Source organism: Rhinatrema bivittatum, chromosome 2, assembly GCF_901001135.1.
Source record: "Rhinatrema bivittatum chromosome 2, aRhiBiv1.1, whole genome shotgun sequence".
In the NCBI taxonomy this organism is placed as follows: domain Eukaryota; kingdom Metazoa; phylum Chordata; class Amphibia; order Gymnophiona; family Rhinatrematidae; genus Rhinatrema; species Rhinatrema bivittatum.
Genome location: NC_042616.1, coordinates 23,200,573 through 23,272,661, shown reverse-complemented (window position 1 = coordinate 23,272,661; position 72,089 = coordinate 23,200,573). Strand labels below are relative to the sequence as shown.

Genomic DNA, 72,089 nt, shown 5'->3' with positions numbered 1-72,089 from the left:
CTACAAAATCATTTAAGGCGATAATACAGAATGGTTAAATGCATCTCTTCATATTCATACTCCTTCACGTAATCTGAGATCTTTGGGCAAGGCCCTACTCACAGTTCCATCACCTAAATTAGCAAACCTAAACGCAGTCAGGGAAAAGGCTCTTTCTTTGGCTGGGCCAAAACTTGAAATTCTCTTCCATCTAACATACGATTAGAGGTCAGTATACAAGCATTTAAGAAACAGGTTAAAACATGGTTGTTTGAGCAGGCTTTCAACAAGACAGATTAACATCTTCAGTGACTCCCCCTAGGAATTTTACAGCCTTAGATAATAATAATATCAGATATTTTTAATTTTAGTACTAAATGATAGTACCATTATTTATGGTTTTATTAAAATTTCAATTTGTATTTTATTATTTTGTAATTTTTAGTGTAGAAGGCCACTAGGAGATAAAAATCTAAAGGCGTTCCACGGGGTTTCTTTTTTTTTTTTTATTAAATTGAAATTTTTTATTAATCATAACAAAACTGACAGGGAACCAGCTACCAAACCAATACACACATAGCGGGTTGACATAACAGAGTATGATAACTTTACAAAAAGCAACATGTTCTGAATAACATGGTTTCATTAATACTGATTAGCCATGGAAATCCCTAATGGTTCATCCGACAAGTAGCTAACTTTTATAACACATCCCTCCCTAACCCTCTCTTCCCCCCCTGCCAGTACACATGCTTCATACTCAAAGCTGTAGGTTCAACAGTATGGGTAGTGAGAACAAGAGTCCAGTTTCCATCATATCGTTAGACATATCTGCAGAGTTAAATACCATGGTAAAGTTGATTGTACAATAAATACCTATAAATTACTAGGACTGCTAGCATTTTTCCAAGATTGGTAAGCCTGCCATGTATGTTCAAAAGTAGTTGTACATTTATTTGTAAACACTGTAATTTTGGACAAATAAATATGTTCTGCCTGGTGTTGTATGGCTGCTGTGGTTGGGACATTAGGGGATTTCCAGAATTTGGCGATTTCGCATCGCGTGGCCGTCATAACGAAATTTATGAGTTTATTGTTCTCCATCGATAACTGTGGTTGTTTTTTCCCTAATAGTGCCTGTGCCGGTGTGATACTAGCTATGCCTGGAACCATGTCTTCTGCCCATCTAAAAATCCCCTGCCATACTCCTTTTATTATAGGGCAGTCCCACCACATGTGGATAAATGTCCCTTCGGCTTTCCAAGTCCGCCAACACTTGGCTGAGGTATTAGGCATGAACTTATGTAGTCTTTGTGGGTACATATACCAACAATAGAGTACTTTGTAGGAATCTTCTATGAGGTGGGAACGATGTACCCCTTCCCTATATTTTTATATATCCCTTTCCATTCCTGGGGAGACCATTCCAAATTGAGATCATGCTCCCAAGCTCTCTGATATATTGGTTTTGCCTCATCAGAAGGACTCAATAAATTATAAACCACTGAGAGTGCTTTCTTTGTCATATCCGCCTTTGTACACAACTTTTCAAAATCAGATATACCCACTTGTAAGTGGTTGCGAAGCATAGCGGCGTATGCAAAATGACTTAGCTGTAAATAAGAATAAAGCGCCAAATCAGGTAGATTAAATTGCCTCTGGATATCTGAAAATGGATGCAGTCCTTGAGAGCCCCAGATTTGGCCCCATGTCAAAAACCCTTGTTGCTTCCATATTTGAAATACTAAATTTTCAAAAACAGATCTGAATGACTTGTTTTCATAAAGATTATGCAAGCATGATATTCCCTTTTCCCAATAAGTCGATGCCCGAATTGGTGCCACAAATCTAAAGCGATAAGAATGGAGGGGGGAAATTTCAAACCCAGATCAACAAGCCACGTTCCTTTAGGTTGCCATATAAGGTTGCGTAGCTGAATGCGTCCTAATAATCCCTGATTAGTCTGTACCCATTGTTTGGGTTGGTGCAGTTTGTGCCATTCCACCAATTTCTTGATTTGTGCCACCCAATAGTATCTGGGGAGTTCGGGTACACCTAGCCCCCCCATTGATTTAGTCTTATATAGGATCCTTCTAGCTACTCGTGGTCTCCTACCACCCTGTATGAAAACTATACATTTCTTCTGCCATATATTTAATTGTGTCGGGGTAACTTTAGTGGGCAATGTTTGAAAGAGGTATAAGAGCTTAGGAAGTAGTGTCATTTAAGGACCGCTATCCGGCCCAGCCAGGAGATATGGTATCGGCTCCATTCCTCCATGTCCTTAGTCAGTTTAGTCCATAAAGGGATGTAATTTATGGAAAACAAATCTTGGGTAGCGCTTAATTGTACCCCTAAATATTTTATACATGCTTTCTCCCATTTGAATTGGAAGAGTCTTTAAAAATGCTCGGATTCCTATATCGAAAGATTAAGATTCAGTATCTCAAACTTCTCCCAATTAACTTGGAATCCTGAGACTTTGCTAAAAGCCTCCATTTCATTCATCAAGGTCCTAACTGACAATTCCGGTTTGGTCAGCAGTAGTAGTATGTCGTCCGCGAATAAAGAAATTTTGGAGGAGGTCCGCCCTGAGATATCTGCATTACGTTGGATAATAATGGCAAATGGTTCAAGAAATAAAGCGAAGAGTAAAGGGGATAGTGGGCAGCCCTGCCTGGTCCCCCTGCCTACCGTGAAATTGGGTGATTACCCTCCGTTAATCTTAAGGCAGGCTTTGGGAGCATTGTATAACTGATGAAGCCACTGGAGGAATGGGAGTCCAAATCCCATTCTCTCCAAAGTGTGAAAAAGATATGGCCAGTGCACCATATTGAACGCCTTTTCTGCATCAATAGAGAGGGTGATGGCGGGGATATTATATTTTTTCGCATACCAGATGTTATCCAGGATTTCATGGACATTATCCGCAGTGGTTCTCCTGGGGATGAACCCCGCTTGGTCGGGGTGTATCAACTGGGCTAATAAACAGTTATGGCGGTTGGCAAGAATCTTCGCTAGAATTTTAACATCTATGTTCAACAGGGATATGGGTCTGTATGATCCATACAATGTCGGATCTCTGCCCGGCTTCAGCAAAATGGTGATTCCTGCCGTATTGGGAAGTGACGATAAATCAGTCCCGTTTTGCAGGGCGTTAAAGAAATTTAAGAGCACCATTGCCAACATTGTGGAAAACTGTTTGTAAAAGCGTGGTTTATAGCCGTCCAATCCCAGCGATTTGCCAGGCTTTAAGGACTTAATGGCTTCGTGCACCTCCCCCAGAGTGATATCCTTATCTAAGAATAATCGCTGAGGGGAAATGGCGTATCTGTTAAGTAGCCACAAAACAGTACGGTAAGCGGTCAAGAAAAGCCATGGATGTGAAAAAACAAAGCTAGACTGGAGCCTTGGAAACAAGATTTATTAGTTGATTATATACAGCCTGACTCTGGCCAAAGTTTCGCCTTTTTTTGAAGGCTGCATCAGGGGCTCTACGAAAGAAATTTTAATATTAAAATAAAGAATAATAAGTATAAAACAAAACCCAATAAGAGGTAATTTAAACAATAATAAAATAAAATGCAGTTAAAAACAATGAGCAGCGAGGCTGACAGGTTACATAGTGAAGTCAAGAACAAAGAAAAGAACTTATACATAAAATTATATAAAATATGAAGATAAAAAGTTACCTTAATTCAAGCTAATTAAAGAGTGCATCTCCGGGCACCATATATAGTTATGGAATGTACACACTAAAAATACAAAAGTAAAAAATACAATAAAAATTTTTAATGAAAAGCTAAAAAATATTAATAAAAATAAATGAAAGATCAAAAATAAAAAAATATTTGTTAGCTTGTTTAATCACTTGTAGTGTAGATTAGTGGCTAGTCCTAAAAGAATGGGGAAATTTAGTTTTAAATACCATAATCTAATAAAAGTTGTACAATCAGTCCACATGTTTGATTAAAAATTAAGATTAAAAGGATGGACTTTTGTGACAATGTGCTTCTAAAGACAGACATCAAAAATTTTTTTTATTATAAAGACTATGGGGTAGATTTTTAAAAAACTACGCCCGCGCGTATCTTTTAAAATCCGGGGTCGGCGCGCGCAAGCCTGAGCAAAAACAGCAACCTGCGCGCGCCGAGCTACGCAGCTTGCCTCCGTTCCCTCCGCCTCCCCTCCCTTCCCTTCCCTTCCCCTACCTAACCTACCCCCCGGCCCTAACTAATTCCCTCCCACCCCCCCACCTTTATTCCGGGCTGTCTGCCGACGCGCCATGTTCCAGTCCAGGGGCTGGTCCGGAGGCCGCGGCCCCGCCCCCGACAGGCCCCCTTCACGAAAGCCCCGGGACTTACGCGCATCCCGGGGCTTTGCGCGTGCCTATGCAACATAGGCTCGGCGCGCGCAGGGGGAGCTTGGGACAGGTTTTCGGGGGGGTACGTGCATATCTTATGCGCATACCCCTTTGAAAATCTGCTCCTCTGTGTTAGTGAGCAAGAGTGTCGCAGACATTCTCTATATATGCTACATACTAATTACGTAGCTCCAAAACGACGCGGATGTATATTTTAAAAAAAAAATGTTTAAGCTCTGTGCGGGATCGAGGTAATCCTGCCATTCACCCGCTAACGTTAAATTTTGAATTAAAAGATAAACAACAGTGAGCTCAATACTCCCTCATATATTCCTCTTCTCCGAGCTTGAAAAACTGCGCTAAATTTATGATGTCTGGTCCTTGCAGGTATCGACCATTCAACCTTAAAGGTAAAATGAAACTAAAACTAAAAAGTAACTTTAAAACACATTAAAAATGGTAATGAGGTATGCGGAAAACCGCCCCAAAATTATGATATATACCTTTACAGGTATCGATCATTTAAACAATGGATGAGTGCCTTAAAAATGAGACGGGACTGAAACTAAAAAATAAATTGAAAGAGCATTAAAAATAAGTTAAACTGGTAAAAAAAAAATATATATAACCTGCGGTAAACTCATATGTGCCTTATCTCAGTGCTTAAGAAACCGCGAAGAAGAAAAATGGTAAGCATTACGAGGACAAGCAGCTATGTTTTGAAAAATGATTGCTACGTCTTAATGAAGGGAACATTTCCTGAATGAGTTCTATAGGGGATCGGGTTCGGTTTTGTCATTTAACAGATAGCGTTAGAAATGCAATTTTGTGGGTTTATCTAAAGGTATACATCATTCTAATGTGGATCAATTCCTTCAGTGCATTGTACCTAACGAATCTATAAATATGGTATGCTGATTGTAATGTTGAAATTAGCCACGCACCTTCAAAATGCATTCGAAAGACCAACTGCAGTGTTCTCCAATCAATAGTAGCAAATATAGAAAATGACCCGTGGTGGACTGAGTGCTTCCTTATATACGCCACCTAGCAATGTTTTAAAAACGGCGCCAAAATTGTGATGTCATGTCTTTTCAGGTGTCAGTCATTTAATGCCTTGAAATATAAAGTAAATATGATTTAAAAACCATTAAAATTGATCTAAAACTTAAAATAAATCTAAAATATGTTAAAACTTGCAATTTATATATGGATTGAAGTTTAAAAACATGGCTTGACCTTACTGGAGATTATAAAAATACAGTTTAGTCAATATCTAGATTCAAGCCAGCTGGGGGCATTGTGTTCAATTTAAAAATGTCTTTGCTCTGTTCTTATCAGTAACCTGTCCATATCACCTCCTCTCCAGGACAGTTTTGGTTTGCATAATACACAAAATCTGTAATCTTCAAAATTATGATCAGCGGGCTCGGAATGTCCAACTAAAGGCTTGTCTTCTACTTTTCTTTTCATTGCACTTTTATGTTCCACTATTCTTTTGTGCATGGACATTTACTCCTTCACTTTTACAGTTTGTGAATGTTCTTAGTTTGAAAGGGTTGCTCTGGCCATGAATCAAAATACAATCTGTTTTCATGTTTACGTGACAAACGGAACATGAACCGCATGGGCGGTGTCCAGGCGGTCTAATGTCTTTAACCAAAGGATGTTTCAGTTTTAAGGCAGCCTTGCATGAAAATGACTGATGCCTAAAAGACATGATGTCATAATTTTGGCATGTTTTTTAATAAAAGGGCAAAGACAAATAGTACATAAGAATAGTACTGAGTCTACTGCAGGTCATTTTCTATGTTCCCATCATGATTGGAGAACACCTCAGTTAGTCTTTTGAATGGATTTTGAGAGTATGTGGTTAATCTAAAGCAGATCCTAATATTAAATTGCAAGTTTTTTCCCGGCCAGTATGGTTTTAGCCATTCTTGTATGAATGTAAGGGGTGAGAAGGTATTTGTTCCAGCTAGCCAATCTTTGACATGGAGCATGCACACACAAGAGCATAAGAACTTGCCATGCTGGGTCAGACCAAGGGTCCATCAAGCCCAGCATTCTGTTTCCAACAGAGGCCAAACCAGGCCACAAGAACCTGGCAATTACCCAACCACCAAGAAGATCCCATGCTACTGATGCAATTAATAGCAGCCCATGAGAGGTGTCTAACATTAATGAACTCAGAGGGAGTTTTGGTTTATGCTTTGCCCATAAAAAGAATCGTCGTGCTTTATTAATACGGACCATCTCCAATCTTCGTATCCAGAGAGGCAATTGTTGGAATACATAGAGCCATTTGGGCAATTCGATCATCTTAATGAGAAATATTCACCCAGTAAGAGATAAAGGCAATGAGGCACAAGTCTGTAGTTTAGCTTCCATGGAATTCAATAATGGAAGTATATTAGCTTCGTAAAGTTTACTAGGCTCCTACAAGTTTGATACCCAGATAATCATCTCTGTTTTGACCCATTTTAGGGGGAAGGTCCCTCTCCAATTGGACTCGATGTCTCCAGAAACCTCCAAGGCCTCTGATTTATCCACATTTATTTTAAGCCCTGAGAAGGAACCAAATAAAGTTTGATTTCGGAATATCTGCTCTAAGGAAGCTTGTGACAATGACAGGAATACCAACACATCGTTGGCAAATGCTGCTCTTTTGAATATTTGAGCGCCAAGTTCAAACCCCTTTATCAGTGGGTCTTCCTCTATTTTTCACAGGAGTAGGTCTATTGAGAGTATATATAACAGGGGGGGATAATGGACAGCCCTGCCTAGTGCCACGAAATAGGGAAAAGTCTGTAGAAACATATCGATTGGCCAAGGTAGCTGACCGTGGGTTATGATAGAGCATAGAGAGATACTTCAGAACTTTCCCTGAGAAACCATTACCATTCCCATGATACTCTATCGAAAGCTTTTTCAGAGACAAAGCTTACTATCATAGCTGGACATAGACTCTTCCTAGTTTCCTCCATTACTATCACTAATTTGGTAGTATTGATGCTAATGGTCCGTCCCTTTACGAATCCCACCTGGCTAGGACATATAAGAGATGGAAGAAGCAGACTTAGCTGATCTGCCAGTATTTTGGTGAACAGTTTTGACTCATAGTTCAGGAGGGAGATAGGCGATAAGAAGCCAGCTTTGAAAGATCTTTGCCTGGCTTCTCTAGGACTGTAATGTAGGCTCTGGTAAAACCTAAGAGGAAAGTCCCCTTTCCGGGGCATCTTGGAAGAACTTATGGAGTAGTGATGCTATGTGGTCTAGCAGAACTTTATAGTATTCAGCACTCAGCCCATCAGGGCCTGGGGCTTTATTGGATTTACCCAATTTGATAGCTTTGCGAAATTCCTGTAGCTCGAAAGGCGTGTTTAAGCATTCTAATTGGTGCGTGTTAACCTGGGGTAACTGCAAGTTTTTAAAGAATTCTTCTTCCTGTATGCTACCACCTGTTCGATCTTCTTGATAGAGTTTATTATTAAATGTTCAAAAAGTCTCACATGTCAACTCCCTTGGTCAGTACCCAACCTTGTTCATTCTTTAATTTATCGATGATTGTTTTGCCTCTCTAGATACGGACCAATTTTGCTAGAAACTTGCCTGATTTATTTCCAGAACGGAATAATCTGTGTGAATCCGCCAGCATCTCTTTCTGGGCTTTTTTGTGGAGAAGGGTATTTAATGTAGTTAATGCGGCACGGTATTCTGTTAGATTTGTCTGTATGTAGTTTTGTGTCAGGCACAGTTTGGCAGCTTTGACTCGATGTTCTGATTGTAGAATTTTTTTATGTAAGTCTTTGGATCTTTTGATTAGGTAGGCCGTTATGTCCTCCCTCATAACTGTTTTGCTTGTTTCCCAGAAAAGAGTGGGATTGTCTACATGTTGTGAGTTATGTCTCTGTCTGTCTGTCTGTCTCTGTCTGTTTATTTATTTATTTATTTATTTATTTATTTAACATTTTTATAGACCGACATTCATTGGGAAAATCACATCGGTTTCCAGAGAAAAAATAATGCAGCAAAACAGCGCTTTACAATAAACATAATTTCAACTGGGGCGGGAGAAGTATTAAAGCTATGAAAGGGAAAAACTATAACAATCAAACAGCAAATTGGCGAACGGTAACAATCACATAAATCAGATATATCAGAGGTCAATAAGATGGAAAGGATATGATGGAAAGTGATAATGATAGACGAGCAGTAACAATCACATAAGTCAGATACATCAGAGGTCCATATGATGGAAAGCATATTCTTCCCACTTAGTCTGGAGGAATTTTTGAAAGTTAAGATCCTCCAAAGTCTCGGACAGTCCATGTTTGAGTTAGGAGTGAAATCTATCCAAATCATAGCATAATCTGTAATTTCAATGACCCAGATATCTGCTGATTTCGTTTTCAGAATGTCAGAGATTAGTACATAATCAATTCGGGACATTGTAGCATGTGCTCTAGACGTGTGTAGTCACGTTCGATGAGATGTAAGGTTCTCCAGATGTCGATGAGGTTTAATTCGTTACATAGGAATTTAATTTCCTTTACTTTCCCCCCTTCTCGTTGCACCTCAGCCCTTGATCAGTCTAAATTCAGTTCGTGAACACAGTTATAGTCTCTGAGCATGATCAGTGCGCCTTTGAGTAATAGCAAGACCTGTCTTACTAGCTCCTGAAAGAACTTATGGTTATACTCATTTGGTGCGTACACATTACATAATGTGAGCTCCTGTCCCATTAGTTTACCCACTAGAATTTGGTATCTACCTTTCAGGTCAATCAACTGTTGAGAAACGTGGAAATTTAGGGATTTGTGAAAGAGTAACGCTACCCCTGCTTTTCTTTTCTGGGCAGGAGCATAAAAAATTGTCCTACCCAGCTTTTCTTGAGTTTTTTGCTTTCTTCTGCGGACATGTGGGTTTCCTGTAGGCCTGCTATTTGAGCTTTATGACGTTGCAGCTCATTAAGAATCTTTTTCCATTTGATGGGAGAGCCTATGCCTCCTACATTCCAGGAAAAACACCTTATGCTCCCCAGCCTAAGATTGTCTTAATATAAGCCAGGCTGATCTGATAACCAATGTTTCTATCCTTGTTGATCGCCCCCCAGCCTGGGCCATCGAAATTTGTTGTTGCAGCACCAGTTGATTAGAAAATCGGTGAAGGCCCCGAACATGTGATATATGAGTGGAGACACTGGAAGTGACTTTCCTACTTAATTCTCTGCTTGCAATATTTTTTTTTGGACTTGCCTGTAACCCGCTTAACCCCTCCCCGCCCCTCCCCAATCTCTTCCCCCCTTAACCCTAGTTCTTACCCTCCCTTTGCCATTCCTACTTTCTATATCCCTCAGGATGTAAACTTTTCCTATGGTGCTAATATCCCCAGTATGTTTTGGGAGGAGATCCATATTCCATGCATTCGGGTGCCACCCTTCCAAATCCTGAGGATAAAATTAAGAGCATTGGTATGCCTGTCAGTCTTGTTCCTCTTAAATTGATATGCCCCCCCACTTGCTTACATAAACATTAAAGAATTAGAGAAACCTACAACACTGTATAACAGGCTTCATCTAGATAAATAAAGGCATCACTACCCGGTAGCTTAGAAATTATTACCCCAATGTCCATTTTGTCTGCTTGCCCATGTCGTCTGTCTCCGCCAGAGCAGTTCTAGCAGAAGATGAGAGTATCCTATGTCCCATAGGGCTTGTCACGCCTTAGATGTTGAAGCTCTATCATGTAGAAGTTCGCGAGCTTGGTCCGGAGACTCACATAGGAACACTTTCCCATTATTCCAAATTTTTAGCTTTGCCAGGTATAATAATGCGAAGCGGATTCCTTTGTTAACAAAGTCTCTGCAGATATTTTTAGCTGGTAGAGGTAGGGGTGATCCCTGAGTCATTGGTCACCAACTACATCCTGGAAGCCAGATAGGCCAGCGTACCAAGAAGCTTCTCTTCTCTTCTCATCGCAACAGCAGGAGCTGTACAGGGTCAGGAGACCCTCAACACACGGCGTCATCCTCCTCCTCCCGGGGTAAGAGGCCCCGAATCGACCGTGCCACGCCGCCTCCCGGCCATCCTAGCCGCGCCCACTCCATCACTGAAGGCCAATCAGAGGCCTAAGAACCCTCCTACCGACGGCCCTTTAAAGCAGGGCAAGCTTCTCGGCGCCTCCTACTCTCCTCTTCTCATCGCAACAGCAGGAGCTGTACAGGGTCAGGAGACCCTCAACACACGGCGGCATCCTCCTCCTTCTCCCGAGGTAAGAGGCCCCGAATCGACTGCGCCACGCCGCCGACCGGCCCATGCCACCTCCCGGCTGTCCTAGCTGCACCCACTCCATCACTGAAGGCCAATCAGAGGCCTAAGAACCCTCCTACCGACAGCCCTTTAAAACAGGGCAAGCTTCTTGGCGCCTCCTTCTCTACTCTTCTCATCGCAACAGCAGAAGCTGTACAGGGTCAGGAGACCCTCAACACGCGGCAGCATCCTCCTCCTCCCGGGGTAAGAGGCCCCAAATCGACCGCGCCACGCTGCCGACCGGCCCATGCCACCTCCCGGCCATCCTAGCTGCACCCACTCCATCACTGAAGGCCAATCAGAGGCCTAAGAACCCTCCTACAGACGGCCCTTTAAAGCAGGGCAAGCTTCTTGGTGCCTCCTTCTCTACTCTTCTCATCGCAACAGCAGAAGCTGTACAGGGTCAGGAGACCCTCAACACGCGGCAGCATCCTCCTCCTCCTCCCGGGGTAAGAGGCCCCAAATCGACCACGCCACGCCGCCGACCGGCTCACGCCGCCTCCCGGCCATCCTAGCCATGCCCACTCCATCACTGAAGGCCAATCAGAGGCCTAAGAACCCTCCTACTGACGGCCCTTTAAAGCAGGGCAAGCTTCTCGGCGCCGCGCACCAGTTGTCGCTCGCCGAAGGTGCGCGACAAAGGGGTCTGCCCCTTTGTGCGCCCCTTAGTGCGTCCCAGTTCATTGTTTAGTAACAAACAGTTACTACTCTCCACCCCTAAAACTCTTAGCTAACAGTTTCTCTCTCTTTGCCACGGCCTTTTACTCAGCACCGTAACTAAAGGATTCTCACACAGCTTGTTAACAGACGGATCCTCTGTCGACGAAAGACTCTAACGCAATACTCTAACAGCAGAAGTCCCACAAAGTCTACTCTCCCACCATTCATCTTCTTCCCAGCTCTCCAGCAGATGCACTACTGCTCCACACTATACTCAATTCAACTACCTTAATATACAAGAAGACAAGCATGACTCAAGGCTACCCTATTCCCATTCTACAGCACAGTCTCCGCTCCACTTGGAAATCACCCACACTGAACCAGATTCGCTCTAACAGATGCTTACTTCCAATCATGATCTCCCCCATTACACAACTCCTAGGTCTTGCACTATTCTCACTGACTCTCTTTAACGCTCAATCTCTCACAAAGAAATCACATATTCTCAATGACTATCTCCTTGAATCTAAGCCAGACATCTGTGCCATAATGGAAACCTGGTTCAAACCTACGGATATAGCCTTGCTAAATCAGCTTCCTACCCATCTATATGATCTCTTCTCAATTCCCAGGCAAAAGAAAAGAGGCAGTGGCCTTCTTCTAGCTGCCAAAAAAGAACTGAAATCAACCTTACAACCAACCAAAGCTACAGCTAAGCTAGAGGTAGGCCTTTTCAAATCTAATTCCCTTCAAATCCTCCTCATTTACGCCCCACCATGAATTATAGACTCAGACTCAGTAGAAACTATAGCTAAGTATTTAAACCTGGACTCCCCAGCCATAATCTTAGGGGATTTCAATCTTCACATTGACTCAAACCCACTCTCAAGCAACTGCGAAGCATTTCTCACCTCCCTCTCGGCCATGGGCTTCAAGCAAATAATCAACAAGCCCACTCATAGAGCTGGCCACACGCTCAACCTCATTTTTATTAACTCTAATTTCATACATTCCACACCCCCCATATGCATCCCAGTCCCCTGGTCTGACCACTCATTGATCTCTACCACTCTCAAGATGAAAGGAAGCCCTTTATCTCACCCCCCCAATCTACCTTCCTCTACAGGAGATCATGCACTTCGGAGGTCCTCAGCAAATACCTAACCAAAGAACTCCCTAACCTTGACGTCTCAAACCCTGACTCGGCCCTTCTCTCATGGCATAACATCACTGAAGCAGTGGCTAAGAAATTATGCCCACTGTCGACAAAAATAATCAACCCAGCTCAAAAAAATAATCAACCCTGGTTTTCTAACGAGCTCCGAAATCTAAAACAAGACCTTAGACAGAAAGAAAACAAATGGTGAAAGGCTCCCGGTCCCAGCACGCTAGCTACATACAAATCCGCCCTCCACTTCTACAGACATGCAACTCTAAGAACAAAAAGAGATTTTTACTCTCTCAGAATTCATGACCTTGTATTTGATGCGAAGGCACTATTTTCTTACGTATCGGAACTCACAAAAACCACCACCCCACCCATTCCGGATGACCAAGCACAATCTAAAGCCAATGAACTTGCAACCTTCTTCCAAAGTAAAATTTCCAACCTTCTATCATGTCTACCCCCCAACTCCACTCCTCCTCCCAGTTCTTCATCCACCTTGTCAAATACAGGAGCCTCATTTGAATCATTTGAACCCACCTCTACTATGGAGATTGAAACCATACTTAAGAGAATGAAACCGTCTAATCATCCGTTCGACCAAATCCCGACTAAACTACTCCTATTGGTGCCGGACACTATCTCTAAATATTTGGCTGATATCATAAACTGCTCCCTCTCACAAGGAATTTTCCCAGACGCGCTAAAACTTGCCACTCTCAAACCCCTTCTTAAAAAACCGAACCTGGACCCTAGGGACCCCAACAATTTCCGCCCTATTTCCAACCTGCCCTTTGTCGCTAAGATCATGGAAAAAATAGTCAATGCTCGACGTATCTTGAAGATCACAAAATACTCCACTCTACGCAATACGGATTCCGCAAATCGCTAAGCACAGAAACCCTACTTATTTCCCTCACAGACTACCTCATCATGGGCATGGACAAGGGGCATTCCTTCCTACTAGTGCTCCTCGATATCTCTGCGGCCTTCGACACAGTGAACCATGCCATCCTACTAAACCAACTAGCAGAAATTGGAATAACAGGAACAGCACTCAGATGGTTCGACTCCTTTCTCAGCAGTAGAGGCTATAAAGTCAAAGTCAACAATAAAGAGTCCCCACGCATTAACTCCTCACATGGAGTTCCTCAGGGCTCCTCCCTATCTCCCACCCTCTTCAACATTTACCTCCTTCCCCTCTGCCAATTGCTTACAAACTTAAAACTGAAACACTATCTATATGCCGATGATGTACAAATTCTGATCCCCATAACTGAATCTCTTACAAAATCACTTAAGTTCTGGGACAGCTGCCTCCAAGCCATAAACCTCCTCCTCACCAGCCTAAACCTAGTATTCAACTCTGCCAAGACGGAACTCCTACTCATATCACCGGAATGCAGCAATACTCAGCTACTGCCCCAACATACTGTCCCAACATATGGTTCCAAAACACTAATCACACAAACAAGAGATCTTGGAGTAATAATTGACAACCATCTGAGCCTGAAGAAGTTCGTACACCAAACAACCAAGGACTGCTTCTATAAACTACAGGTGCTGAAAAGACTCAAACCTCTTCTGCACTTTCACGTCTTCAGATCTGTTCTCCAGTCCATCCTGTTCTCCAAAGTAGATTATTGCAATGCTTTTCTGCTTGGTCTCCCAGCTTCCTCTATTAAACCCCTTCAGATGCTCCAAAACGCAGCTGTTAGGATCCTAACAAACACCAACAGAAGAAATCACATCACACCCATCCTCAGAGATTTACATTGGCTTCCAATAAGCTTCAGAATCCTTCACAAATCCCTTACTATCATTCATAAATCTATTCACCACCAGGTCTCTATCGACCTGCAAATCCCTCTCAAACTCCACACCTCCTCAAGACCTATCAGGGAAGCATACAAAGGTTCCTTACATGCCCCTCCCACCAAATCCACCCATCTGTCAACCACCAGGGAACGGGTCTTTTCGACAGTGGGACCAACCATCTGGAATGCCATTCCTCCAGACCTCAGACAGGAACCTTGCTTACCGACTTTCAGAAAAAAACTTAAGACATGGTTGTTCCAACAAGCCTTTGGGCAACTGTAGATTCTACTTAACTGGTCGCAGATTACAGAAGCCCAATCCTTTTCCCCTCAGGCAGGGTGGTAACAGCCCTCCTGAGCCAAGACCAGGTTTCAACAAGCCATCCCTTGACCAAGGCCTATATCAGTCATGCCACAAACCCGATACTAAGGCCTATTAAGTACATGCATTCACTGTTTTTGTAACTAGATATTAAGTTCTCTCTGTACTTTTGTTTTCTTCTATCATCCCAGTTCCATTACCCCTGTTCTTTGTAACTTTTGTTTTGCTTGTTCATCCTCTTTTGCTGGTTAAGGTTAATGTTATTACCCCCTGTTTCTTGTAAACCGATACGATATGATCTATATCATGAATGTCGGTATAAAAAATTATTAAATAAATAAATATTCGAGAAGACTCGCCTGTGAGCCGCTACTGTTGTGGACATATCTTGGAAGATCATGATTTTATGCGTTTCATATGTTACTGCTCTGATTTGCTTATAGGCTGTAAGGACTCTGTTTTTCTGTGCATAGTTCATATATTTTGCTATGACAAGCAGGAACTGAAGCAGGCTGGAGCTGAAGCAGGATTGACGACTGGGACCAGACTGGAGCTGAAGCTGAAGCTGAGTACTGGAACCAGGCTGGAGTTGGGGCTGAACTGAAGACGGGTACCGGAACCAGGCTGGAACCCGGCTGGCGCTGGAGCTGGACTGGAACCAGGCTGGCATTGGAGCTGGACGGGAACCAGGCTGGCGTTGGAGCTGGATGGGAACCAGGCTGGAGCTGGAGCTGGACAGGAACCAGGCTGGAGCTGGACTAGAACCAGGCTGGCATTGGAGCTGGACGGGAACGCTAGAGCTGGACTTAAGCAGGAACCAGGCTAAGGCACCAAGGAGGCCAAGCAGGAACCGAACAGAAGACGAGGCAGGCACAAGGGCTGGCAGGCCACGGCAGGGCCCAGTGCAACATGGGAGCACAAGGGAACCCTGTTGCAAGGCCCTGACTGAGAGCAGATGCCGGGGTTACATACCCCCCCGGCGTCTGACGTCAGCGGAGAGGGCGGAGCAACTTGTGGCGGGAGCAGGGCTATATCCGAGCACCTCTTGCGTGCGCGTGCCTAAGGCCTGGGTGTCCCCCGGAGAGCCCCTGACGGCGCCGCTGCCGCGCAGACGCCACCAAGCAGGCTGACTCATTCTCCCTCCCCTCCTCTATTCTCCCTTCCACCTCTATTCTCTCTCCCACTCCTTCTCACCTCACTCTCTCCTCCTTCCCTCAGTCACTCCCCTCCTCATTCACAACCCCTTTGGATGGCGCGCACGCCACCACCGCTAAGGGTCCTCGTCGCCGCTACGGGCCCTCGCCGCCGCTGCCGCTATGGGTCCGCTGCTGCTATGGGTCCTGGTCCTCGCCGCCGCTGCCGCCGATACGGGCCCTGGTCCTCGCTGCCGCTACGGGTCCTGGTCCTCGCCACCGCTGCTGCTTCGGGTCCTCCCAGCGCCATTTTTATAAATAGGCAAACCTGGCCGACGTGCTCCCCCGCGCATGCGCGGTAGAGCTGCTCTCTACTGCGCATTTGCGGCACGTCGGTCAGGGCTCCCTTATCTAGTAGATTGACTTGCCAACTGTTCTGTCCCCAGCAGTGGGTACATTTTGGTATCTGTATATGCATTGCAGTTTAACTGTGCCTAGTACAGTCCTTATTTGCAACCCATGATAAAAGCTTGTGAGTCCTGACTTTAAGGGGAGTTTTGCCTTTAAGAGAAACTCTCTCCCCCCTGCTTCTCTCATTGGGAAGGGTCTGCATGCTCTCTCAATCTAATTTGAGCCTTCTTAAGTGACTTATTGGCTCAAGGAACTGCCCTTCATGCTCCCCCCTGCGTCACATGAATCCTAGGCTTGCTGCCATTGGATCTCTCCCTCTAGCCCCAGCTTGTTGGGATGTTTCCTGTAATCACTCTCCAGGACTGTTAGTCAGTCTCAAGCATGCTGCCTAAAGGCTTAGAAGTACCTGCAGCCTCTGAAATACAATTAGCTTTTTTACATCTCTCCTCATCGCTTTAATCCTAAAGACTAATCAGCTTCAGAACCCTTTGTCTTCTCACCTTGAATCCCAAGAAACTCCATCTCCTTTCTCCTGCCTGTCTCCAGCTACAAAGATCTCTGCCTGGGGCATATATATACACATTTGGAAGCAACAATTGTAAGTAATGGAAAATTATCTGTACAATAAATAATTTCAAACTTAAAAGATCTTTGCCTGAATACTGATTAAGGGGAGAAGTTAGCTGTGTGGAAGAGGGAAATCCGTGTATTTCTTATTGAGCCAGCACAGTAAAAAAGCTAATTAGATAACAGCAAATAAGAAAACTGTATCGTACAGGAGGTTGCAGTTGTAACTCGCCAGTGGTTTGAAAGTAAAAGCTCAAATCATACAGGAGATGGCGTCTTGAAAGAAGGCTGCGTGAGGAAGTGCTCCCAGAGTTGAAAAATTTCTTTAAGGAAAATGCCTCATACAAAAAGAAAAGGGAGAGTTCGAGTGGAGACGCCGACAACCCCGATCTCTGCCCTATCACAATCTGTGATAGAAGGCTTTTTCACGCAGGTCAATCGATCTCCCAGAGAGGCGTCTGCGATAGCCGCTGGATTGGAGCGGATTCCAGCGGCGTTAGACTTGAACACAACTTTAAGCCCCGGAGCTCCCGTGGCTCCCCAGCCGCCGATCCACATACAACCCCTGCTTCTGGGTCAGTATGCCCATCCTGAAGAGACTGTGGCAGAAGGCTTTTACGGAGTGGAAAAGGGGGATAAAAATGTGGAGATAGGCCTGGATTTAGCGATACCAGTGAATTCTTGGCAGTTGCAGCCGAGTGAGGCTGGAGAAAAAGATCTGAACGCTTTACCGAAAACACCAACGCCGGAGGGGCTGGAAGAAATGGCGGCGGCCTTGGAAGTTAGGCATGAACGCTGCCGAGAAGCTCTGGTAAGCGTTATTTTACCTACCTTTACGGATCAAGTGCAAAATATAACTTTGGAGAATGTCTGGACTGTGTTACTAGAATTAAAAACCTCAATAGTGAATTTGTCTAGCATGATTTCATCTACACAGACTCAAATACAAGGACTAGACCCTGTTGTAACTCAACATACTGAAAAAATTGAAAGTTTACAAGAACAAATAGTTCAAATAAAGGAAGTCCAGATTGGATTAATAAAATCTGATAAGAACAACATAAGGAAAATTGAAAATATAGAGAACCAAGCCAGGTATAGAAACCTGAGAATATTGAACTTTCCTCTTGTAAAGTTGATTTCTCCTCTGGAACAATTTAAAAAGTTTCTACAGGAAAATCTGCAAATATCTACAGAAGGTATACCTCCTATAGAAAAGATTTTCTATATAAACACTGGGAAGAAGGCAGGAAAAGTTCAACAGAATATAGAGATACAATCACAGGATTTAGAAAATCTAACAGGCTTCCTGGAACAATCTATGGAAGAACAAATCAAATTTCAGGGAACTCTTTGTATAAGATTCGTCTTTTCTTCAGATAGAGACACTATTCTGAGGTTATTTCTGAGAAATAGGGATAAACCCTATCTTGGTGAAAATTTTGGGTTTATCCGGATATATCAAGGGATACGCAAATTCACAGAAAACAATTTCTTCAGATGGCCCAGGAAGTTAAAAATCTGGGTGCATACATGGTTATTCGATATCCTAGTAAATGCGTATTAAAAATTAATTCCCAAAGATATGTGTATTTTGATCCTCAAGATTTACGTAGTTTTCTTGATTCTCGAATTGCCTTAAATAACGCTACTTGAACTTCCCACGGGATATAGGGTTATATATTGACCTACCTTCTTCTTTTTTCTTTTTATTATTATAATATTTCTTGCTTGCCTAAATTGGGAAATTTTGGATCTCCCATTTCCTTATAAATGGATGTATAATCATTAATCTGTTTTATTTCCACATGTAATATGGTTTCTAATGGATGTTAATTACCTATTGATTATGATTATACAAATTATTGCATTGGCATGTATATCTTCTTTTTTGAATTGTTTTTGTTGTTAATGTAGTTTGAAAATTAATAAAAATATAAATTATAAAAAAAAAAAGTCATACAGGAGATAACAAGTGAGAAACCAGCAAGTAGAAACTCAGTAAAATTCGTTTGTACAGTCTGTGAAACTTGTTGAACTGAAAGCCTTTCAAGGAAGTATGCAGTACGTTGAAACAGGGATTTCAGCCTACTACAGAAGGTTTGCATTGAACAGGAATCGTTAAAGACTGCCTTGTATTTGAAAGAGCCTCTCATGCCCATAGTGTGGGAAGAACCAAGCATAAAAAACCCTAGATTGTAAAGATTTACACTTCGGAACTAACTTTGAGTCTGTAAGGCATTTAAGAAGCAAATGCAGATTTAAAAGTCGGCCCATGCTGTAAGCAACGAATAGTAGGAGCAGTAAAGAAGCATTGGCTTTGTGTAATTTGAGCTTGGGGTGGGGGTGGGGGAAGAAATCCAGCTTCAGACAAAAGGACTTAATGACTGTACTTAAATCCATTCAAGTTTCTCTAAGCCGAGAAACTCACCCCCTCCCCTCTACCACTGCTACAGGCAGAGGGCAATCAGTTGTCATAGTAACCTGAGCTCTGCCGACTTTATTGACTTAACAGTAAAAGACTGACAACAAGGAACTGAATAATTGTGGAGATTTATTAAGAATTATTAAAGGTTCTGAAGCAAAACACTGGTGAGTGTGTAGAATCGAACTGAATAAAAAAAAAAAGACTGAATTCAACTGAGCACACACAACTTGGGAGATCGAGATTGAAAGGACAGAGTGAAAGCTGCTCAGCTCCTTCCCCGGCCCTTTGTTACAAACCTTGCAGCCGAAAAAGGGGCAGAAGCCCTCCCCTCCTCCACTACACTTCAGCAGGCAGGAAGCTGAAAGCAATCAGTTGTCATAGATACCAGATTCCCGCCCACACCAAGGCCAGGGAACAGAGAGCCCGAGGCAACAAAGTATCAATTAGCCTGGTCCTGTTCCTGAAATAACTCAGTAGCTGAAATAAAAAGTGTTTGCTACCCACATGCCCGAAGCAGCTTCAAAGCAAAACATCTCAAATCAGCTAGCTGAAACCATGGAACTAGGAAATGACTCAGAGAATGGTGAAGGGCGAGATGAAAGCAGAAAATCAAAGAGGCTATGTGTACTGACAGAGAGATCTGCAGAGAAGTATGAGGCAAGAAAGCAAGACTATAAAAATTAAGTGGAGAAAGAATGGAAACAGCCTCGACCAGAAAAAAGAGAAAGTATTAGGAAGCCCCATTAATCTCAAGCACCACATAAAGCAGCTGAAGCGTCATTCCCTAACCTATCATCTCATCACAGAAGAGTATATCGAGTTCTTAACACGAACTAACACTGCAGGAAGCCTCGAAGAAAAAGGCCGCCTGCTGAGTTTAGACTAAATACGCAAGAGAATGGTAAACGACGCCATTGACAGTGCAGAACCAGGTGACCCAACAAGCGAGACGAACTCGCACCTCCAAGTGCACATCAAGGTCCGCAAAGTCACGCGGGTCAAGGCACTCGAGCCACTCTCATCTCGGCTCTATCATCCTCCAAAAGAGAGCAGAGTCCCAAGCAGCTATAGCACACATACAATACGATGAAGAAGAAGCAGCACTTAAAAGAGAAGGGCTCCGAACAGAGGAACAATAGAAAGCGGCTGCTGCTACAGCTGCCGCCACAGCTGCACCTAAGCGCGCCAAAAGGCTGAACAAGAGATCACCCTGGACTTGTTGCGTCAGAAAAGAGAAGCAGCGATTCTTGAAGCCGAAATTAAGGTATTTGACGCGGCCCAGAAACACGGCAATGAAGGGACTTACTCAGCTCCGCAGTGCAATTTTAGAACACTCCTGTAAATATCTCTTTTCTCGTCGTTAGCAGTTACCTTCTTACATTGTAAATAAGTAGATCGTGCTACTTAGTTAGCCACATGTTCAGTCAATTGTTCGTTCTCATCAAATACCATGTATAGTCATTTGTTCGTTCCTTCCTGTTACCATGTTACAAACAGTTACCATGTTATAATGTAAAATAAGCAGGTCATGTCTTATTTGTTTTAGTTATATGTAAACCGATGTGATATCTCGATCGAATGTCGGTATATAAAAACAATAAATAAATAAAATAAAATAGCCCAACAGGACCCGGCCCAGTGGACACTGAACTATGTTGCAGCTCACCCTCTAACTCACACCAGCGCCAAAGCGCCATCTCCCCCAGAGCAACCCTCGCACCAGGAGGGAACACGTCTCCCTTCACAAATAGAGGCCTCAAACAAAGAAACCAGAGCTGAAGCGCAAATCACCATGAGTACCCAACCCCATGACAGCAATCTACTGGCTCTAAATCACACTGATGCACAGCAGCCAACTCACGAGCCCAGCACACGCCCCAAGCTAAACATTTCCACATTTCTCATTCCCAATGCCCATAGGACATTGGATCCCAATGTCCTATGGGCATTGGGAATGAGAAAAAAACTGGGCAGCCACACTCAGGAAGGGCCCCAACTGAACACCCCAAGCCTAAACTGGAGACAGTTGTCCAACCACAACCCGAGCCAATGCACAACAGGACTGATGTGCATAGTCAACCACAGGACATCCGCCCAGCAAGGCCTACTACCTTTCAGGACGAGTCTTCAGAAAGAGAAGACTTAGCAAGGTACATGACCCGCCGAGAATTCATAACTGCAGGGCTCTACGTGTTCAACGACCGCCCCAAGAGTTACAGGGCATGGAAATCTGACTTCCAAGATGCTGTAAAGGATCTGAGACTGACCCCGAACGAAGAGATGAAATTGATGAAGAAATGGTTGGGACATGAATCGGCCGAACATGTGATGAGATTAAAAGACATCCACCTAGATGATCCTCCTACAGCGTTAAATGCGGTGTGGGAGAGACTTGAGCGATACTATGGAGACCTAGTCACCATAGAGAATGAGTGGTTCGAGGAAATGGAAAACTTTCCAGAAATATCCAGAAAGGATAACCGCAAGTTACAAGAACTGGGAGATCTCCTCCAAGAGGTGGAGACAGCGAAGGCTAAACAAATTTATCCGGGTCTCAACCTTTTGGACACATCACGAGGCACGAACGTCATCATAAAAAAATTGCTAAGTGATATACGAGATAAATGGGCATCTCATGGTGCACAGTACAAAGAAGACAACAACGAGTATCCACCTTTCCATGTCTTCGCAAAGTTCATATGAAACTTAGCAAGGCGCAGGAACGACCCTAGCTTCTCATACAGGACACATGAGATACACAAAATCAGTCACCGAGTGGGCGAAAGGCCCATCAAAGAGCATGACGACAGCAGGAAGCCCATTTCCATGCACAAAACAGAAGTGTCGCCTGCAGCATCTACATCAGGCCAACTTCCTGATGTGGATAGGGTAGAGGACCCAGACCGGCAGTGCCCAATACACAAAAAACCTCACCCACTCAGAAAGTGCAGAGGATTCAAAGGGAAATCTTTGAAAGAGCACAAAGAACTGTTGAAAAAGTACAGAATTTGCTACCGGTGCTGTTCTTCATTTAACCACATGGCTAAGGACTGTGAAAGAGCCATTAAGTGTTCAGAGTGTGGGAGTGACCAACACGACAGCTCCCTACACCCCGGCGAAGCAAGAGTTCACCCTTAAGGAACTTACACCCAGTCCAGACCACGGCGGGGAGGAGAAGGACGAGCGAACGCCAGAACCTGAAGTGATCCCCAAATACACACAAGTGTATGGGAGAAACAGTGAAGGGAAATCCTGCATAAAAATATGCTTGACCAGAGTGTATCCCAAAGAGTCACCTGAGGAGGCAGTCAAAATGTATGTCATCATAGATGAACAGAGCAACAGATCCCTGGCAAGGCCGGAATTCTTCGACTTGTTTGACATCCGTCACCACTACTCTCCGTACAACCTCAAAACCTGCTCAGGAGTTACCCGTGTGACGGGGAGGAGAGCAGGCGGATATGTGATAGAAGCAATAGATGGCAGCAACAAGTCAAACTTGCCCACGCTCACTGAGTGCAACCAGATGCCTGACAACAGAGATGAGATTCCCACACCAGAAGCCACTCGGCACCATCCTTATCTAACGTCCATAATGCACCAGCTCCCACCACTAGATCCGGAAGCAGAAATCCTGCTGCTATTGGGCAGAGACACACCAGCACTGACCAAGGTCTTGGAGATGCGTGATGGCCCAACAGCCAGTCCCTACGCTTACCGACTCACCTTGGGATGGGTGATAGTCGGCGAAGTCGGCTTGAAGCGAACAAGGGGACCAAGCGTTCAGACATACACTACAAATGTCTCAGAGGATGGAAATACTACCCTATTTGAACTGTGTCCTAAGCACCAAGGAGATCCTAAGCTGCAAAGGACCGAATCTCAATTCAGCTACCAGCCGGATCATCCCCCCATCAGATGTAGAAGAACATCTAGGGGACCCAGTGCTTCAAGTCGCCAAGGATGACGACAAACCTACCCTTTTGGTAGAGAATAGTCCATCGCCTGCAGTGGCCACGCCCTGGCTCAGAAGGACAGCCAAAGAAGGAGATACAGAGTACAACGCAGATGCCAGACTCCTCGTGGAAAAGGACTTCTATGTAGATGACGAGCTAAGGCCCTTACCCACTGCAGAGGAAACAATACTGGCAAGCACCAGTCTAAGGCTCCACGAAATAGCTTCCGACAGTCCTGAAGTAACGAAGGCAACTCCTTCAGATGATCATGCCAGACATTCAGAGAACTCGGACCTGAGTGGACACACCTCCTCTCCAACGAAGCCTTGGGTTAAATTGGGATCCAAAGAGTGACATCTTCACGTCCCAAGTCTCGACCCAGGGTGAATCGTACACTCACCGAGGTGTCCCGTCCACAGTCAACAGCCTGCACGATCCACTGGGGTTTGTGACTCCAGCCACGATACAAGGAAGAGCCTTGTTGAGAGAGCCTTCATCAAGTGCCACCGAGTGAGACACCCCACTACCTCAAGCAAGGAAGCCAGAATGGCAAAAGTGGAAGAGCCCCCTAAAAGCGCTCGAACAGTTCCACCTACCACTCATCCACGTTCCCACACCACTCAATACAGCCAGCCACAAAGAGATCTGCATCTTCTCGGCCGTAGCTGCAGTAGGTTTTTTGAGAGTGACAGACGCTGAAGGAACAGTGCGTGGAGACTTCATCTTCGGCAAAGCCAAGCTAGCACCACAGCCTAACCACACCATACCATGTCTAGAATCGTGTGGAGCGGTGCTAGCAGTGGAAACAGTGGAGTTAACGATAGCCAAAATAGACATTCGAATTGATGCTGTCTGTCTTCACATGGACAGCAAAGTAGTACTGAGCTACGTCTACAACCAGACAAGAAGGTTCCATGTATACGCTCAGCTCTGGGGTTCAGCCACCCGGATCCGCCCCGACTGTGGAACCGACTTCGTAGGAACCTGTAAAGAGTTGGGTATTGCATCCGTCATGCCTTTGACGCAAAAGACTATGAACATTCCTGTGCCACACAGAAACTTGATGGCGGGGAGCTCCACAAGTGTCAGTGGAAACAAGACCAACAGCTTGCCAACTCCCTTTGGATCCGTCGGAAGAAAGAGTACTCGCCGACTCTCCAGCATCAAAGCAAGTGGTGATCCAAGATCTTCTACAGGCCCATCAATGAGGTGGTACTCCTCATGCCGCACGAAGAAACTCGAACTTCGTGGACTGTTGTCTGTCTTTCGTTTCAGCTTGGTAAAACCCTGTGAAGAAGACATCGTCTATCGCCTGGACGGCTGAGATGATCGGGAACTCCCTCGAACGTCGAAAGATCCAGTCACAATGGACTTGCATTGTTGTATAATGATATAAGAACTAATATAGTGGTATCTTGCGATACCAGACGGGGAGTGTTCTGACCCCAGCGGTGGGTACATTTTGGTATCTGTATATACATTGCAGTTTAACTGTGACTAGTACAGTCCTTATTTGCAACCCATGATAAAAGCCTGTGAGCCCCGCCTTTAAGGGGAGTTTTGCCTTTAAGAGAAACTTTCTCCCCCCTTGCTTCTCTCATTGGGAAGGGTCTGCATGCTCTCTCAATCTAACTTGAGCCTTCTTAAGTGCCTTATTGGCTCAAGGAACTGCCCTTCATGCTCCCCCCTGCGAAAAAATGAATCCTAGACTCGCTGCCATTGGATCTCGCCCTCTAGCCCTAGCTTGTTGGGATGTTTCCTGTAATCACTCTCCAGGACTGTTAGTCAGTCTCAAGCATGATGCCTAAAGGCTAGAAGTACCTGCAGCCTCTGAAATACAATTAGCTTTTTTACATCTCTCCTCATCACTTTATTTTTATTTATTTTTTATTTATTTAAGGTTTTTTTATACCGGCATTCATGAACTCGTTCACATCATGTCGGTTTACAGAAAACAGGGGTGCGAAGAATACAACCAAAAAACATAATAAAACGTGATGAAAAGAAGCAGTTACAATTAACAAGGGCTAATGAACTGGGATTGTAAGAAATAAAGAGAGATAGAGAGGGTTAATTATATACAAATGTATAATTATATACAAATATATAATTATATATATAATTATATACAAATATATAATTATATACAAATGTTAATTATATACAAATATACAATGTAAATATGATTAGTCTTTAATCCTAAAGACTAATCAGCTTCAGAACCCTTTTGTCTTCTCACCCTGAATCCCAAGAAACTCCCTCTCCCTTCTCCTGCCTGTCTCCAGCTACAAAGATCTCTGCCTGGGGCATATATATATACATTTGGAAGCAACAATTGTAAGTAATGGAAAATTATCTGTACAATAAATAATTTCAAACTTAAAAGATCTTTGCCTGAATACTGATTAAGGGGAGAAGTTAGCTGTGTGGAAGAGGGAAATCCGTGTATTTCTTATTGAGCCAGCACACCAACATTATATAAACGATACCGCAAGCTACACATTGCTGAAGTGTATCAAAGTTCTCTCTGTTGATGTAGTTGCCAGACGTTTTAAATGTAGATCCATAGGGGTAGCGTCTCATGACTCAGATTTTAAGCTGACTATTTCTGGTATTTGCCCGTTGCCATCGGGGGTGTTGATCCTTAGGTAGGTATTTTTTTTCTCCCCCTGCTTGCGCAGTTGTCGCAGTGAATCCTCAGGCCTTCAAGGTTCTTATGGCGTCCGCTATATTTAAGAGGCGTGCAGATTTGCCATTCCAGATATATGTTAAGCTGAAGGGGTGCATCCATCTATATTTTATGTTCTCTTTTCTAAGAAATGCAGTCACCTCTTTCAGTTCCTGTCTATTTTGGAGTGTGGCTTGAGACAGATCCGCGTATACAGATGTCTCCTGGTTTTCCTAAGTCCATCTCATTTGCTTCCGTACAGTTCCCGCTATTTGTTCTTTTATGCTATGGTCATGGAAGCATACTATAATGTCTCTTGGTTGCCCATTATCTGGTGCTCTCAAGGATCTATGGGCCCTATTTAGTTTTATGGTTGCCTGCTGGCCCCCCTCACGTTCTGGGGAGCATCCAGCAAGAATGCACAGAACCTGCATATGGTATCTGTACAGTCAGCGTTTTCCTTCAGTTCATGAAATCCTCTGAAACGTAAGTTTCCTCTTCTGGCCCTATTTTCCAGATTAGCCAATTTGGCTCACATACTCAGATTTTCTTCCTGTAGTTCAGAATAGGCCTCGTGAAGCTATTTGCTGGATTCTGCTTGTGCATCCATTCGAGTGTCTATGTCATCCACCCTTTTCCCCAGCGCAGCTAATTCTTTGTGGAACTCGCCCAGCATTTCTTGTATTCTGTCTTGCATTTTTTTAGGTCCTGGCAGAGGCTGCAGAACCAGTTTCGAAATTCTGCTCTTCTAGGCGCCTCCTCCGAGGTTATATTAAAGGCATCCGCCATTTCTTCACAGTCCTCTATTGGTTCTCTGCCCGTAGCCTGGTCGGCAGTCTCGCCCCTCGGGCTCCCATCTTCCGGTATGAAAAACATTGCAAATCTACCGTTTTTCGTTTTGCAGCCATCACCCAAGTGTTCAGACCGGGTTCTTGTGCGTTTCGGCATTATTACATTTCTTTCTCGCTCCCATTTTTTTTTTTTGTAGAAAATTAGCTGCGGAGCTCGTGGCTCAGACAGCCAAAGAGCCCAATGACGTCACTTCCTCCTCTACATGCTCATTCATTTTAACTCTTTTGTTAATAAGATAAATTCCCCAAGTGTTTTTTGCCCTGTCTCTCTTTCTTGGTAAGATTGTAAGCTCTATTGAAATGGGATACATCACCTAGCAAACCCACCCACAAAGCTGGCCACACGCTGGACCTTATTTTTATCAACCCTGGAATCAAGCATTCTTCTCACCTTAGGAGCAAGAAGGTCCCTTGGTCTGATCTCTCACTGATCTCAACCTCATTTTCACTGAAAGAAACCATCACCCCTAAAGTGCCTTCATCTTCTTTCCCATACAGAAGATCCTGTTCCACCGATGACCTTAGTTCTCACCTAGCCTCTCAACTTCCACTCATAGACCTTTCCAACCCGAACACGGCTCTTAGCTCCTGGAATGCCATCACTGAATCCATAGCTAATAAGTTATGTCCACTAGCAACCAAAAAATCCCACCCAGTTGCCTCCAAAAGACAACCTTGGTTCACGGATGAACTTAGAAAGCTAAAACAAAATCTAAGACAGAAAGAGAGCAATTTCCTTGTTTGTATTTATGCATAAATAAAAACTTTCAAAAAAAAAAAGAAAGAGAGCAATTGGCGTAAATCCCCCAACGCTAATACACTCTCCACCTACAAATTTACCCTACATCAGTACAAGTCCGCCACCTCAAGATCCAAAAGGGATTTTTACGTGTCCAAAATTCACCACCTGATCTTCGACGCAAAAGCCCTCTTCGCCTATGTCTCTAATCTCACTCAAATCAACCCACAGGAGATTCCCAGCAACCTAGCACAATCCAAAGCAGAAGAACTGGCTCTTCATTTTCACAACAAAGTCATCAGCCTCCTAACACAACTGCCCTTGAATCCCCCGACCTCTCTTTTCCCCCAATTTCTCATCAGCACTCCCGCAACAGTATTGGTCTTGAAACATTCGAACACATCTCTGTCACAGAGATACAAACCCTTTTAAAGAGAATGAAACCTTCCTCCCATCCTATGGATATTATCCCCACCAAACTGCTCCTGTCTATCCCTGACTCCATCTCCAAAACACTGGCGGACATCATAAATTGCTCTCTATCCCAAGGATTATATCCAGACGACCTCAAATTGGCCTCTATCAAACCGCTACTGAAGAAACCCAATTTGGACCCCAAAGACCCCAATAATTACCGCCCCATCGCCAATCTTCCATTCATAGCTAAAATTCTGGAAAAAGTAGTAAATACTCAACTTTCGGACTACATTGAAAACAACAAAATCCTATTCCCCTCACAATACGGATTTCGCAAAGCTTTAAGCACAGAATCCCTCCTCATCTCCTTGTCGGACTTCCTTATTATGGGCCTTGACAAAGGTCAATCTTTCCTCCTAATCCTACTGGACCTCTCGACGGCCTTTGATACGGTCAACCATTCCACCTTCACAGCTTCGTTGGCTTCTATAGGTATCGCAGGCACTGCACTCTCATGGTTTAAATCTTTTCTCTCCAATAGAGGCTTCAAGGTTAAGATCCAGAACAAAGAATCATCACGTATGGACTTGTCTATAGGAGTCCCTCAGGGCTCCTCTTTGTCGCCTACGCTATTCAACATTTATCTACTACCAGTCTGCCAACTTCTCTCCAACCTTAACCTCAAACACTTCCTTTACGCCGATGATATCCAGATCTTGATTCCCATTAAAGAGTCTTACACGAAAACACTGGATCACTGGGAAAATTGTCTCAATGAAATCAAACACCTCCTCTCCAACCTAAACCTAGTTTTAAATTCCTCCAAGACCGAACTGCTGCTCATTTCCCCAGACAACTCCATCTCTAATCTTCCAGATATCCCTACAACCTCACAAGTGAGAGACCTAGGAGTGCTAATTGACAACCGGATGAACCTGAAAGCTTCCATTAACAGAACTACCAAAGAATGTTTCCACAAACTCCATGTACTGAAAAGAATAAAACCGCTCTTCCACACTCAGGATTTCAGAACAATTCTTCAAGCAATCATTTTCTCAAAGATAGATTACTGTAACTCTATCCTTCTGGGCCTCCCTTCCTCCTACACCAAACCTCTTCAGATGGTACAAAATGCCGCCGCACAATTACTGACAAACTCCAGGAGAAGGGACCACATCACTCCAATCCTAAAAGATCTACACTGGTTGCCAATTCACTTCAGAATTCTCTACAAATCCCTTTCCATTATATACAAAACCATCCATCAACATACCCCACTTGACCTACAAATCCCTTTCCGAAGATATTGTTCCTCAAGACCAACAAGAGACATATCCAGAGGATCTCTCCAGGTACCCCCTGCCAAAGCCACCAGACATATAACCTTACGAGACCGGGCTTTCTCTACAGCCGGCCCTCCTTTATGGAACTCCATCCCCCCTGATCTCAGACAAGAACCCAGCCTCCCAACATTCAGGAAAAGACTTAAGACTTGGCTGTTTAAACAAGCATTCCCGGACTCCAATTAATCTCTCACACCATCAAACAGACGTTACCCAACCAGGTCTACCTCTTCTCCGTGTAAATATCTATAACTAATGTTATAACTTATGTATTCACTTACAGCTATCGCTATCCTCTCCTTTTATTTCTCCTCTCCCAGTTCTACCTTCCTTGTTATTTGTAACTGCTTCCTTCTACACCTCTAGGTTACTTGTTGTTTACTGCACACCCCTGTTTACATGTAAACCAGCATGATGTGATTGTATCATGAATGCCGGTATATAAAAACCTTAAATAAATAATCAACCGGCATGTGAACCATGGAAATAACTAGAAATGGGAGCAATGTTACAGGCCAGGACACCAAACTCTTCCTGCCCTGCTATTTATTTGATTGATTGATTGATTGTATTTTGATCGTCTCCTAATTTGAAAAAAACATCTTAAAGCGATGTGCAATCAGACATTGAAATGTCTAACTATATGTTAGGATTTAGCACTACTGCTACTATTTATGATGTTTTAAAGCACTACTAGGTATACACAGCACTGATAGACACACACAGGAGATGGTCCCTGCTCCAGGGAGCTTACAGTCTAATCAAGGCAAACATGCACAACAAACAGGAATATTGAAGAAGCGTCTTAGAGAGAACTTAGGATTTAAAAGCAGCATCAAAAAGGAGAGTTTTTAAACTGGATTTGAATATGGCCAGAGAGGGAGCAATACACATGGACTCAGGAAGTCTCTTCCAGGCATTCGGCAAAGCAAGCTGGAAAGCACAGAATTGAAAAGTGGCAGTGGTGGAGAAAGACACAGATAAGGGCAACTTGCCTGATGAATGGCGTTGACGAGGAAGGGAGAGAAAAGAAAGAAAATGAGGAGCTGCAGAGTGAGTGCATTTGTAGGGGAGGGAGAGAAGCTTGAACTGTAGGTGGAAGTGGACAGAGAGCCAATGTAGCGACCTGAGAAGAGGGGTTACATGATCATAGCGAGGTTAAAGACAGAGAAGTCATGCAGCTGAATGTTGAAGAGATTGCAGAGGAGAAAAACGATTCAGCGGGAGGTCAGCAAAGAGCAAGTTACAGAAGTCTAAGCAGGAGGAGATAAGAGAGGGGAGGAGGGTTTTGGCTCAGAGAGGAAGGGATAGATTTTAGCAGTGTTATAGAGGAGGAAGTGACTCACTTTAGCAGTGTTTTGGATGTGCAGAAGGAGGGAGAGGCATCAAAGATGACCCAAGGTTAGGGACTGAGCAAACCAGGAGGATGAGAGCACAGTGAGCCCTCCTGATGTGACAGAATCAGATGTTCCTGATGTTCTGGATAATGCTCTGTTAGATCTGGGGTTTTATTATTCAGATTTATCCAGGCAGAGACGATTGATATTCTCTGTCTCTGGGATTAGACTTGCAAACCCCGAGGTCCAGAAAGGAAACTGAGTCCAGGGGAACGAGTCTGGCAATTCCTGGGGTTGAGGAGTCCTGGTGTCCCCTCTTCCATGATAAAATGTTATGGGATTAAAGCCAGCTGAGCCCCTCCACGTGTCCCTGAGTGTTTCTGGTTTGTGTTTCAGGTGCCGGTGACGTTTGAGGACATCGCTGTCTCTTTCTCCCAGGACGAGTGGGGGTATTTAGATGAAGAGCAGAAGGAGCTTTACAGGGAGGTGATGAAGGAGAATTATGAGACCCTGAGGTCTCTAGGTCTAGGTAAGGGTTGCATTATCTGCATTTCTAGTATACACAGAGGATGTTTTACTAAACATCATTGGGTCAGCGCCTCACATCATTGGGTCAGCGCCTCACAGCCCTGGATTTCCCCCCTCTCTTGTGTAGGGAACAGGAAGGGCGTGATTGAGGCAGACAGAGCTGTGGTGAACCCCCTGATAAGAAATTGGCAGCTTATCACTGATGCTGTAAGAATGAAGCAGCCCGGTGTATCCCCAGAGCCCTCCGTCTCCTGCGGCATGGAGTATCTCCTCCTCTTTTCTGGGCCACTCTCCCGCTCCCCACTACAGCAATAGCAATTTGGATCTCCCTCCCTTGATCTCAGATTCTATCTGCAGGTAATGGAACCTCCTCTTCTCTCCTTCCTACCTCTCCACTCCTCCCGATCCCAGATCCTCTTCTCTGAAATCCCTCTTACTCCATCCTCCTCTCTTCTCCTTCCTCCTCTTTCCTCATCCTAGATTTCCAAACTTTCTAATCTCCTGTCCTTAATCCTCTCTCCTTATTCTCACCCCATCCCTGGTCTTCTCATACTCTTTCCCTCTCCCTCCCATCCCTGAGATCTCCTCCCTGTGCTGATACCTGAGGTCCCTTTTCCTCAACCAGTAAAAGAAAAATAATTTCTACAGACACAAGTAAGATTGGAAAACCTATTTTATTTTCTCAATATATTATAAGATTACTAGGGACAGTAAGGCTGCGGCTAAACAATTGTACAGCTTAAAGTCAGCGGGTGCAGGAGGCCGAAAGCGGTGGTGCTCTGTACTCAGCCGGTGAGGGCTGAGCTCAGGTAAGTTAAAAAAATAAAAATAATAATAATAAAGAATGTAGTGAAGACAGAGACGTTACAGAGGGGTCTGCAGGACTTCCTCCGGTCTCCGTGCTCTGTGCGCCGTTTCGACTTTCATTCCCGCTCCCGTTGAGGTTAGGGGAACTTGCAGCCTGGTGGTGGGTTAGGCCCCGCAGCAAGGCTTGTTTCTTCCACACTGCACAAACGTTTTTAAGCTTGGTGTTGCGCCCAGGTTTAGGTGCACAGCCTGTGTGTGTGTTTGTGGCACGTACTATTGGTGCGCATAAATTTTGGGCGCTTGCAATTTGTCAGTGCGAGCTGGCTGGACGTACATTCTCCGTTGGTTGTGCACTGATGGCGCCGGTGACTAAGAAACCTAAGTGCCTTTGTCTCCGAGTTGCCTGTCATATTCTGGCATCTCAGCCTGATGTGTCCTCTAACCTGTGTCTGTGCTGCATACGGCTCAGGGAGAGTTGTCTTCCTCTGATTTCGCTAAGCCTGGATCCTCCCAGCCTGAAGATGGTCTGGTTAAGGATCTGTCTGGGGGATCGCCGGATCTTGGAACTCCCTTGACTGGTTCCCCCACAGGGGATGGTGGTACAGTGGGCCCCGCTCCAGTTCCTTCTGGGTTTGGCCTAGATCCGGCTGCTTTTTCTTGGGTGGAGTTTTTTCAGGGTTTGCAATCCTTTCTTCAGGCGCAGTCCTGTCAGGTCGGGCCCTCACCCTCCCTCTTCCAGTTCTATGTTTAAGTGCCGGAGCACGCCTCAGTTTGCTGCGGGTATTCCCGACAGGAACCTGGATGGCACTGATGATGAGGCAGACCCTGATTCCCTGGAAGATGGGGAAATTCCTCCAGGACTGGAACCGAATCGAACCAGGTTGCGTTTTTTTCATAGAGATGAACTGCCAGCCCTGATTTCCCAGACATTAAAGATGCCAAGTGTTCTTGGTGCAGATTCCATGTCTGAGCCGAAGAAGAATCCTATTTTGTCTTCCTTGCGTAAAGCCTCTTGTTTTTCCCTTTTATGGATGCCATTCAGGGGTAACTTGCTGGTGTGGCGGTTACTACCCTTAACCAACAAGCCTTCATACTGTTGATGCAACTCATTATTGCTCTCTGCTTTAACAGCAAGAGGAAAAGGGGACAGCAACCAACAAGGACATGAGTTTTACGATCTGGGAAAACAAGCCTGGGGGTAACTTGCTGATGTGGCTGTTACTGCCCTTAACCGATAAGCCTTATACTTGTGATGTAACTCCAGTATTGCTCTCTGCTTCAACGGCAAGCAATAACAGGGAATTGAACTCAGACAGCAACTAAAGAGGGCCCTGAGTTTAACAGTTTGGGAAACTAAGTATGGGAGTAATTTGTACGGCACTGCAGTTGCCATCTTTTGCTGGCCCTTTGTTATGGAATACTATGCCCACTGAACTGCGCCTTGAGCCATCTCCCAAAACATTCAAGCAAAAACTCAAGACATGGTTATTCACACATGCCTATACGTGAAATATATATGTTGATCCTCTCCCATATTCTCACTGCCTTCTCTACCCTTCTCCCCCTGTCTAGACACCATCTCTAATTCTCCTACCTCTGTTCCTACTGTAAATACCTCTCTTTACAATTGCTATTAACTACTTTTGAAATGCTTTCTCCCCCTCTTACTACATCTAATGTAGAACTACATCTCCTCTTAACCCTTTTCCCTTACCTCAGCCCCCAATTTACTAGAATCCCGTTGCTACATCTCCTCCTAACCCTTTTCCCTTACCTCAGCCCCAATTTACTAGAATCCCTTTGCTCCCTAGTTCTGTTTAACTTACCTCAACTAATATACCCCCAAAGTATAGTTCTGTGTTTTTAATAGATTCTACTTTTATTATATTTAAATATTTATATACATACGTTCGTTTAATATATAACTTGTTAAATATATAATCTGTTAAATGTATAATCTGTTAAATGTATAACGCTCCGGCGTAAGTTCCTGTTCATTGTACACCGACGTGATATCTTTGATGAGCGGCGGTATATAAAAAAATTATAAATAAATAAATCTTCCGATGATACTGTTGCGTCCATCGGTCTCAGACGGCTTCGACCTTTGTGCCTCACCTTTCTCGCTGCTTTCCCCGACAGCCTTGGAAAGATGGCCACCGTCGCGTCTGCTTGCCACTCTCTCCGGCGTTTCCGGAACGGCTATGGCAAGGCCTCACGCCATGTTTCTTCTAAGAGCCTCCTAGGGTGTGCATGCACGCTACCCACGTCTTTATCCACGTCATGGCGGGAAACTCGGGAGCATCCCCTCCGAGTGATGTCAGGACATCCGGGTATTTAGCCTGCCCTTGTTTGCTAGCTCATCGAGTTAGCAAGGATCATGAATGGATAGAAAGCCTCCGGTCTGAGCTTCTCTGCCTCTTCTGTGCTGCCGAGGGAAGCCTCTCTGCCCCTCGGGGTATTTCTCTAACTTGGGTACCCGCTCCTCGGGGGCCCTTTGCTTTATTTCAGGTGCCTATCTGGAATCAGGTACTCACTCCTCAAGGGCCTACTCTTCCTGGTTCGGTGCCTGTACTCAACTACTTCTGTCTGCTGGTATCTTCACCCATACAGCCATCAACTTGTGAGTATCTAACGATCTCAGTCTGTCTCATCTACAGCTCTGCTACGCTGGTAACCTGCACCTGGATCTCCCTGTTGCAACTCGGTGAGACGGGTCCCCTCAGCCAAGGGTCCCCAATCTGCTACCATCGAATCACCTCGCTATTGCCACCTGTGGTGGTATCCTTCAGCAGTATAATAAAGAGACTGATTCCTGTGTTTGTGCATCCCGAGTCTAGCCTAGTGCTGTGGTTCCTCACGGGGCTCCTCCCCGTGGGCGTGGTCATCTCCACAGCATCCGAGAATCCACTGAAACACCTCAAAGCCATAACAGATACCTGTATGGGGGAAACCTGTATGGCGTGGCTGGTGCTACCATAAGCTTGCTGGGCAGTCTGGATGGACCATTTGGTCCTTTTCTGCCATCATTTCTATGTTTCTATGATTGATCCCAGAGGCAAATTTTAAAGGGTGTCGTACATTGATACACCTGTATCTCCTGGATCCAGAGGCAAGAGAGCATTTATTTTCCCAACGTGGATGCGCTTGTCTGTGCCATCTCTAATCAGATGATTATCTCTGTGGAGGGAGGACTGGCCCTGAGGGTTGAGCATGATAGGGGGACTGAGGCCATCCTTAAGCAAGCCTTTGAAGCAGTTGTGATGACTTTACATAAGAACATAAGAAATGCCATACTGGGTCAGACCAAGGGTCCATCAAGTCCAGTATCCTGTTTCCAACAGTGGCTAATCCAAGTCACATGTACTGGCAAGTACCCAAACATTAGACAGATTGCTTATTAATTACCGTAATAGTTTATGGATTTAACGTCTAAGAACTTAGCCAAACCTTTTTTAAACTCAGTAACACTAACTGCTGAAACCACATCCCCTGGCAATGACTTCCAGACCTTAACTATGCGCTGAGTGAAGAAGAATTTTCTTTGATTTGTTTTAAATGAGCTACTTGCTAATTTCATGGAGTGTCCCCTGGTCCTTCAATTGTCAGCGAGTAAATAGCCGATTTACATTAACTTGGTCAAGTCCTTTCATGATTTTGTAGACCTCTATCACATACCCCCTGAGTCGTCTCTTCTCCAAACTGAACAACCCTAACTTCTTTATGTTAGGAAGTGCTAGGAGAGTGGTTCCACTTTCCAGGGGACTGTGTGTTCTTGGACCACGGCTCAACCCCAGAGGAACTCTGAAGAGGTGCTGAGGCAGGCGAGGCATGCCCGAGCATGGGCTAGACAAGAGCGAGGCTGGAGTGAAGACAGACTATGGAATCCTGAGCAGGGACAAGGCTGGAGCTAAGACAAGGATGACTGAAGGTACTGACCCTCCACCGGACCTGCCCGCTTCAGGAAGACCCACAACGCAATGGTGGTCTTTTTAACAGTCCTCCGACCGTTCCAAGCCCTTTCGGACCTGCCCGGATGGAGGCCAGGGGCAAACGAAGACCGGAACATGGAGATTCAGTCAAAGACTGAGGCGGAGACATGGGTACTTGGACGAGGACTCAGGCGAGGACACTTGGACGAAGACAAGGAGCACGGCTCTGAAGACACGGAGTCAGGAGCGAGGTTCTGAAGACACGGAGTCAGGACCAAGAGCTGGGTTCAGACTGCGACGCAGCGTGCCCTACACAGCCCACCCATGGGGCTGGTCGCGGACGACACTGGAACTGACGTAGACTCTTAGACGAGATAGTGGAATAACTGAGAAGAGCATGTCGCAGAAACCGTACAGGCCTGCACCGAGGCGCGCCCTACACAGCCGCCAGTGGCTGGTAGCGGACCACGCTGGTACGGTACAGGTTCTGGCAGAGTCTTTAGCATGGACAGAGCAGGCACAAGGAACTCCATAGACCAGGGACAAGGATTCAAGCGGAAGTCTCCTGGAGGCTTGTGCTGCAGTAGTGAGGAAGGCTTCTTGTTGGGCCCTAGTGGCACGATCTTATCTGCTCCTCTCTCAGGAAGTTGATGATTCTGGAGTGACCTCCAGAGCGGTTATGGAAGTCGCTGACACCTTTTTAGCAGATGCGGACTGTGAATTGGCCCATACCTCGGCCAGAGGAGTAGGTCCAGTGGTGGTGGCCAGGCATCAAGTATGACACTAAGATCTGCAACAGAGTGGACACGCCGGAAGGAGTGGAGAGAATGAGACGGGAGTTAAGGAAGCTGTAAGACTGATCGAAGATATGGCAGCTGAGATTCAATGCCAAGAATTGGAAATCCGAAAGAAATGTATTCCATGGGGGGTGAAGGGCTGATGTGCACGGAGCAGGAGAGAGACCTTGGGGTGATAGTGGCTAACGATCTGAAGACGGCGAAACAATGTGACAAGGCGATAGCTAAAGCCAGAAGAATGCTGGCTGCATAGAGAGAGGAATATCGAGTAAGAAAAATGAAGTGATTATCCCCTTGTACAGGTCCTTGGTGAGGCCTCACCTGGAGTACCTTGCTCAGTTCTGGAGACCGTATTTCCGAAGGGACAGGGACAGGATGGAGGCGGTCCAGAGAAGGGCGACCAAAAAGGTGGATGGTCTTCATCGAATGAGTTATGTGGAGAGATTGAAAAATCTAAATATGTATACCCTGGAGGAAAGGAGGAGCAGGGGTGATATGATACAGACTTTCAAATACTTGAAAGGTTTTAATGATCCAAAGTCAACGACAAACCTTTTCCGTTGGAAAAAAATCAGCAGAACCAGGGGTCATGATTTAAAACTCCAAGGAGGAAGACTCAGAACCAATGTCAGGAAGTATTTCTTCACGGAAAGGGTGGTGGATGCCTGGAACGCCCTTCCGGAGGAAGTGGTGAAGACCAAAACTATGAAGGATTTAAAAGGGACATGGGACAAACACTGTGGATCCATAATGTCTAGAGGATGTGAATGAAGAGAAGAGGCATGGGGGTGGCTTGCAGGAATGACAGCTACTACCTGGAGATAATAGTCTTATTCAATAAACATACACACAGTTAATGCGACTCCAACATTGCTCATTGCTTCAACGGCAAGAGGAAATGTGGGAAAAAGGATTTGCATTCACGAATAAGCGTGGGAGTAGCTTGCTTGTTGCGGTGGTTACTACCCCAAACCAAATAAGCCTGATACTTCACTTTCAATGCATATCCAGCATAGCTCTCTGCTTCAATGGCAGGGGGGATGAAGAAAATAGGATTTACATTCAGACAACTACCAACTAGGATTGAATTGCATAGTCTGGGTAAACAAACAAGTGTGGAGTAGCTTGCCTGTTGCGGCGGTTACTACCCCGAACCAGTTAAGCCGGATACTTCACTTTGAATATATATACAGCACGGCTCACTGCTTCAACAGCAGGGGGATGAAGAAAACATGATTTATATTCAGACAATAACCAACAAGGACTAAATTGCACAGGCTGGGTAAACAAATAAGCATGGGAGTAGCTTGCTTATTGCGGAGGTTACTACCTCTAACCAATTAGCTAGATACTTCATTTTGATGCAGCTCCAGCACTGCTCTCTACATCAGTGGCGGGGGTGGAAGGAAATTAGAACCAAAAAGTTACCAATAAGGGCCCTGAACTCAGCAGTCAGAGTAACATATAAGTGTGAGAAAAATAAATGTGAAAGCTTGCTGGGCACACTGGATGGGCCGTTTGGTCTTCTTCTGCCATCATTTCTATGTTTCAAAGTGGATGAGCTTGTCTGTGCCATCTCTATGCAGACGATTATCTCTGTGAAGGGAGGAGTGGCCTTGAGGGTTGAGCATGAGGCTATCCTTAAGCAAGCCTTTGAAGCAGTGGAGATGACTTTACAGATTGCTTCCTGTTGCACCCTAGTTGCATGATCTTGTCTGCTCCTCTGTTAAGAAGTTCATGATTCTGGAGTGACTTCCAGAGCAGTTATGGAAGTAGCTGACACCTTTTTAGCAGATGCGGGCTGTGAATTGGTTCATACCTCGGCCAGAGCAGTAGGTCTGATGGTGGTGGCCAGGCGTCAAAGTATTTTTGCGAAATTGGTCAGCAGATGCAGCCCCCAAAGCTAACCTTACGAAAATGCCTTTTAGAGGCTCACTCTTCTTTGGGAGTGAGTTGGAGAAATTGGCCAGTAAGTGGGGCTGGATGGTAAGAAGCAGTTGCAATGCCCTCTGGTATGAGGGGTCATCTCCAAGCATTTTCTTCCCTACAGAAGGTAGACCTTTCAGAGGACTTAGTCTTTCGGTAGGTCTCAGTCCTTTCATCCTAGACAGCCCAAGAGACAAGTGGGCTCGGGTGGTGCATCCTCCAGAGCTTCCCAATGATGGTTTGCCAACTTATCTTCAGGAACAAAGACAGAGGGACGCCCCTCTCTCTTTTATCAGGGGTGAGTCGAGATCATATCGGATCAGTGGGTCCTGGAGGTGATACGAAAAGGATATGCGCTGGAATTTCGCAGTATTCATCGGGATGTATTCATGGTGTCTCCCTACCACTCCACACAGAAGAAGCAGGCAGTGGAATCTAAGCTTCTAAGGCTCCTTCGGCTGAGGGCTGTTGTTCCAGTGCCTACATCTCAAGAAGGTATTAGGCGATATTCCATTTATTTTGTTGTGCCTAAGAAGGCGGGCTCCTTTTGTCCCATCCTGGATCTCAAAAGTCAATCGTCATTTGAGGGTGACTCATTTTTGCATGGTAACTTTATGCTCAGTGATAATGGCTGTGCAGTCGGGGGAATTTCTAAACTCCCTGGATCTGTCCGAGGCCTATTTTCATATTCCCATCCATTTCAAGAGCACCAGCATTTTCTGCATCTTGCAGGTTTGGGACTCTGTTATCAGTTTTGGGCACTGCCTTTTTCACTAGCCACCACCCCCAGGATGTTTTCCAAGGTTATGGTGGTAGGAGCGGCAGCGTTGAGAAGAGATGGGATCCTGGTACACCCGTATTTGGACGACCAGCTGATTCGTGCCAGATCTCTGGAAGAGAGCCACTTGGTGACCCGCAAGGTTATCTCCTTGTTACAGTAGCTCGGTTGGGTGGTAAACCTGGCCGAAGAGCAGTCTTCGGCTATCTCAGTCATTGGAGTATCTGGGTGTTTGGTTTGACACGACGCAAGGCAAAGTTTTCCTGCCAGAAGTTTGGATTCAGAAATTGATGTTACAGGTGCATCACTGGGTGAGCACTATATGCCTGACAGTGTGGTCCTATCTACAGGTGCTCAGGTGGTCCTATCTACAGGTGCTCAGTTTGATGGCAGCAACCCTGGAAGGGGGTGAATAAACTTGTGGACAAAGGTGAGCCGGTAGATGTGGTGTATTTGGATTTCCAGAAGGCGTTCAACAGAATCCCGCATGAGAAGCTTCTAAGAAAACTAAAAAGTCATGGGATAGGAGGCGATGTCCTTTTGTGGATTGCAAGCTGGTTAAAAGACAGGAAACAGAGAGTAGGATTAAATGGTCAGTTTTCACAATGGAAAAAGGTAAACAGTGGAGTGTCTCAGGGATCTGTACCTGGACCGGTACTTTTTAATATATTTATAAATGATCTGGAAAGGGGTATGACGGATGAGGTAATCAAATTTGCGGATGACACAAAATTATGCAGAGTAGTTAAATCTCAAGTGGATTGTGATGAATTGCAGGAGGATCTTGCGAGACTGGAAGATTGGGCTTCCAAATGGGAGATGAAATTTAATGTGGACAAGTGCAAATGATGCATATAGGGAAAAATAAACCTTGCTGTAGTTACACAATGTTAGATTCTTTCTTAGGAGTTACCGCCCAGGAAAGAGATCTAGGTGTCAGAGTGGATAATACGTTGAAATCATCGGCCCAGTGTGCTGTGGCAATCAAAAAAGCAAGCAGTGTTAGGAATTATTAGGAAGGGAATGGAAAATAAAATGGAGGATATCATAATGCCTCTGATTCGCGCCGTGGTGAGACTGCACCTTGAATACTGTGTGCAGTTCTGGTCACTGCATCTCAAAAAGGACATAGTTGCACAGGAAAAAGTGCAGAGAAGGGCGACCAAAATGATAAGGGGCAAGGAACGGCTAAAGAAGTTAGGGTTGTTCAGTTTGGAGAAGAGACGACTGAGGGGGGATATAATAGAGGTCTACAAAATCATGAAAGGACTTGAACAAGTTAATGTAAATCGGTTATTTACTCTCTCAGACAATAGAAGGACCAGGGGAGACTCCATGAAGTTAGCAAGTAGCTCATTTAAAACAAATCAAAGAAAATTATTTTTCACTCAGCGCATAGTTAAGCTCTGGAAGTCATTGCCAGGGGATGTGGTTTCAGCAATTAGTGTTACTGAGTTTATAAAAGGTTTGGATAAGTTCTTGGACGTTAAATCCATAAACTGCTATTACGGTAATTAATAAGCAATCTGTCTAATGTTTGGGAACTTGCCAGGTACATGTGACTTGGATTGGCCACTGTTGGAAACAGGATACTGGGCTTGATGGACCTTTGGTCTGACCCAGTATGGCATTTCTTATGTTCTTATGAGTATAGCCTCCTACGTCCCTTGGATGTCAAGAAGGTGTCGTGTGGTTTCTGGAGGTTTCTGAACCTTTCTGAAAGACGGATCGCCTGTTTGTCCTTCATGGTAGATGGAAGCAGGGCGAACCAGCTTTGCAGGCTACTGTAGCTCGCTGGATTAAAGAGATAGTCACGGCCGCATATGTAGATGCTGGAAAGCCGTTGCCTACTCAGATTAAGGCTCATTCCACTAGGACTCAGGCAGTGTCATAGGCGGAGGTTAGATTGTTGTCTCCTGATGACATTTGCTGAGCTGCGCCGTGGTCCTCCTTACATACGTTTTCCAAGTTTTGCTGTCTGGATGTCCCCGGGAGGATGCAGCCTTTGCACCTGCAGTGTTGACTGGACCGTGGGCAGCCTCCCACCCTCTTCGGGAATAGCTTTGGTACATCCTACTGGTCCTGAGTCCTGAGGAAAGGAGAAATTGTTTTTCTTAATGCGACAGATGGACTCAGCTTCCCACCCTTGGCTGCCGAATGATTGTGTCAATGGGCCTCCTGCAGGGCTATGTGTTCCAGGGGATTACTGGTAAGTGTTCATGCAGTCCCTAGATTGAGGTACATACGTTCCTTGCTTGAGGTCATTGTTCTTGTTGCCTGAGTACAGTAAAGCTGGACTGTTTCTAATCAAGTTTTTTGCTAGTCTGTCAACAGTTGCTTTTGAAGAGAATACTGGCGGGCTTATGTCACTGCAGAGGTTTATACACTGTGACATCAGCTTGCTCTGTCTCCATCTGCTGGTAGGGGAGCATAACTCACTGGGCCTGAGTCCAGCTGTCTGCACTAAGGAAAACAAAATTATCAGGTAAGTAGTAATTTCTCCTACAGGACTAACTGTTGAGCTTGGCTACATCACCCAGAACCCTTTATTTCTCCAGGGGAATGGTGATAATGCATGTGTTTATCAAGGAGGGCATCCTAATTCATCCTTATCTGGATGGCTGATTAATTAGAGCCAAGTCAGCAGCAGATAACCATGCTGGGTCTCGCAGAATGGTTCAGTTGCTAAGAACTCAGATGAGTTGTCAATCTGGCCAAGAGCAGTTTAAATCTTCAGATGCTAGACTACTTAGGAGCCAGGTTCATCACATTTCAGGGCAAGGTATTCCTTCCGGAGCAGCGTATTGAAAAGCATTGGACACGGATATGAGTTCTGTGACTGACAGATCGGTTGTCGGTGTGGGCTTACTTGCAGACGTTAGGTTCCATGCTGCTGGCTTGGAATTAGTTACGTGGGCCAGAGTTCACATGCGACCACTGATGCATCTATTAGTGACGAAGGAGGAGCTACTCTGGTGGATATAGAGAGATCATCTCACTGTGGGAATGGATTTGGATATTTCTGATTGAATAGTTGTCACCACAGATGCAAGTTTTCAAGGCTGAGGAGCTCATTGCCAGGAATTGGTGGTGCAGGGGCAGAGGTCCCCATAGGAGATGGGTTGGTCCATCAATTGATTTAAGCCTTGAGTGTTTTGGTTAGCGTTGGTGAAGTTTGCAGACCGGTTGAACAGGAAACCTGTGAGGGTCAGGTCAGACAACACTGCTGCAGTGGTCTATATTTACCTCATAAAGGAGGAACCCTGAATCAGCAGGTTCTCTGTAAGTGGATGTGCTCCTGGCTTGGGGGATACAGCATCTTTGAGCATAGTAGACATCTCACCTAGTGGGAGTTGACAATGTTCAGGTGGATTGTCACAGTCATAATGTCATTGACCTGGGGGCGCATGAGACTGGCAAACTAGGCCTTTCATCTCATTCTTTCCCAATGCGGTTGGCCCTTTTTTGGATCTGATGGCGTGCCGCGAGAAGGTGAAGATGTCTCACTTTTACAATCACAGGTGGGACTCTCAGGCACTTGAGCTTGATGTTCTTGGTCAAAGTGGGTTGCGGGACCAGATGCTATGTGTTTTTTCCGTAGCCTCTGATTCATAGATTGCCACAGGAGACAGGTCGTCACCTGGGCTTAGCTGTTCTGGCGGCCTCGGACTGGCCAAGGGGCCTTGATATATAGATCTTCAGTAGCTGGTTGACCACAGCCTGTTGCAACTACTGTTGCGCAGGGACTTTCTGCAACAAGGGCTGATTCTCCATGAGAATCCAGATCAATGTCGTATTACGGGTGACCCCTGAGAGGTCTAAACGATTGAAGCGGGGTCATTCCATGTCGGTAGTGAGCGCTGTGTTGCAAGATGGGGGGGAAAAAAAGATTTTCTACATCCTTGGCATATGTGCGTCTCTGGAGGTTCTTTGGGAATGGTTCTCTATTCCCACCACAACGGTGATTTCTTTGATTTTGGTATTTCAGCAGGAAGGTTTGATTATCGGGCTGATGCTAAGTATGCTGAAGTTAGAAGTGGCAGCTTTGGCCTGGTATAGAGGTCGAGTTCATGGGAGACCTTTTTTCATCGCATCCAGAAGTGTCTAGATTTTTTAAGGGTGTTAAGCCTATTCAACCGCCACTGTGGACACTTGTATGCTTTAGGACCTGACCTTGGTGTTGACCTTTTTGGCAGGCCCCACATTTCTTCCTCTGTGGTAGCTTCCCTTTTCTGGTGCTTACACTGGACAGAGTACAGGTTAGGACTGTACCTTCCTTCACGTCCAAGGTGGTATCTGATGTGTGTTTTTTTTTCAATCTGCCCATATTGTTGCCCTCTTTGGATGGAGCGGTGGATGTGGCATCCCTTGGATGTGCGGTGACATCTGTTGCATTAACTTAGGGTTACTGAGACCTTGCGGAGAACAGATCGTCTCTTCGTACTTCATGAGAGTGAAGAAGTGAGAAACACTTTCTCGTACTACAGTGGCAGTTTGGATTAAAGATGTGATCACAGTGGCTTAGGTGGATGTGGATATGACATTACCCAGGCTAATTAGGGCTCGTTCGACGATAGCGCAAACGGTATGTATTAAAAACATGGCTCTCTAATCAGGCATTCAAGGAAGGCTCAGGCTAATCACAAAAGACATTATAGGTCTCCTGCCCACCTAAATTATGAATCTGCAAAGCTCCACTCTGGTCTTTTTTGTTTTATTGGTTACTTTTAGATATTTTACTTATGTAAAAGCATCCAAAATAAACAAAATATTATTTAACTTGTAATATAAATTGAATTTAGTATTAACTTGGCTTGTATGAAATTTTTAATGTTATTATGTTGATAAATGTACTTGTATGCCTTTCATAATTGTATTATTATAAACCAATGTGACAGTCCCTGGTCCAAACACCGTATAGAAAACTTTACAAATAAATAAATTTTTTTTTTGGGGGGGGGGGGGGGCGCTCTTCCGCCGGCAACGGAGATGGTCGCATGAACTCGTGCTCTCCCTCCCAGATCTAATTTCTGCAACTTAAATTAAGCTTGGAAACCGGCGATTACCAGGGTAAAGTGGCCATACTCCCGGAACAGCAACCATGGCGGCAAAAAGAAAAACTGCAGATTTAAAGCAGTTTTCCTTTACCAAAGTACCACCAGAGCGGACTGACGTTCCTGCCGACAGGCCCCAGCAGGCCCCTGTGGATGGCACCGCGGTAATTTTGAACTCGAGCACCCCGCGCTTGTCACACAGCTGAGAGATGAGATTCGGGGGTGGTTTGTGGAGTTTCAGGCAGACCTCAAGAACCACAAAAAAGAACTGTTGGCTTCTCTTTCAGATTTGTGAGAGGATTTTGCAGCGCTGGGGCAGAGAGTAGATGAAGTCAATGTTAGGCCCGAGAGCCACACAGCAGCGCTGAAAACTTTAAATCTGCAGCAGGGACATCTAGAAGCTGAATTCACCACACTACAGGACAAGATTGAAGATCTTGAAAACCGCACACGGAGGTGCAATATGTGAATAAGGGAAGTACCTGAATCTCCTGCATACTCCAACTTCTCAGAGGTGGCTGAGAAAATCTGCAGCTTTATACTACTGGGAGGAAACTTACCTAATGGAGAGGAGGCTGAACAAACCACTTGCATAAAGCTGGAGAGAGCAGATAGAGCTCTAGGACCTAGATCAGACGCTAAACCGCGAGACATCGTGATCTGCTTCCACAGCTATGCCCAAAAGTCCTCCGTAATGGACGCTGCTAAAAAGCAAAATACCTGACTGTGGGAGGGCAACTCCATCGCCATTTTTTAAGACTTGGCTTCCTCCACGCTTAGGAGGAGATTTGAAATGAAAGAGGTAACCTCCTTTATGTGAAATGAATACATAAGGTATAAATGGACTTTTCGTTTGGATTAGTTTGTTGGTGAAAGGTATGACACACAGAGTCAAGATGCTGAGCGCAGCAGTGGAGGCTCTAGAAAAGGCCAGCTACAGCCTCAATCCAGCAGCCACCCAGCCCTCATCAAAACCACAGGGAATTGTGGATCAACCGAGATGGCACAGAGTTGGCAAGGGTGGCAGGAGATTTAGGAGGCATTCAGAAGATTCGAGAGCGGCCCTCTCAGATCAAGGATGAAAGGATGAGGACCCAGTTGATTTATAGCCCGCCAGGCTTCTATTACGGCCGTCCTCTCCATCTGTGGGGCTTTTGATCCAATATTTGACCGTCTTAACATTATGTCCTTCAAAATGTGGGAAGCAGGTTCTAATAGTGTTCTACCGGTTATGATTGTTCACGTTTGTTATGGATTGCATGTGTTTGTATGTTACTATTATTCTGGGAGGGAGAACTGCATTGGGAGCACACTCAGTACTGAGCAAGCCATCCTGTTAGATGGATGGACGGGGGTAGGGATTGTCTCTTCTACAAGAATGCTCACTAAGCAACATGTTTTGGAGGTTAACTGCTGGGAATTAGGGGTTATATGTTCAAGACCGGCGAGGGATCCTTTTCATCTTGACACATGGTTGGGAAAATACGGATTATCTCCATTAATGTGAAAGGGCTAAACCACCAGCACAAACGCTCCCTTTTAGAGCGAGAGTTATTGGCTAATGGACTATCTGTGGTGCTAGTTCAGTCAACCCATATCCGGAAACTCTTATCGTATAGACAATTCTGTCGGCGAGTACTAAAGACTCGAAATTTGCAGGGGTGGGTATTTTGATCGCTAGAGATTTTACTCACAAAGTTCTTGCCTTCATCTCAGACCCCCAAGGGAGGTTTGTCTTACTGAAGATCCGCAGAGGTGATGAAGTCCTGACTTTAGTCACTATCTATGCTCCAAATACAGGACAGGGTCCATTCTACAAAGCCATAGATAACTTACTGCTGAAGCACGCCGAAGGATCCTTGATACTGGGAGGGGATTTTAATATTACTCTTGACCCACTCCTTGACAGCTCTGCCCAGGCCTCGTTTGTTTCTCGAGCAGTGAGACTTTCTTTGAAATCCCTTATTGACGAGATGGGACCTGAGAGATGGGTGGAGACATAGGTTCCCAAATTCGCATTCTTATACATATTTTTCTACTGCACACCATTCCTACTCTAGAATCGACTATTTTCTAGTTGATTCTCAGGTACAAAATAGAGTGGTGGGTGTGGGAATCAAACCAATCACCTGGACGGCTCATGCACCATTGAGCTTGGCACTTAAATTAACCACATCCCAAATGGGACAAAGATTTTTGAGACTAAATGAAATGTTATTAAAAGATACGGCTTTTTTTGACAAGATTAGGACAAGAACTGCGCGGCTATTTTCAGTCGAATACTACTTCTGAGAGTTCACCCCCACTTGTGTGGGAATGCTGCAAAGCCATAGCTAGGGGTTTGATTATTTCTCAAGCTACATTTTGTAAAAAACAGAAAGGGGAAAAAAGAGCTCGCTTATATGCCACAATGACCCAACTAGTGCAACAGCACCAAACTAGGCAGTGTCCAAAACTCTATCGGCAGTTGGAAAAGGCTAGATCAGATCTACAAATTTTAGATGCGGAAACTACAGTCTTGGCCTTAGAAATTACAAAGCAACAATCTTATGAAAAAGGCAATAAGGCGGGACGCCTCCTAGCTAGGCGTCTTAAGGCAGTTCTAGCCCAAAACAACGTTGCCAAAATTAAAAGTACCTCACGACCTCTGACGATATACGTCAATGCTTTACTGAGTTTTACTCAGCTTTATATGGAGCAGAGCAGAATATTAAAGATGAGGGTATCGATAGTTATTTGAATTTGGTAGCACTACCTACATTGACACCGGAACAAAAGGTGCAGTTGGATAGGCCAGTATTGGAAATGGAGGTTCAATATGCTATTAAAGTGTTGAAAATAGGCAAGTCACCAGGTCTTGATGGACTCTCGGGAGCTTACTATAAAAAATTAGCACACACTTTGTCTGGCCCTCTGACGGAAATGTTTAATACACTGAGGGGAAATGTAGTATTAGCCACACATGCCAATGTTGCTGGCATCACTATTATAGCAAAGCCTGTGAGAGATCCAGATCTCTGTGGTTCTTATAGACCGATCTCTCTAATAAATATTGATCTCAAGCTTTTGGTGCGCATTTTAGCAGAGCGATTAAAGGCTATCTTACCAACCCTAATCCATAATGACCAAGTTGGTTTTGTACCATCTAGGATGGCCAGTGATAACATCTGTAAGGTAATTGATATTATCGATTAGGTCAAATGTCAGTGTTGCTAGCTATCGACGCTGAAAAGGCCTTTGACCTGTTTCATTGGCATTTTCTGTTTAAAGTGCTACAAAAAATGAGTTCTGGACAGTATTTTCAACATTGGGTGATGGCGTTATATAATTCCCCGAAAGCAAGGGTTAAGGTGAATGGTGGTTACGGCCCTTGCTTTAACATACAGCGAGGTACCAGACAATCCTCAATGTTATTCGCACTCTTTTTGGAACCCCTAGCATCGAGAGTGCGTACCTTGACCAAGGTGACAGCGTTGAACTTAAGGGAATACATTGTAAACTATCACTTTTTGCTGATGACGTCTTATTTACCCTGACACAAGCCTATGACTCCTTAACAGCTGTGGTGGACGAGTTGGAGGATTTTCAGAGTTGCTGGCTTTCGAGTTAACCACGATAAGTCTGAGTTTTTAAATGTTAATCTACCCCAACTAGAGATAGCTCGTATAATGGAAGCATTCCCCTTTCGTTGGGCAAAAAAATCTATTAAATATTTGGGGGTCCAGATTGGAGCCAATTTGTCAGAGTTATTTAATTATAATTATGCTCCAATATGGAAGAAAATAGAGCGGGACCTTCATAATTGGAACAGGGAAAGTTTTTCCTGGATGGGTCGCATAGCGATCTTAGATATAATAAGCGTGATAGATCATTCATTTTTATTTTCTACCCTCCCCATACCAGTACCAACTACGATTCTAAAAGTGTGGCAGAAGAAATGTTTCGACTACATCTGGAAAAAAAGACCCCCTCGGGTGGCCCCAAAAAGTGAGGGGAGGAAGGTCCCAAATTTATCCTGGTGCCATGGAGCAGCACACATGCGGGCAATTGTCGATTCCTACAGTAAGACAGATATTAAACAGTGGGTCTGCTTAGAACAAGCAATGATAGGGGCCATGCCACTACAGGCGTTATTCTGGCAGCCTAAAACTACCTGGGGATCTTTAGATTTCCTCCCGAGAGCACTGAAGACTACACTTACAATATGGTCTCAATGGAGGGGTCAAATAGTGGGCTCTTTTTCGTATTTCCAATCAACACACTTATTCCACAACATATGTTTCCCAGTGGGTCTCCATTTCCAGCTTTTCCACAAATGGGCAAGCCAGGGTATTGGGTGCCTAAGTCATTTATGGAAGGAGGGGGACCTGGTGACATCTAATGATTTTCTTTTTTTTTTTTATTTATACTTTATTAATTTTTCCATGATTTAAACATAGATACAGGTAAAAAAAAGCACAGATCATGTCATATAATTCACAAAATTATATCATAAAACATATATAATTATTACATAATCAGCCATAATGAGGGGGGGGGTTTAAAATAAACTCAAAAATAGTTACTCAGCATATTAGAAAACCATATGTTACCATAATTCTTACATGGAGTTAGGAGAGTTGTTTTTTCTATTCTTTACTAGGACCATTTTCATTACCATTACCATGATTTCTATCTACCAAAAAAGTTTCTAAATGGAGAGGATCTGAAAAACTGAACTTTTTCCCTTGATAGGTAATTAAACACTGACAAGGATATTTCAAAAAGAAACTTGCACCTAATGTAATCAATTTACCTTTCAGGGAAAGGAAATGTCTCCGTCTTACCTGAGTAGATCTAGAAACATCAGGAAATATCAAGATCCTCTGTCCGCAAAATGCTATGTCCTTGTTCTTAAAAAAAAAAGCAGCAAAGATTTTATCTTTGTCCAATTCCTGGACAAAAGTTACAAAAAGTGTTGACCTATTATAGATAACATCGACTGATTCCTCCAGGAATGTAGACACCCCCATTGTTTCAATATCAGTCTGATCAACATTTTGTATATTAACTTTATTCCCCTTTCTGGTTTTATCCAAATAAAAGATCTTAGATAACTGAGGTATATTCTCTTCCGTATGTGATAATACATCTTTTAAATATTTTTTAAACATCTCAAACGGAGAAAGTAACCTAGTCTTTCGGAAATTTACCATACATAGATTTTTCTTTCTTAACATGTTCTCAATGGTTTCCAATTCCTTATGGTAGTCAAGCTATCCCTTATATGGATACCCTCTGTATCTTTTAATAATTGAGCTTTTGCTGATAATTTACTTGTTACTTTCTCTAGCTCAACAATCCATTCATCCTGCTCATCAATTTTTATTCTATTCGAATTTACAATTGAAGTTAAGGAGGCATTTATTTGTGAAACATTCGAATCAGGCTTAGAAATCACCCTCCATAAATCTACCATAGACAGCAGCTGCTGCCGGCTCGCTGCCTAAGCCGCGCGCGGCTTTGTGAGGTACCACTTAATTTTATTTGTAAAAGAATATATGTTTTTCTTTGTTGTCTAGCTGGGGAATTGAAATTGTCCATATTGCTTTCTCTTCCAAACCTATGATGGGTAGGAAGAGAAAAGCAAAGATTTTTTCATCATCTCCAATTTTAATTAGAGGCCCAATGGATAATCATGTCTCATGACAGAGACAGTGAAGGAGCAATTCTTTCTGTCTCCCTCAGTCCTGGTGAGAGACCTACATTATCGCCCTAACCTCCGGTAAATCCTTTATTTGACAATAATAATTCACAGTCTCCAAAGACTGCTTCTGGGATGCAATTGGTGAATGCTAAAATCACCAGCCCGGAGGGTCTTTTTACATCTATACAGAAATCTATGAAAGATAAAGATGAAATGCTTATGGGAGATCACAGGCTAGTTCAACAGCCTGTAGAAATCTAATGATTTTCAAGAAAGATTTCGGGGAGGTACACAGGACTTTTTGGATGTTGCGCAGGTCTGACACTTCCTGAAAAAGCTCCAGGCCACTCAGACGGTTCACCCTACCAAATCACTGTTTGAATCATATTGTAAACATGCTGCTAAGATCAGGGGAGTTATTTCCAAATTGTGTACTCTTCTCAATTAGCATTCACCTTATACATTTACACATATACGTGCATGGGAGTCTGAGCTGGACGATGTGTTAATTGAAGAGGATTGGGACATTATGTTTCAGAGGACAGCCAAAAGCTCTATCTCTGCAGCAATTCAAGAGCACTGTTATAAACTACTGTATGGGTGGCATTTGACTCCTGTAAAATTACATGCTATGTACAGGAAAATTAGTTCGTACCTGATAATTTTCGTTCCTGTAGTACCACGGATCAGTCCAGACACCTGGGTTGTGACTCCGCACCAGCAGGTGGAGACAGAGCAAAACTCGACGGGCTCCCTACATATAGTAAGGTGCCACCCACAGCCCCTCAGTCTTACGTAATGTCAAAGCAAGAACATGTTGGCCCAGGTCCTGAAGGTTCCTCGCTCCACCGGGGGTGAGTGAACCGGGCTCCCCGGTGTCACCCCCGACGCTGCTGCCAGAGAGGGCCGGGTCCTCGACCCCAGCAGCGGCCTCTACCAGGGGGGGAAAAGTCCCCTCAGGACCTGCCGGTCCCCCTGGGAGGCTCCTCCGACGGGAGCTGTCTTCTACAAAAACTGTAAGCTAAAGTAAAAAACATTTTTATTTTTTTTTTTGAAAAGAAAGTCAATGATCCAATTAATCTCTTTTTTTTTTTTTTTTTAAAGAATCCCTGACTAACTAAACCCCAGGGATCCCAGAGACTGTGGGTGAACCTGCCCCAACTGCTGGAGACAGAGAAAGACTGAGGGGCTGTGGGTGGCACCTTACTATATGTAGGGAGCCCGTCGAGTTTTGCTCTGTCTCCACCTGCTGGTGCGGAGTCACAACCCAGGTGTCTGGACTGATCTGGGTACGTACAGGGAACCTCATATATCTGATAAATGCTGGCGGCATTGCGGTCAAGCGGGCTCATATATCCACGTCTGGTGGACATGCCCTTTGGTGATTCCTTTCTGGGACCAGGTCAGAGGGGTAGCTGAGGGAACTGACCGGTGCGGATGTACCGATGCAACCTGTTCATGTTTTGTTGAATCTCCCAAGCGAGGGTATGGATAAAGCAACGCAATCATTTATTTCACAAGTATTTATAGCAGCCAAAGCATGGAAACTTCCTAACCCTCCATCTCTTTCAGCAGTAATCCACAGACTTCATTCGAGTTATCGGATGGCGCATCTCACCACAATCAGACAGGACAAATTGTCTGCATTCCAACAATCATGGAAATCCTTCCTTAATTGGATAATTGCTCAAACCTCATCTGGATGAGCTCAGTTTTATTTTCTAAACGTTTAGAGAAATAACCGCCAAGAGTCATGTTTAAGGCATGTTTGGGTTTATTATCACATGTACAGAGAAGAGAATCACTTGGCTATACTCACTAGTCAAATGTTGGACTGCGCAATGTTTTCATATCTGTAGCTACGGTTAATCTTCATAGATAACATGTGGTGTATTTAAGGGACGAGATGGGAAGGGGGGGGGGGGTAGGGATCACAAGGTTTCTCATTTGATAACTGTATTGACCTAACATTGTTGATGTCACACTATGATTGTTTATCTTGGTCAATAAAAATTTATATTAAAAAAAAAAAATGTATTTAGATTTTAATTCCGCTTTTTGCAATTTTTTCAGCACTTCAAAGTGGATTACATTTGCCACTGGCTTGGGCAGAGTAATAGTTTCTTTCTTTGTTGGAGATTTGCCTAGCAGTGACGCTGTCTTGATTATATCCCTTCTCCAGGCATTATTGTATGGTTGTTGGGGTTCGAGAAGTTGCATCTTTTGCCGGAGCAGCCTCCTACCTTACAAGGAAGTAGCTTTGGTACATCCCACTTGTGTGAACTGGATTGCCTGGATGAAGAGGAAGGTTGAAATTACTACTTACCTGATAATTTCCTTTCCTCTCTGAGAGACAGGCCAATCCACAATCCTGCCCTGAGCTGCCTGTACAGTACTGTACTGATTTTTTTTATTTGTCCTTTCTCAGGGACATTATTGGAGGCAGAATTCGTAGGCCGGTGCAGATCTTCGGGTCATCTAAGGGCCTTGTAAGTGTTTGCCTTCCTTGTCTGTTACGGCTTCTGCATTTCCTTCTTGTCTGAGTCCAGTGCTTTGCTCACTGGAAGAAAAAAAGAAGTGAATGATTGGGGGAGGAAGTGTTTTTAACTCCGGCTTACAGTTCTAGTGTTAATTAGTTGCCACAGTTGACCCTTGCAGAATACTGGCACACTGATGTCAGTACAGGGCTATATGAGGGTGACATCAGCAAGTCAGTTGGTTTCTGTCTCCATCTGCTGGTAGGCATGCATAACCCACTTATGTGGACTGGCTTCCCTATCCTAGAGGAAAGAAAATTATCAGCTGAGTAGTAATTTCACCTTCCTGGGTTTTTGAATCCTGGATGTCTGACTTGTGTGTGGGAGTAGTGGGGTGGATATACAGGATGCTGCAAAGTTGGGGAAATTGGGTGTCTCAGAGTTACAGGACTTGTTCTACCAGAGCCCACTGTAACCCATTTATTCCTGGGTTTCTGAATCCTCTGTGAGAGCTGGGAGAGGCAATCTGGATGTACAGCAGATTATTTATTGGTCTGCCTCACTCTAGCCTGCGAGCCTTGCAAATGCTCCAAACTTACATGGCCCATTTAGTTATAAGAAGCTTTCCTTGGGATCATGTGACTCTGCTGCTGCGTGAATTACTTTGGTTGCTGGTATAGCAGTGGATTAAATTTTAACCCTTGTTTTCAGATCTCTGAAGTTTAATGGTCCATGATTATTATTTTAATTTGTTATTATAATGTTTAGTTTGGCAGATCTGCTATAATCAGGTTATAAATGTTATTAAATAAATAGTAGCTAAGCCCAGAGGAACCAGACCTACAGGAATCCTAAAGGAGAGACTTGTATGATCTCTAAAGTTCCTGCATTGCATCAGCTTTATTTCTGCATCCTACACAGTATGGTAAAGAGAACCCATTGATTTTCTTAACTTCTCTGAATATTTCTATAGAGACATCATAGAGAGGTTTTCGTAGGCATCACATAAAGCTTCTGCTACGTCACAGAATTCTTTAATATCAGAGATCCCATGTGTTCATCATGTGAACCTTCTAAACATCTCATCTCAGGTTATTGGTAGCTTTCCATGCCATTGTCACTTACACGTGATTAATTCCTTCTTTTTGTATTCAGCAGGTAATGAGGTCATACGGGAAGTGAAGAGTGAGGAGAATCGAGAAGAACACCCTATAGTACTGGCACTTACACCAAGTCAATCAGGAAATTTCTGTGAGAATATTGCCCAGAGGACTGAGGAGGGAGACATTAGCCAAAGACAGCAGGAATCAGAGAAGAAACAGCGAGACTCTGCAGGAGAGTCACCGGATGGAGTCACTGCTCGTGAGAGAAGTGACAGGGAGTTCACAGACATCCCTGAGCACCAGAGACATCTGAGAAGAGAGAATCCCTTCCAAAGTAATAACAGTGATCGAATAACTTCTGACCTCCAGCAGAAAGAGGAGGAAGGGAAGAAATCCTTTCACTGTGATACCTGTGGGAAAATCTTTAATAGAAAATGTCATTTTGTGTTGCACCAGAGAAATCACCCAGGAGAGAGATCTTTTCCATGCAAACAGAAGTTAACCCTGAAATTACACCAGAGAATCCACACTGCAGGGAGCACTTTTACTTGTACTGAATGCAAGAAAACCTTTTCTTGCAGGGAATCCTTAGTAATACACCAAAGAACGCACACAGGTAAGAGACCCTCTCATTGCCCTCAAGATGAGGAATCTTACAGTTCTGAGTTCTCTTTATTACATTACCAGAAAATGGAGCCCGAAGAGAGAACATTTTCATGTTCTGAAAGTGGAAAAAACATCATTCAAACGCAAGACATAATAAACCAAGACATACAGAACGAAGATGTATTCATTAGTACTGATGGTGACAGAAGCTTCAATCAGAAAGGAAACTTCACAAGACAACAAAATTTCCAACCAGGAGAGAGAGTATTTTCAAGTAATGAATGCAATAAAGGTTTATGTGAAGGGGAAGTCATTTCAGGAGACACAAAAAAACTTACTGGTGAGAGGCTGTTGTCTTGTATTCAGTCTGAAAAATGTTTCCGTGGGAAGGCAGTTGACTCAGAACAGAAGAAAATCCCCAAAGTAGAATGTCAATTTATATGCACTGAGTGTGGGAAAAGCTGCAGTCAGAAGTGCAAACTCATAATCCACCAGAGAATCCACACCGGAGAAAAACCATTTAGCTGTACTGAATGTAGTAAAAGCTTCCGTGAGACAGCATCTCTCAGATTACATCAGAGAATCCATACTGGAGAAAAACCATATAAATGTATTGAATGTGGTAAAAGCTTCAGTCTGAAGTGGAAACTCATAATCCACCAGAGAATCCACACTGGAGAAAAACCATTTAGCTGTACTGAATGTAGTAAAAGATTCAACCAGAAAGCATCTCTCAGATTGCATCAGAGAACCCATACTGGAGAAAAACCATTTAAATGTATTGAATGTGATAAAAGCTTCAGTCAGAAGTGCAAACTCATAATCCATCAGAGAATTCATACTGGAGAAAAACCATTTAATTGTACTGAATGTGGTAAGAGATTCCGTCAGAAATCATCTTTCAGATTGCATCAGAGAATCCATTCTGGAGAAAAACCATTTAATTGTGCTGAATGTGGTAAAAGCTTCTCTCAGAAGGCACATTTCATATTGCATCAGAGAGTCCATACAGGAGAAAAACCATTTCATTGTGCTGAATGTGGTAAAAGCTTCAGTCATAAGTCATCTCTTACATCACATCAGAGAGTCCATACTGGAGAAAAACCATTTAAATGTACAGATTGTGGTAAAAGCTTTATTCAGAAGGCATATCTCATGAATCATCAAAAAATCCATACTGGAGAAAAACCATTTATTTGTCCGGATTGTGGTAAAGGATTCACTCGGAAGGTGCATTCCTTATTGCATCAGAGAATCCATACTGGAGAAAAACCATTTAAATGTACTGAATGTGGTAAAAGCTTTAGTCAGAAGACAGATCTCATGCAGCATCAGAATATCCACACTGGAGAAAAAACATTTAAATGTACAGATTGTGGTAAAAGCTTTATTCAGAAGGCATATCTCATGAAACATCAGAAAATTCATACTGGAGGAAAACCAAGTTAATGTACTGTGTCTGTTAAAAACTTCAATAGAAAGGAAGACCTTGCAAGCCACCAGAAAAGTTGCACATCACTCATATTTAGTTAACATGCTTTCATATTGTTTTGGAATAGAAGACTGGCCTAATAAAGATATTAATATGCTAGATGCAAGAACAATAAAACGTCTCCATTTCCATCAAATAAGCTATAAGAATCAGGGAGGTTGATATTCTGTTGTCAGAAAGCTGAATAAGCAGGACTTATCCATCTATCTTACTGCTACTGAATATCCAGTTATGTTCTATGGCTGAGTAAGTTGTGGGTGGGCAGTGGGCGGATCGGAGCGGTGCTACTTAGCTGGATAAGTTATTCAGCTAAGTAGCAATTTTGGCAACATGGGGGTTTTGCATGATTTGTAGGGTTTTTTTTGCCCTGTGACACTTTTCCCCACAGAGCTCATTCCCTGTGTGCTTGCTTGCAGGTAGTATTTGACCGCTGCACTGTAGTTCAGGTGGAGGCTTTGGATGCTGCCTTGACTAAAGGTGGCTTGATCAGCATTCACATCCCAGTAGCCCTGAATACATGTAACAATGAAACACCCTGCAGTGCCATTGGCCAGAAAGCTCACTGTTAATACTGTTTCCTGATTGGCCCTGGAGACATAGAACTTACCCTGAGGGTTCTGGAACTCTCCACCCTCAGCTAGCAGTGAAGAGGAAGAAGATCTCTGTGCTGAGGCCCTGTTCAGCTTCTGTGGACAGCCTTTTTCCTGACCTCCCCAGCTAAGTATTGTGTAGCAACGGCAATGAAGACACCTCAGACAGGATTCATGGTGAAGCGTCTCCCTGGCTTCTGGGAAGGCTGCTCTTTTATTGTAAATGATCTCATAGCATTTCATATGATACATACGTCACATATTTTCCTGCTACAATGTTTTCCACCATCAGTGTTTATGCTGACCTTTTACTAAGTAGGCGCAAGTGGGCAGTAGGTGCAAGCGGTTAGCCTGCAGGCAGGGAGGGGGGAGGTCATTAGCTGGTCATAAGGCATTTGTACTAAACTATCTAGGTGTGAAAACCACATAAATGCAAGTAGGTCATGAACTGCTGGTGCTGCAGAAGCTTGCACTAGATATTTCCTGCTGACTTCCTGTTAGCTGGAGGCTGTTCATTTACTGCGGTCAGAGTATGACATTTTCTTTACACGAAGCGTAGGCCTAAGGAGAAAACAATCAGATGTGGCAATGGAGTTTTTCTTTGTCTGACGTGGTTTTCCAGCAGCCAGAAAAGCCAATCTCCTCCCCCACATCTCGTCTTTTTCTTTTTTCTTTTTAATTTAATTGTAAGCAACATACAGAACATCTCTGTATCCAGGCCGAGATTGAGGTTTTAGAATGGATATGAGATGGGGTATGCACTGAACGCAGCAAGCCAAACAAGGAAGCCTATCATCAGGAATGCAACAGGAAGGAGTCGTGTGATACCACCGATATTAGGAAGCCAGGACCATAGCCAGTCCCAGGGGGATGCCGGTGTTCTATCTGAGGGTGGCGCTTCTGCAATCATGGCCTCTATCTGCTCTATGGTATGTGTGAGATTTGCTTTATAATATATACAGCAATGAGAATAGTCTTTCTGAGACCTGGAGCCAGGAGATGTTGTGAAATTGTGCATGTGTTCAGTGATGGTTGCATTAAGGAAGGAGTATTTTCTAGACATGATGTGGTGCAGAATGAATGTTTGATTGCAATATGGGTATTTCCCTACCCTGAGCCCTGTGATACTGTAATTATTATATTCCAACAAAAACAGCATTCATTTGTACCCTACTATCCAAATACATTACTGTGTAATTGACTGGTGAATTTATAAAATACCCTTCTGTAAGTCCATGGGTAATTAGTCCATCCTGATAGGTTAAAAAACTGCATGCATCAATAGTCCTTCTTGGAATGGGTTGGCATGTGTGTGCAGAACCCAGCAATCTGTTTGGTTCAATAGTTGTGATAAAGTCTGTGCATCGGTAATGTACATATTGGATTGTCAATAGTTCTTGTTCAGACATCGCTATGGCAGGAGAGATGAAGCTAAATATGAGTATACAGAACACAATTGTTAATGAGTTGGCATTCAGGCAAGAAAAGGCAGCTAATAAGAAGTTCTCTGGAGTTTTCTCAAAGCCTTGCTGTTCCAGGAGTTGTGCAGATTGGTGGATAGGGCTTTGATCTATCTCCAGGTCATCAGGGGCTGCTTTTTGCGGGGAGTCCGGTCTCTGACCGTCTGTGGGTTGTGGAGGCTCAGGGAGAAGTTTGGGATCGGGTTTTGTGGATCCGGATGCCTTTCCATCTTTCCACGGCTTCATACAATGGATTGACACCCAAATTGGACCTGTAGGAGAAAGCACAGTAGCATGCCCGAGAACGGGACCATGCCAGACAGTATTAGGCAATACAAAACTGACGGTTGTGGGTGACTAACTTTAGTCCCATAATGATTATCCGCGACCGTGGTCTGATTTGAATGTGATATATTTAGATGATTTAAAGGGAACAATAGTTTGTTCAGCCAGTTTTGTTTAGGGGGAAGTCCAATGGCAAAGTCCAATGGCATGGCATTTCCCGCTTTCTGTTTGTTTGTGTTTATGCTCCAGGAAGAGAAGAAGCAACATTACAAACATACTGGCTATCAGAAATAATGTTTAAATCAGCAGTGATAAAAAGTACAAAGGTAGAATGACTGCAGCTAGTTCTGCTTCTTGCGCTGACTGCTGCAGCAAGATTAATAAAATTTAATGATGTCATAGTCAATCTTACAGCAAGGTGTATCAATTTTTCATTCATCAAGGCTTAAATTGTGATATGTGTTTCTTGTAGCATCGGGTACCTAATATAGGGAAAAAACTGAAATTCAGATTAATTAATGACATTTCATTATGGCTATAATTCTACTATTACTAATCTTATATAATGTTTTTCCACTTTATTATTAAAAACAATGAAGCATCAGCTTAAGTGTCATAGCAAGATGTAACAGAAATAAAATTAGATCAAAGATCAAAAATCAAAAGGATGTGTAAGAAATGTTTTTGAAAAAATGTTAAAATAAACTGCAAAGTAAAGCGTTCATCTTCACATGTCTCATGACAGGAAGACTGTCAATCTGGAAAATATTAAAATCTGGCACACAGCAAAAAATTATTAAGGTAATGATGAAAGTGAAATTGTTACGTTTTTAACCTTGGAGAATCAATTCTACTATACCATTTAATAAAATCAATTTGGATTTGTAAGAAAAGACTTGGGAGGGATTGCTTTAGATGTAGCAACCTCTATTAGTAAACAATAAAGGTTCAGAATTCTGAATAAAATTTAGAAAAAGAAAATAAAACTGAAATTTCCTGAGATAAAACTAGTATTCAAAGAATTATTAAGATAACAAAAAACAATATGGTATATCTGGTAGTAACATTTGGTAGAATAGCACAGTGCCTCCTAGTGGATGCACTATCATCACTTTATAGATGCCAACCTAGAATAAATTCAATCAATAAGATTCTGAGCTGAAGTGTAATGTGCAATACTAAGTAATTAGAATAATTAAAACTTAAACATCAAACAGTTAATTATCAAATGAGTAGAGTTTAAATATGCTCCGTTTAAACAAAAGTAACTCTTTTTTTTTCTTTTTTCCGTTCGCCGCACAAGTCACTGACAAAAATATTTCTATAAGCAGTGCTGTGCCTGTCACCACAAACCTTACTTCCGCTCAGCACTGAAGTGACAGAAGCAGTTTCCTAGAACAGTGCTTTCAAGCTAAAGCAACTCTTGCTTCCCTAAGAGACAGTTTAACTCTGTGGTTAAAACATCCTTTCAGATTGTCAGTAACCTCAATTCAGTATTAAAAAAGTTTGAAAGCATTAAAAAGGTTTAGTTTTGAAGCTTGAAGGAAAATAGATTTGGATCAGCAGAAGATCTGATCTGTCTTGCGTCCCGTTTGAAAGCTTCAGCGCACAGTTAAAGAAATGTATCAGAGATATATACAAATACAGAATTAGGGAAATAAACTGCAGTACTAAGTTCAGTTTTTTTCTTTACAAAAGGTCTCCCTCCCCCACACGAGTTAACAACAGAAAGACAGTGTGTGGGAGGAACAGTGTTTCTCAAGAGAAAAAGAAACAGAGGAAAAAAACTCCATTCAATGAATCAATAGCCACATTCTATCCTAATCTACTTTATCCTAACAAATACTAATTCTGTGCACTATTAATGTAATCAATAGCTATGAAATATAAGGTTCAGAGTCACTAGGTCATTTTAAATCTGGTCCAATTTAACTTTGTGAAAAGGAAAACATTTCACATGAAATTTACAGTGTCTTGGCCAAATTTCAACACAGTTGTAACATACATTGAATCTTTTTTGATGTGTGAGGGGCCCCTGACATTCCCTGTAGGGAAATGTGTTTTACATACGTATGTTTTGTTTATTCTGGTTTCCAATAGAGCATTGTACTGTCTCATTAAACCATTTCTCTCACGTTGGAACCATTCTTGCTTATAATGCTCCTGCGATATTAGGAATGCCTGGCCCAAGGTCATATATGCTAATTTCTTGGAAGACCTGGGAGCATTTTTACTGCGTACGGCACTCCGGGCGGTATTCAATTCAATTGCTGTCAGGGATACCTCCAGAGGACAAACTCTTGTTTGTGGGCTTAAGGCAAGCGTCCATCCATGAAATGAATCAACCCAAATGGTGACATAAAAAAATGAACGTTCTAATTTGGCAACTTGTGCTGCTGGAAGACCAGCGACAGCTGAAGGTACAGTGACTATTTCCACTTCCTCACTACTCTCCGTGTTTTCCTCATCATTCTCAAGGAAAATAGGCATGGATTGGAGGCAAGGGTTAGGTGACAGGTTAGGAGGTTCAGGAATCAGTGACAATTCAGGAAGCTCAGGAGGCAGTGACAGCTCAGGATACAGGGAATTTATGGGTGGTGAAAGAGCTTTAGGATAAGGCGGAGAGAGACTAGCTTCTCTGATTTCAGTGTCTTTAGTTTCCTGAGGTTTTTTCTCTGAGGTGAACGCAGAGGAAACCACGGGAGCCGTGGTTGGGGACGGTGCCTTGTGAGTGTGTGTTCCCAGGTGTTCTATGGATTCATATTCTGTCCTCCCTAGTTCATTAGTCCTTTCTGTAATGAGAAAGACTTGAAGTCCTTCTAATAATTCTTCTCCTGTAAGATTTTCTTTGCAAATTGGACCACACTGGCCAGGTTGTGGTTCAATTGTGCCTAGGGCCTGTTTTTCTGAATCAGACTGGGAGGTCTGAATGGACTGTGTCATAGGTTCTGGCATGGGAACCTGAGGATACAGCGAAGTTGCTGTTCCTGAGGGATTTTGCAGATCTGGTGAGGGATGAGTGTGTGTACTAGCTGTACTGATGGACAATCTGTCTGTTTCTTTACTGTCTGTGTCTAAGGACGCATGAACTAAAAGTGGTGCCTTGAGATTTTTAGTCCTGATGTGTTCTAGAGCCTCTGTACATTTTTTCCAAAGCAATAACTGCTTTATGGGAGCTCGTGGAGATGTATGCAGACTGTTGCCTATCTGGATCCAGTCTTCTACATTCAGAGTTCCTGATTCGGGGTACCAAGGACAACGACAAGCTATTTCTTTCATCAATTTTTCCATGTCCCCCAATTTGATATGTACTATTTCTCCCTTGGTGACTAAATAATGATTCTTCACTAATTTTTCCAATTCTTCCACATGACCTTTATGCTGAATTGAAATGCTACCTCCCATACTCACGAATGTTTGGGAACAAAACTCGCTGAATAAATACTTACGACTGTGGGAGCGGGTCCATTGTTGGAGCAAACTCGCTGAGAGAAAAAAATATACTTACGTTTGCAGGAGCAAGTTTTGCTGTTTTACGATGCGCATCTAGGCTTTCTGTCCAGCCGGATGAGCAGGGAGTTGTCACGTCTCGGGTCACTCCTTGGATCAAGACTTAAATCACGTCGGGCTCACCAGATGTAGCAACGGCAATGAAGACACCTCAGACAGGATTCATGGTGAAGCGTCTCCCTGGCTTCTGGGAAGGCTGCTCTTTTATTGTAAATGATCTCATAGCATTTCATATGATACATACGTCACATATTTTCCTGCTACAATGTTTTCCACCATCAGTGTTTATGCTGACCTTTTACTAAGTAGGCGCAAGTGGGCAGTAGGTGCAAGCGGTCAGCCTGCAGGCAGGGAGGGGGGAGGTCATTAGCTGGTCATAAGGCATTTGTACTAAACTATCTAGGTGTGAAAACCACATAAATGCAAGTAGGTCATGAACTGCTGGTGCTGCAGAAGCTTGCACTAGATATTTCCTGCTGACTTCCTGTTAGCTGGAGGCTGTTCATTTACTGCGGTCAGAGTATGACATTTTCTTTACACGAAGCGTAGGCCTAAGGAGAAAACAGTCAGATGTGGCAATGGAGTTTTTCTTTGTCTGACGTGGTTTTCCAGCAGCCAGAAAAGCCAAACTCCTCCCCCACAGTATTGAAAAGTGTTCAGTTAACTTTTGAAGTATAATCCTTTTTTACCTGTTTCTGTTTCTGTAAAAGTTTAATTTTTTATCTGTTCACTGTTCCTACTTTTTCTTAAACTTATTAGTTTGTTAGCTTTCCCTGTCTTGAACTAATGTTCCCAATAATGTGTATATTTCTAGGATCCATGTGACTGTTGTTGGGAGGTGCCTCAGTGTCCCTAGAAACCACCAGGGGATACTTGTGGGTGGGGAATTTGCCCAGAGGCAAGCGGGAATTCAGGTGGCAGGGTGCCAGTGTAAAAGCATGTGCGCAGGTGTAGGCTGGCTTGGGCAGTGCTTGGCGGGATCTTCCAAGTGACCACAGGGTTACCCTGAGTGAATGTTAGGGGTGCACTGAGAGGAGAGGATCACCTTGCTGGTGGCTGAAAAGAATCAGTAAGTTTTTGCTTGGGACATTGTTTTTTTCAAAAGTATTGGGGCAAAGTTAACTATTTGGGAATATTATTTAGTGTGTTTGTGCTTTTAATAGTCAGTAAGGCAGCGAATAAACAAGTTAGACTGTTTGTATTTTTAAATAGTCAGTAAGGCAGCTAGTAAGCAGAACTGAGTGTTTGTATTAAAAAAAAAAAAGTAGCCAGAAGCTAGAAATAAGCTAGGAGCAGTGTATACCTAAGTAAAAAGGTTGAAAAGTCGGGGGGGGGCACTCTCGCCGCGGAGCAAGATGTCCGCTTGACTTCGTGTTCCTGCCTAACCCGAGCCCTAAAGCAGCAATATATGAGCTTTAAACCCGACGAAACTGAATCAAAATCTCGGTGATCTCTAGACGCAACCTCCAAAGATGGCCCAGAAAAAGAAAGGGACGGATTTATTTTGCATTCACAAAAAGTGCCGGCATAGAGGCTCCGGACCTGCGTAGTCAAAACTCTGAAGAGGAGCGCAGGACGGAGATCGGTGGATTTGTGTTCTCCGACCTCCCCACAAGGGATGAATTCCGGCGCTGGTTCAGGGACCTAAGAAAAGAAATAAAAGAAAATAAACAGGACTTGCTGCACACTATGGAAGAAATGCCTGAGGAGATGGCTGAGATAGAGAGACGCACAGATGACTGCGACATACGCTTAGAAGATCATGCTATTTATTTATTTTTATTTAAAATCTTTTCTATACCGTCGTTCAATAGATTACCGTCACAACGGTTTACATAGATCACTACTCTGCAAAAAGCATCGGACCAAGCTCTATGCAGCACTATCAGCAAAACTAGAAGACCTAGAAAACCGTGGTCATCGTAATAATTTGAGATTCAGAGGCATACCCGAAACTGAAACATATGCAGACTGTGGGTACACTATTCAGAGATTTTGCTCATTTCTGGTTACACAAGATGGCGCCGATCCAGGGGAAGCTTCTACAGTCATCATCAAACTGGACCGGGTGCATCGTTCTTTGGGCCAAAACTACCTGGTAAGCCCAGAGATATAATAGTGTGCTTCACTAAATATGCTGTTAAGGAAAAAATATACCAAAGCGCAAGAAAACACACCACGTGGGTATGGGAAAATCACAATATTCAAATTTATACTGATCTCTCCCCAATGACTTTAAAAAAGAGGCTGGAGTTCAAAGAGGTCACTACAGTTCTGGTAAAGAAGGGCTTCGTGCCCGCCAGGATCCTAGGCGGCGAAAACGATTTCTACAGATTTGGAATCCTTACATTCAATCCCTGCCTCATAGGGCGCGGAGTTTGATCCTTAATGACTGATGACTTTTCTTTTACTGATTTGTTTCTTTTGAATTAAGGGGGGAGGCACTTCACGTCATGGCACAGTTTTCTTATTTCTCTGGACTGGGATGGGGGGAGGGTGTTGGGGAGGGGGGTGTTTAGGTTGTAAAAGTCTTTGGAAGGAATGCATATGTCATTGTTGATGTGTGTTGGATGCTGAAGGACGCCTGTATTCAACATGCTCTTTGTTACCCTTGTTCTTTGCTAAAATGTAATAAAAATTGTTTATACAAAAAAAAAAAAAAAAGAAGGGCTTCGCTATCGATGGCTGTTCCCTTTTGGGATTGCAATTACTATAGATGGCACAACAACAAAAGCTGTAACTGTTGATGGAGCAGTGGCCATTCTGAAAACGGCGGGCCATCAAGTGCAGATCATGGCTCCAGTCAAGAACACTTCGGTTACATCAATGGAAACCCCACGCTGGCAGAGGGTCCATAATGGTGGTAAAAGATTATGCAGACATTCAGGAGCTAGTATTTCGGACCAGGACAAGGGGAAAGGATGAACTGTAGTCCTTGACTTGAGTGTTCTTATTATCTGCTAGACCAATGACCTGGTGTATGGGAATTCCCTATGCTTGTCTTGATCTGTTTCATTGCAGTCTATTGATACTAATTTTGTTGGTTATTCATATGTTCTAAGGTTCGTTTGGAAGGAGATGGGGCTCAGGGGGGGGGATATGATAGAGGTGTTTAAAATCATGAGAGGTCTAGAACGGTAGATGTGAATTGGTTATTTACTCTTTCGGATAATAGAAAGACTAGGGGGCACTCCATGAAGTTAGCAAGTAGCACATTTAAAACTAATCGGAGAAAGTTCTTTTTCACTCAACACACATGTTTTATGTGAACCAATGAGATGTGCCCAACGTTCGTCGGTATATAAAAAGCTTACAAATAATTAAACTCTGGAATTTGTTGCCAGAGGATGTGGTTAGTGCAGTTAGTATAGCTGTGTTTAAAAAAGGATTGGATAAGTTCTTGGAGGAGAAGTCCATTACCTGCTATTAATTAAGCTGACTTAGAAAATAGCCACTGCTATTACTAGCAACTGTAATGTGGAATAGACTTAGGGGTACATTTTAAAAAACAGCCGCGCGTATCTTATAAAATCTGGGGTCGGCATGCGCAAGGGGGTGCACATTTGTGCAGCTTGCGCGCGCTGAGCCCTGCGCGCGCTGCCCTTTCCCTCCGAGAACTTTCCTTCCACCCCTCCGCACCTTCCCCTCCCTTCCCCTACCTAACCCACCCCCCGGCCCTAGCTAAACCCCCCCCCCTACCTTTATCCACGAAGTTACGCCTGCCTCCGGGCAGTAGTAACTTACGCGTGCCGGCTGTCTGCTGACGCGGCAGGCCCCGACACAGGCCGCTGTGTTGGGGCACTCGGCCACACCCCCGGATCGCCCACACGCCCCCTGGCCACGCCCCCAAGCAGACACCACACCCCCCTGGCCATGCCCCCGACCACCCCTTTTTGCAAGCCCCGGGACTTACGCGCTTCCCGGGGCTTGCACGCGCCCCCGAGCCTATGCAAAATAGGCTCGGCGTGCGCAGAGGCGTTTTAAAAGGGTTACATGCGTACCTTATGCGCGTAACCCTTTTAAAATCCGGCCCTTAGTTTTTGGGTACTTGCCAGGTTCTTATGGCCTGGATTGGCCACTGTTGGAAACAGGATGCTGGGCTTCATGGACCCTTGGTCTGACCCAGTATGGCATGTTCTTTTTTTTTTTTTTGGAAATTTATATTTTATTGACTTTGTAACAGAGAATACATAGCATTGTCTTACATTAATACCGTATTGTATGAAAAACACAATGGATCGGGAAAAGATCCATGATGAAAGTATGAAATCCCCGTGTCAACAAATCAAAGTCAAACATGAACATGTGTCCCTGTTTTATTGTAACTGCAATTTTTTCTTTTTCTGTTAGCACTTGTTAATGTTCTTATTATTATTTTCTTGTTGTCACACCTTGTTAATTGTAAACCGGCATGATGCGATTCCCATCGCGAATGCCGGTATAGAAAAAACTCAAATAAATAAATAAATAAATGAACATGGCGTATTACAGAAATGCAAAAATGTAATAATGTAATAAGCCAATATGTAATATGTGAACTCGCTAAGTCGCAAACATCTCTCAATAAACTGATGGATATGAACCAAGCTACTGTGGTCTCTATTTCTGAGGTTTACAAGTCTTTTTTCCCCTGGTATAGTCCTCCCCCTGTTCCCTCCCCCCGCCCCCCCCCCCCCCCCCCCCCCCCAACAGCCTATCAACAGATCAGCTCGTCCGCTCCATGGCAGCGTGTCATTGAAAGAAACAGAGTGTTGGAGATGAAAAGGTGTTAAAGAGCGCTAAAGAGTGTGGCAAGTAACTTATGAAACTACGGATTGATAACAGTGTCGACTCGTAGAAGATGGACTCTTGAAGAACCTGTGTCAGCTTCCACGGACATTGCTCCCCCCATCCTATTAAATAGTGGTCTTTCCCGTCAAATATGGTTCCCATATTTTTTGAAATTTAGGTAGCTGATCATTACGTATAGCCAAGAGATGGCTTAGGTGATAAACTTTGTCCAGTCTGACGAGCACATCGCCCAATGCAGGTGTCTCAGCCTTCTTCCACCAGTATGCAATTTCGCACCGGGTTGCTAGTACCACTTGCATTACTAGTGATCTTTGCCAAATCGTACCCCCTTCCGGAGTAACATGTAATAGGCATGTCTTGGGTGATATTGCTACTGTAATCTTTAATGTAGTTTGGATATAGTCAAGAACTGCCTTTCATGTATGCTCCACCTTGGAATACCCCCACCACATATGAAAGAAGGTACCCACCATTCCACACATCCTCCAACAGTTGGCGTTGGATCTTACTGACATCTTATGTAACCGGTCTGGTGTTAAATACCAGCGATATAGTACTTTATAGTAATTTTCCTTTAGAAGTGTTAAGACTGAACTGCTGCCTATATGTAAATGGCAGTTCTCCCAAGCTTTGACAGACATAGTTTCAGCAATGTCCATCTCCCATTTCAATTTATGGTTAGGTTTAGCTCCTTGTCGCCCATTTAATAGCGCATATATCCTGGAAAAGGGCCTCCCAAAGTGATCAGCAGTCTCACAAAACTTAGCAAACGGGGTCTTCTCCTGGCTCAGCAGTTTAACTAGTCTATGTGTGGAGAAGAAATGTGCTAGTTGAGTGTATGCATAATGATCTGACATATTAAGGGAGTATCGTTCCTGTAATTCTTGAAAGGGTATGAGTTTATGATCCTTCCATAATTGACCAAGTGTGGTGATGCTCTTGCCTTGTCATCTCCTAATGAAAGTCCCCTCCATTCCAGGGGGGAATAATGGATTATATAAAAATGATGTATAATGATAGGCGATATTATCTCCTATGAGTTTCCTTTTCCATTTCAACCAAGCTTGCATCACCACCGTCGAGAAGGTTGTCATTCTGGCCCCCTGCACTTTATGTGCTGCCCATATTCTATATGTTAAGGGCGGTTCCCCCATCAGTACCCGTTCTATCGTTATCCACGGTTTGGCTGACCCTGTACGATGCCAATTAACAACTACTGCTAAGAGATTGGCGATATAGTACCTCAATAAGTTGGGAAAGTTAAGACCGTGTAGTTTCTTTTTTTTTATTAATATATTTATTGCATTTTCCAATAATTATAACAATTACTGTCAAATATGAAATACGGATATTATATCGTATCACATAAAAGAAAAATATCTATCATTAAGTACATTTAAAAAAAAAAGGAAATATAATTGCAGATAGTAATTATAAGGATGAATTAATATCCTAATCATCATGTAATTTTGCAGTATACATCTCAAATCTGAGCAATTTAGGTAATATGTCCCATTTTAATAGAGGTATTTAGCATATTTTGTATCCTTACCAACTAATTTTTATTGACCGCACTATCACCCAGAATAAGCGTTTTTGACTCTAGGAACCTTTTTAAATCCTCTGGTTCATAATATATATATCTCTGATTTTCTATACTCAGGAGACATTTAGCAGGATAACGAACCAGCATTTGAGCCCCTAATTGATCTACTAAGCTCTTCATAGCTAAAAACTCCTTCCTTCTGCGCTGGGTTGATTTTGCGATATCTGGAAATATCCATATTTGATAATTACAAAATTTTACCAATCTATTTCTAAGGAATAAGCGTAAAACAGCATCCCTATCAGAGGGAAAAACAAATTTAACTAAAACTGTTCCTATCTTTTCCACTATCCCTTCAGATGTTGTTTCAAGCATTTCTGAAACATTCAAGGGGGTTATTTGCTCTTCATTTACTGCCCTTGATACTATAAAATGTATTAGCAATTGTAGGAAATGCTTCAGTTGGAATTTTTAATATTTCTGTGGTGTATTTTTTAAATTGATCATGTAGTGATGTATACTTTGTTAACGGGAAATTTACAATCCTAAGATTTAAATATTTGTTTTCATTTTCTAATCTTTCTAAGCTTCTAGTATGAACTATCTCCCCTTGGATGATATTAACCTGTACTTTCTGTATTTGTGAAATCTTTTGTTCTAAATCTACAATACGAAAATTTTGTTTTTCTAAATTTTGTTCTGATTTCAAAACACGACTATTCATTTCCATCGTTACAGTTGTCAGTTTTGAAATAGCTTTTTCCAAAGTAATAATCACAGTCCTCTATTCTTCTATTTTGATACAAAGTGCCATCCTGTGCTCCGATCCCCAAGTAAATTAAATTTAACTTTAAAATTTCTGCTATTGTAGTAGTGAACCTCTCCTTCCCTCCAAACTTGCAGTATATATCAAATTATAGAAGGACTGAATCTCTCTTAAACATATTTATAAATATATATAAATATATAAATATAAATATATATTTACATATATGTAAATATAAATATATAGCTCTACAGATGGTGCAGAATACAGCAGCCAGAATTCTGACTAACTCCAGGAGAATTGACCACATCTCCCCAATCCTCAAAGATCTACATTGGTTGCCAATTCACTACAGAATCATTTATAAGTCCATCACCACCATTTACAAAGTCATCCATCAACATATCCCGCTCAACTTACAAATCCCTTTCAAAAAACATACCTCCTCCAGACCCATTAGAGAGTGTTATAAAGAATCACTTCATGTTCCACACGCAAAATCCTTTCAACACAAATCCCTTAAAGACAGAGCATTTTCAACAGCAGGACCACCGTTATGGAACACCATCCCATCCGACCGTGTCTACCGACGTTCAGGAAAAGGCTGAAAACATGGCTTTTTAAAAAAGCTTTTCCAGACTTCAGCTGATCCCTTCAGCTGACATCACCTACTCATTGCTATCAATGGGATCAAATAAAAACAATTTATTTACCGGACATCACCAACACATTGCTATCAGTCTCATCCACTATATCAATTCTACTACATTATAATTAATTTTGCAACACTGTAAATAATTTGCTGTCAGTTAATCTCCCTTTTCTACTCTCTCTTCCGCTCCCAGTTGTGTACTTCCCTGTTTTATTGTAACTGCAATTCCTCTAACCATGCACTTGTTAAGTTCTTTGAGTTATCTGTATATTGCACACCCTTGTTAAATGTAAACCGGTTTGATGTGATACCTGTCATGAAAGCCGGTATAACAAAAACAATCAATAAATAAATAAATAAACATTTATTGTAAAATGATATAATATCGATTGGTGAAATGTATTCTGGGGTCACAATGTTTAAAAGTTTAAAAGATTCATATTTTGTATGTTTTTAGTATGGTGTGAATGAGAATGGATGTGTGGAATAGATAGATTTTATTGTCTAGAGAGAGCGAGGAGTGTTATATGAATTAATAAAGTTTGTATACAATTTGGTATAAGTGCAAAATATTCTCTGGGTATTGTATGCTTTAAATGAGCTAGACAAGATGCTGTATTGCTTAAATAGGAGAATATGTTGTTAAGATAATGTTCACCTATCAAAGGGGAGGGGGGCGGGGGGACCTACAAGAAGAGATATGATATTGGTTATGTATTCATGTATTGATATATATGCAAAATGTGTTTAAATATTGTATTACATACACTGTTCGCGTTCTATTGATGCCATAAAAAAAAAAAAAGAAACCAAAAGACTTTAATCATGAACATCCTTGTTATCAGTGTGGGTGCACAGGCCATTTCAAGCAGATTGCCCAGGCATCCCCAAACCTGCACCGAGAAACACTCCAGTTCCTAAACTGAAGCTGGCAGCTTTCAGGAGTGGGCTCAGTCCCAGGGAAGAGGCCTACTCAGTAGCAAGAACACAAGGAGTTATTAGTCATTCATCAAACAAGATGGCAGATGAGCTTCCACAACATTACAGCACCCCAGTAACTGTGAATCAGACCCAGCTGACTGGGCTTGTGGACATTGACTCTAGCATGACTTTACTGAGACCAGAGCTGATGCCAGAAGATGCTTTTCTTCTGACAACACCGATGGACCCAGTGCTCTCCTTTCCGATTCCTCTCCGACAGAAGAAGGAGAAACACCGTTCCTCCCTCCATCGGGAGTCCTTCCGATGCCTAGACCATCGGTTTCACTGATTGCATCTTTGTTTTCATCGGTGCCACCGACCCGTCCATCGATGCCCTCGGTGCCACCGGTGACCCCCTCGATGCCTTTGATGCCTCGCCCGGGACCTTCAGGTATACCAACTTTCTGTCCCTCTAAGGATACTGGAGGTGCTGGAGATGATCCCTACGATACCTGGACCGATGATTCATCTCAGGATACTGATGACATACCATCACCACCCTCTCCTGCTGAAAGCAGGAAGTGTTCTCTGCCAGAGGACTTGTCCTTCATTAATTTTGTGAAGGAAATATCTGAAGTGGTTCCCTTTCAACTTCAGACAGAACAAGATGACAGACATCAGATGATGGAGCTTCTTCAATTCTTAGATGCTCCTAAAGAAATTACATCTATTCCCGTTCATGATGTCCTCCTGGATCTTCTGAAAAGAAATTGGGAACACCCTGGTTCTGTGGCACCAGTGAATCGAAAGGTGGACACCACATACCTAGTCCAGTCAACTCCAGGTTTCAAGAAATCCCAATTGGATCACCATTCAGTAGTTGTTGAGTCAGCTCAAAAGAAAGCCTGAAGATCCAAGCCTCATTCTTCCTTTCCTCCAGGAAAGGAACAAAAATTCCTGGATGCTATAGGTTGGCGTACCTTTCAAGGGGCAATGCTTATATCCCACTTCGCCTCTTACCAACTTTATATGACCCAGTACAACAGGGTCCTCTTTAAACAAATACAGGACTTTGCTGAGTCCCTACCTCAACAGTCTCAAGAACAGTTACATGCCCTGGCTCAAAAGGGTTTAGAAGCGGGCAAACATGAGATAAGATCTGCCTATGACATTTTTTAAACCGCTTCCAGGGTATCAGCAACAGCCATTTCTGCAAGGAGGTGGGCCTGTCTAAAGTCGTCGGACCTACGGCCTGAGATCCAGGACAGACTATCCGATTTGCTTTGCACTGGAGATAATCTTTTTGGTGAGCTAATACAAAAGGCAGTGGCACAGCTCAAGGATCACCATGAGACTCTTCGCCAACTTTCCTTGTTACCTTCTGAATATCCGGCTAAACAAACATTCAGAAAGGAGCTCAAGAAATCCTTTAACCGCCAAAGGAAATCTTATCCTCCTAAGAATACTAAGCCTTACCAGAAAGGCCAGTCCAGGCATCCTCACAGGCAAAAGCCACAAATAACTCCTCAACCAGGTCCAGCATCTGGTTTTTGACTCTTTTCTAGAGAGCAGCATTCAGACTCCACTAAGGATTGTACCAGTGGGAGGTCGATTGTGCCACTTCAGCGACATCTGGCACACAGTCACCACAGACCAGTGGGTGCTCACCATAATCACTCAAGGTTATCATCTCAACTTTCTTACCATTCCACCGGACTCCCCACCTCGGCTGACATGGGGAACATCCAACCATTCACCACTCCTGGAACAGGAGGTTTCCCTCCTTCTCCAGTCCAGAGCAATAGAACCAGTGCCCTACTCCCAGCAGGGCCTCGGATTCTATTCTTGGTACTTTCTAATCCCAAAAAGGTTAGGTGGCGTTCGCCCGATTCTAGATCTTCGTGCCTTAAACAAGT

At 43.6% G+C, this 72,089-nt stretch overlaps 1 pseudogene; it reads left to right on the top strand.

Annotated features, from left to right (window-relative positions):
- Window positions 1-30,945: 30,945 nt before the first annotated feature.
- On the top strand, window positions 30,946-56,379 carry LOC115083671 (annotated as a pseudogene).
- Window positions 56,380-72,089: the final 15,710 nt, after the last annotated feature.